At 40.2% G+C, this 71165-nt stretch overlaps 3 protein-coding genes, 3 long non-coding RNA genes and 2 pseudogenes across 16 annotated transcripts; 6 read left to right on the forward strand and 2 right to left on the reverse strand.

Moving 5' to 3' along the window:
* The first annotated feature begins 2612 nt into the window (after positions 1–2612).
* LOC148877237 (cysteine proteinase RD21A pseudogene) lies at positions 2613–3232 on the forward strand (annotated as a pseudogene). Its single transcript, XR_016112667.1, has one exon. The product of XR_016112667.1 is annotated as a cysteine proteinase RD21A pseudogene (transcript).
* Positions 3233–3354: 122 nt separating this feature from the next.
* On the forward strand, positions 3355–5597 carry LOC148877238 (cysteine proteinase mucunain-like). Its single transcript, XM_088983320.1, has 4 exons — positions 3355–3685; positions 3891–4031; positions 4519–4971; positions 5124–5597. Exons 1-4 carry the CDS (start codon positions 3587–3589, stop codon positions 5226–5228), a joined length of 798 nt encoding a protein of 265 aa, XP_088839446.1. The 5' UTR covers positions 3355–3586; the 3' UTR covers positions 5229–5597.
* Positions 5598–26259: 20662 nt separating this feature from the next.
* Positions 26260–30197, forward strand: LOC148877239 (UPF0481 protein At3g47200-like). 2 transcript variants are annotated; one of them, XR_016112670.1, is made up of 3 exons: positions 26512–28262; positions 29438–29656; positions 30056–30197. XR_016112670.1 is itself a non-coding variant. In XM_088983369.1 (2 exons), exons 1-2 carry the CDS (start codon positions 26650–26652, stop codon positions 29442–29444), a joined length of 1620 nt encoding a protein of 539 aa, XP_088839495.1. In that variant the 5' UTR covers positions 26260–26649; the 3' UTR covers positions 29445–29936. The 2 variants fall into 2 exon arrangements, 1 of the variants encoding a protein (XP_088839495.1); XM_088983369.1 differs by lacking the exon at positions 30056–30197 and having other exon boundaries at positions 26260–28262; positions 29438–29936.
* Positions 30198–32026: 1829 nt separating this feature from the next.
* On the forward strand, positions 32027–39775 carry LOC148877240 (uncharacterized). The gene is made up of 3 exons (XR_016112673.1): positions 32027–32421; positions 32495–32572; positions 39494–39775. It is a non-coding gene; the product is annotated as an uncharacterized LOC148877240 (long non-coding RNA).
* Positions 32754–34499, forward strand: LOC148877241 (protein FAR1-RELATED SEQUENCE 5-like; annotated as a pseudogene).
* Positions 39776–45063: 5288 nt separating the features above from the next.
* Positions 45064–47114, reverse strand: LOC148877242 (uncharacterized). The gene is made up of 2 exons (XR_016099634.1): positions 47059–47114; positions 45064–45402 (listed from the first exon to the last, which is right to left on the reverse strand). It is a non-coding gene; the product is annotated as an uncharacterized LOC148877242 (long non-coding RNA).
* Positions 47115–48978: 1864 nt separating this feature from the next.
* LOC148877243 (uncharacterized) lies at positions 48979–52842 on the forward strand. The gene is made up of 3 exons (XR_016112957.1): positions 48979–49456; positions 52044–52161; positions 52437–52842. It is a non-coding gene; the product is annotated as an uncharacterized LOC148877243 (long non-coding RNA).
* An 8802-nt stretch (positions 52843–61644) lies between these two features.
* LOC148877244 (uncharacterized) lies at positions 61645–64018 on the reverse strand. 9 transcript variants are annotated; one of them, XR_016112695.1, is made up of 9 exons: positions 63927–63987; positions 63782–63863; positions 63638–63691; positions 63415–63546; positions 63175–63271; positions 63008–63049; positions 62848–62904; positions 62052–62754; positions 61645–61933 (listed from the first exon to the last, which is right to left on the reverse strand). XR_016112695.1 is itself a non-coding variant. In XM_088983407.1 (8 exons), the coding sequence occupies exons 1-8, from the start codon at positions 63931–63933 to the stop codon at positions 62155–62157; spliced, it is 1113 nt and encodes a 370-aa protein (XP_088839533.1). In that variant the 5' UTR covers positions 63934–63993; the 3' UTR covers positions 62007–62154. The 9 variants fall into 9 exon arrangements, 4 of the variants coding, with proteins under 4 accessions (XP_088839533.1, XP_088839539.1, XP_088839523.1 ...); XR_016112686.1 differs by having other exon boundaries at positions 63782–64018; XR_016112691.1 differs by having other exon boundaries at positions 62044–62754; positions 63782–64018.
* Positions 64019–71165: the final 7147 nt, after the last annotated feature.

The following is a 71165-nucleotide window of genomic DNA, read 5'->3' on the forward strand; positions in this document are numbered from 1 at the left end:
TGGCTTGGCTGGTCGCCGTGGCCGTGACATGCTATACATGGAGCTTCTTCTCTCTCATCTCTAGCTTTGGTTCTCCTCCAATCTCTCTCTCTCTCTCTCTCTCTCTCTTTCTCGTTGGAAATAGAGCAGTACGACTTCGTTGAGGCAGCTGTGGCGCAACTAGGGTTTCACAGCTAGGAGCGAGCGAGCAGAGAGAGAGAGAGAGAGAGAGAGAGAGAGAGAGAGAGAGAGAGAGTGCACAAGTTGAGAGAAAAATCTGAGTAGAATTCGTGGACTGTATTTGTCTTCAAAAACATCTGAGCTGATGTTTGGTTCAGACATGAATGGGAATGGGAATTAAAATTAACAGGAATGGGATTTCATTCCAAAGGGAGGGACAGGGAATGGCCATTCCAGTAGGAATGGGAATAAGATTCCGATTCCGCCCAATCAAACAATTGGAACCGAAATAATCCATTCCAATTCTGATTCCAAACCCCTATTCCTGCAAAGCAAACGGAGCCTTAATATATCCTCTTCTAACGACTCAAAACCCTCTCCTGTTTTATCCCAATCCCATTAAAAATTGTCACTCGCCGACGATCTCTCCTTATAGGTTTCGACCTTTCGGCTTTCTACTTTTGCATTCTCCATTCTTTTTGTACTCTTTTTCTTTTCTACGTTGTATTTTTCATTTTTGGGACTTTGTTTCCATCATGACATCTCTTCTGGCGCTTGTATTGGAGACAATTGACCGTTAATTCAATGGTGGTGGCGGGATATAATTTCAATTACCTTTTATTTGACCCTGATACCTTTTACATACAATTCCTTCTTATTTATTTAATATCAATTAGGGGTGAGCATTACTCGGTTACAACTGAAATACCGAACTGAAAATTTTGGTTTCGATTTTTTAATTCGGTTTTTGGGTAATTTGATTCTAAAAATTAGAAATTCGATTAACCAAAAAAAATCAAATTAACTGAAATTTATTATATAATATGTAATATATAATATACAATATATAACATTTAATATATAATATGCTATATATTTATATATTAATATATAATATATTATAATGAAATTCAATTTCATAATATATACATTATAGCTTATGATATATAATATTTTATATATATTAATTAAATTCAGTTTTTAACCGAATAAACCGAACGCTCACTCTTAATATCAATATTGATGATAATGACGATGATGGACATGTTGTAGAAGCAACACCTTCTGTTTTAACAATCCAAATCCACATAGAGATAGGGCCATGTGAATAGACCATTCAAGGCTGGCAATATTGACGGCAGGATTTCTAAATTCTAATCTGGAGAGGAGACGGCGATGACTTACCATTGCACCACCAGACGAAAGTTGCAGCGGTTGTCGCATGTGACTCTACGTGAGGATGCTCTTCTCCACTCTAGCAGCGGCATGTCTTCTCTACCTGAAAACCTCTCTATGTTAGATATAGGGTCAAAATAGTAACTTATTATTTGACACCCTTTCTTAATGTAAGCGTAAAAATGACTTTTCATACATCTTTATTATGATTTACAACACTAAATCAGTAGAGGTAGAATTAATCAATTTCTTAGGGATAGTTTAAGAATTTTCTTGTTAAATGCATCTCTATGTTTAAGCTGGCATCATTGCCGGAAAAACTACGACCCCATTTGACACGTCTTTCTGAGTGATTTTTCGGTTGCTTATAAGCCAAGAAGACCGAAAGTCCATCTATTCCCATTTGGCACGTGGAAGATCTCGCCGCTAAAAGATGGGGCTCCAAAAAGACATGGGAAGCTCATTTTGGGCTGATTTCGAGAAATTCCAAATAAAGTTTCTCGTGTCTTCCACGCTTTAATCTCATACAGAAAGACTTGAAACGATGCACAAAAAGATACATATGCTAAATAGTCTTCCAACTGCCAAGATCTTATATCAAAAGCTCAATACATTTATTGAGGGTCGAGCTAGAGAAGATATTCTGAAAAAAAATTTCCAAACGGGCCCTACATAGATATCAACTACGAACCACTGTCCAGAGGAGACGTGGATGCAATAAATTCATAAAGTTCAGGGGAGACAGCACTATTAATATAAAGTATATTAATGAACCTCAACTGTCATAAAACACAAATAGGATACTTGCTAATACAACGGTTTAAATGCAACTTGAACCGTACCGTCAATTGGATACCGTTATCAGCTAAGGGAAAAGATGTGGATGCAATAAAGTCATGAGGTTTAGGGGGGGATAGTATTATTAGCACAAATTATGGTAGTGAACCGCAATTTTCAGAATGTACAGTGAAGTTTCAGCAATTTATTTATTTATTTTTTTAATGCAACGTGAAACACTCAAATAGGGAGAGAGAAGTAAAAATTTCACCATTTCACAGTCCCACCAACATATGAAACATGGCAAAATAAAATTCGTTTTCGTAGAAATTTAAACATAAAAAAGCTAAGGACGGTCAAAGAAGTTTTCCTATTACAGCTCGTCTCTCGTCCTCTCTCAGGAGTGAGGAACGAGATATTTCAGAATTTCCACCTCTCGTTCTCTGTGTCTCCGATTACTTAGTGTTAGGACAGGTCTCCCTATTTTATTTTTAATCAAGTTTAAGTTTAGTAATTAGTAATTAGTGCCCTCCCCGCCTTTGAAGCCCTTCCGCTTCTCTTATATAAACCCCTGTCCTCCTTGCTTTTGGAGAGCCAATTTCATATCTCTTCTTCTGTACTTGTCTTTCTGAGATAAATAATGGATTTCTCTAGGTCGTCCCTTTCTTCCATGGTGCCAGTCGTGGCCATCCTCTTGCTTTTGTCCTTGGCCATGTCTTCCGCCATGGACATGTCGATCATAAGCTACAACAAGGAGCATGGACTAACGTCCGGTGGGAGGACCAATGACCAAGTTAGGGCTCTTTACGAGACTTGGCTCGTCAGACACGGTAAGGCTTATAACGCTTTGGGGGAGAAGGAAAAGAGGTTCGAGATCTTCAAGGATAACCTTAAGTTCATCGACGAGCACAACTCTCAGAACCACACCTACAGGCTGGGTTTGAACCGGTTCGCCGATCTCACCAACGCCGAGTACCGGGCTTTGTATTTGGGCAAGAAGCCCAACCCCAACAAGAGGGATTCCAGGATCAAAAGCAACCGATACGCGTTCCAGGTTTTGATGACAGAATTTTCTCTAACTACGTGGTCGTTTGATAGCGCCTAATGTCGGATAATTTCTGACGTCCAAGAAAAATAGTTATAGAGAATTTTCAGTTACTCTGACTGGTGAGGAATATAGGTCGGACCGCCTGCCAACTACCATTCATTTTAATTTAATGTTTAATTTCGGCTCCCGGTTGGCATCTGTTTGTCGCTCGCTCTTAATTAGTAATTACGAATTTAATTTAATGTTTAATCAATAATTAATTAGTTTTTATATAAAAATAATAATTAAGGGAGTTGCTGGGCGTTCTCGACCGTTGCGGCGGTGGAGGGGATAAACCAGATCGTGACCGGCGAATTGATATCGCTGTCGGAACAGGAGTTGGTGGAGTGTGACACATCGTATAACCAGGGATGCAACGGAGGCCTTATGGATTACGCCTTCGAGTTCATCATCGAGAACGGCGGCATTGATACCGAAGAGGATTACCCCTACACAGGTCGCGACGGCCAATGCGATACCTATCGGGTTAGTTTCTCTCCCTCTCTCTCCTTCTTTTGTTTTGTTTTTTTTTTTTTTTTTTCCCATTTTGGATTTAAATTGTATACCCAATAAGCATAATATATCTTGAAGATTAGAAATTAATATAATCCTGGGTTAAATACTTGAATGAATTCAGTGGAACTGGATTGTCAATGTAATTAACTAATGAAAGATTTTGTTTTTAATGCAGAAAAATGCACGTGTTGTAACAATTGATTCGTACGAAGATGTTCCGGTGAACGACGAGAAGGCCTTGCAGAAGGCGGTGGCACATCAACCCGTCAGCGTTGCCATTGAAGCTGGTGGCAGGGCCTTCCAGCTCTACCAGTCCGTAAGTCAACAAACTACCCTCTCTTTTAATTTGCACATTTGTTAATTGAATTTTTATGCATAGGCTCAGGCGAGTTGAATTGGACCAAACAAGGATGATCCCTCGCACTGGATTGAGCCTACCACCGGGGGTGGGGGGACTTGTGGCTTTCTATCTGTTACATATTCTATGATATCTCCTCATCTCATGGTCATGGTTTATTTCATTTAATTGAATTCTTTAGTTCGCACTGCCTATTGTTGAATGGTGATTGATCTGAATCCAAATTTTCTACCGAGTGCTGAAGAAACGTACTTGGTTATCCAGATTTCCAGAACCCTTTTGTATTTTAGTAGCAGTGATGATTCTTTTTCTTGCAACCAAGAAATTAAACCATTGACATTTTTATATGGGAAAAGTAATATTCAACTCAAAGAAATAAGAAATTAAGCATCACATTTCATTTGTAATGGAATTAAGGGTAAGCCTTGATCATTTTCATCTCCAGGGTATATTCACAGGACGATGTGGAACAGCGCTGGACCACGGTGTGATCACAGTAGGATATGGCTCAGAAAATGGTGTAGACTACTGGATTGTCAGGAATTCGTGGGGTAGCAGCTGGGGTGAGGAGGGGTATATTAGGATGGAGCGTAACCTGGCTAGCACAGATAACGGGAAGTGCGGAATTGCAATGGAGGCATCGTATCCCATCAAGAAGGGACAGAACCCTCCTAACCCAGGCCCTTCTCCCCCCTCTCCGGTGACGCCCCCCACCGTCTGTGATGGTTACTACTCGTGTCCTGAGAGTAACACTTGCTGCTGTGTCTACCAATTTGGCAGCATCTGCTTTGCATGGGGATGCTGCCCACTAGAGTCTGCTACCTGCTGTGAAGACCATTACAGCTGCTGCCCACATGAGTTTCCCGTTTGCAACATTGATGCAGGGACCTGCCAATTGGTATATATCATTCACTTACTGTTTTATTTTTTTTTTATTTTACTGTTTTGATCACTTGTGTACAATTAATATATATATTAATGATGGGAAATATATCGATCATATCTGACTTTCTTTTCATCATCATCATCGTCATCCCCCAAATGCAACAGAGCAATAACAACCCCTTGGGAGTCAAGGCATTGAAGCGCACTCCTGCCAAACCCTTCTGGACTTTTGGGAGTGCAGGACGTCGAAAGAGCAGCAGCCGTGCTTAGAGAATTCTCTCTGCGTGTGTGTTCTGGGCCGGCCAGGAAGAAGCTAGAATGACAAGGGTGCAATGAAAGAATGCGATTGCGATTAGCATGATGAACAACAGCTATATTACTAGTGATGATCTTCCTATATCGGCTTGGTTTAAGATTGCACAAGGATGGATGATTCTGATGTAGAGTTCCACATGAATCATGATATAATATTTCCTCATAGCACACCCCTACACCCCTACTGGTGGGTGGGGTATTGTAGTATATATCTTTTGTATATATGATATTCACCAACTACTGCAATTATTTGATGATGAATTAATTGTCAATCCATATTCTGTCAGGTCTCCAATAATTAATTGTTTCTGTGGCCTTGTTTAATTTTCCTTATTTGGTAGCCATCGTTAGTTGTTTTCTTTTTTATATATGATATGATGAATTATTGGTGCTTGTCTCAATTGTCACATATTTTATATTGCACATATCACATGTGCACACATGACGGTTCTCCTCTAAGAAAGAAATCAAAATCTTTTCAGTTGCTAAAAACTCAATTAATTGGGGGCTTCCTTTCAACCTTCAGCACATGGATTAAATTGAAACTTGATTAATGGAATTGTAAGTAACCTAATAACTACTCTTGGCAACTTACAGCTTAATGCACTCAAGGATGATGACCAACTCTGTCCTCATGAAGTCCTTGATTGACAACACATTATGACATCAATAGTCTCCAGCGCAAGTTTTTTAATTAAATGGCGTGGGTAATGCTGTATCTAGTGTCTGTTTTGTGAAGACAATGCCATTGTAAACTAAGAGAGGTCTACAAGATGTTTTTATAGGATGTTACATAAATAAACATTATGTAAATATTTGGATGTTACAAGATGATGTTTTAGATACTGATAGTTTCATAGTCACTGCCAAATACTATCATTTATTTCATTTAACATAATCATTTCACTTAATTTTAATTGTCAAATACTATCATTTATTAAAACCAATAAAAACATCAAAAAAATAAATACTAATAAAACATAGGATTAATTTATGTAATGAAAGTTGAGTTAAAATCTAAGGTTAAGAAGTTATACAAGATTTTAAGGACAGGAAGAAGGTTGGTCATGTCGGGTTGGGTTAGGATAAGGGTTGGGGGTTTAGAACTTAGGGTTGGGCTAGGGTTGGCCTCAACCTGGCCTAATCCGGGCCAAATTGCAGCCCTACTTTCAAAATGATTATGTTGGGAGGGTGTTGGAACTAGTTTATTGGCAGGAGGAGATATGACATTGTATCCGGATCTCAACCAATCATTTTAAAGTGTACTTAATTTTCATTGATTCCTGCATACTACTTGATGATGCGCGATCTGGTCTGTCCTAGCTGCCAGTTACCTCACTTTTGACGAGATTGGAGGTGCCTGAAACAAGGAAGAAAATGGAGGCTTCTGGGGAGGAACCCGGTTGGAACACTCCGAAGCTCAAGTTAGTGTTCTTCAGAAGGCAAGGGAAATGAGGAATTCTAAGACCAGAAATCGCAAGAACCACATACCTTCTTCTTTGTGAGATGGGGGTTTTTTATAATCACCTTGGGTGACCACTTCCATGCCTCTGCTAGTTCGGGCATCATTACCTCTACCAGATTGGGTCACTTCCTTCTGTCAACTACCAGTTCGGGTGTCATAACCTCCATTGTCAACTACCAGTTCGGGTGTCATAACCTCCACTACCAGTTGCCAGGGCCGCCTCTATCCGTCTGGGATGGCGGTGGCAGGTGGCCATTGGATGGCGGTTGTCATGTGTTAGTCCTCTGATCGATCAGGTGCGCCGCCTCCGTGTACGGTTTCCTAGGCGTTATGTACGGTTGCTCAGTCAGGCGATTTGGAGCCGAAGTGGTCTTTTAATGTGAAGTCTCGAGTTCGGATAGGAGTATGGCCCGAACTGCCCCTAGGTGGGCAGTTCAGGTTTTTTGCCTTTGGTGCTTGTAAGGCTCAGGACCTCGAAGGGAGAGCTCAGGACTCTTTAGTTCGGAGCTCAGTTTGTAGGTTCTTTCGAGGGAGCTCGGCCCTCTTTAGTTCGGAGCTCGGGTTGCAGGTTCCTTCGAGGGAGTTCGGCCCTCTTTAGTTCGGAGCTCGGGTTGCAGGTTCCTTCGAGGGAGCTCGGCCCTCTTTAGTTCGGAGCTCGGGTTGCAGGTTCCTTCGAGGGAGCTCGGCTCTTTAGTTTGGAGCTCGGGTCGCAGGTTCCTTCGAGGGAGCTCGACTCTTTAGTTCGGAGCTCGGGTTGTGGGCCTGCTATCGTGCCGAGCTGGCGTTTCTGCAAGGTCACTCTCAGTTGCTTCCACCTATCGCATGGCCAAGGGGTCGGGTCAAATCTTCCTCCATCATTTGCCCCCCACTCCCCGTGCTCGGGGTCTTGAACCGGTGTGGGGAGTTCACGGGATGATAGGTGGATTTGCCTCGGGACACTTTGGCCATGATCAGGAACTTTTCTGGTTCAGTCTGCTTGTGTTCTTGGCTCAACTGGGGTTGACTTGGCTCGACCATGGGTCAGTCCCGGGTTGCGTGTGGCTCACGCGAGCCAACGATTTTCAAATTTTTAAAATTTTGAACGTGCGCGCCAAACAATTTTGAATTTTCAAACATGCGTGCCAAAGTGTCTTTTCGTCGGGGAGTGTGCAGTTGACTTTGTGGGGAGCCATTGGATGGTTTCGATCCTGGCCGTTGATGTGTGGGTACAACGGCTTTAAATAGTGGGGGGACCCTCAGTCACTTTCCTCTGTTATCCTTCAACGTTTGTTCCTTGAGCTCGCATCCAAGCCGGCCAGCTCGCGTCACTTTCCGTAGTTCGGTCACCCATCCATTGTTCGGTAGCTTTTCCTGGTGAGTCCTCAGCCTTCTTTGTTTTCGATGTCTAGTTTTGGTAGCACAGATAGCCCTCTAGGGGGGTCAGATGCTAGTTCTACGAACCGAGTTGTTGCCTCCGACGGCCTTAGTGAGTCTGAGGTGGGGCCCGAGGTAGAGCTCGAGGAAGAGCTCAAGTTTGAGCCCGTAGGCCGAGTCACCTCGGGTAGTTTGGCATGCACCTCAAGTCAAGGTCGGGTGCCAGATAAGTTCGGACCCTCTACTATGACATCAGAAAGTCTTTGGTCCCTTATCGTCCAATACAACCTGCCCGGGGAGTATACTTACTTTTACCCTCGGGCGACTTTCCTTGGGAGCACGGTCTGGATGAGATCGTGATATTCTGGGAGCAGCTTGTTGCCAGGCTGCGCCTTCCCTTCCATCCCCTAATTGTCGAGGTTATGAACCACTTCGGCGTCACTATAGATCAGCTTCACCCAAACTCTATCTGCAACCTTGTCGGGACCATCTCCCTTTGCTGTGAGCATTGCCTTCCTTTGGACTTAGAAATTTTTTCCGCTATTCTCATGCTTAAGAAACAAGCGGGTCCCCTGCCCGGGCGTAGGAGGGCATACTACTTGTCACCTCGCCCGAGGTTAAAGCTCTTACACGATCTCCCAAAGAAGGTCCCGTCGTGGAAACGAGACTACTTCCTGGTTTAGAGTGCTACGGGGTGGCCGTTTCCTACTGAGTGGGGTTTGGCCGCTCCTGACCCTGGTGTTGTTTTAGATGAAGATACAGTGAAGGGCCTCCGGGACTGGGCCCGACTTGAGCTAAAATGCGGAGTCTATCTGACGGAGGATAAACTCATTCAGGCCGGTTTGAGTTCGGGTAGGTTTCTTGCTCATAAAGATACTTTTGTTTCTGCTTTTATTCCCGTCTTCTAACGCTGAGCTCCTTTGCAGGTGTTATGGAGGCAAACAAGACTCGAGGTGCAAACTTGTTTGCTGGCATGAAGCGAAAGAAGCGAGTTTGCGCCGATCCTTCTCGGGTGGCGGAACCCGAGGTACCGAGGACGGAGCCTCCTAGGAGCCCGAGGTGCCCCCTTCAGTTCAGGAGGTGGCAAGGGCTCCCTATGCCCAGGCTGCACCTTCGGGCTCAGGGAGCCACGGTGGGATTGGGAGCGTGCTGACATCAAGCTACGCTCTCCGAAAAAGCAAGGCTGCCACTTGTCTTGAGGAGGTTGCATAGTTGGTTGATCTCCCTACCAATCTCATAGGTGCTCGGGCTGCAACTCACGCAATGGTGGTAAGTTAGAGTGGGTTCTTTTTTTTTTTGCCGAGCTGATTTGTCCTCGTTCTGGCAGGCGAACTCCTCTATCCACGCCTTGGCGATCGAGACAAAGAGACGCTTGAGACGGGTAGAAGCTACCGAGGCTGAGCTATCGAGGTCTCAGAGAGACAAAGAGGCCTTAGGGACGGTGGTGAGGCATATGGCCGATCTAAAGTTGGACCTGGAACACCAGGTCGAGTACCTTCAGGAAGATATTAGGGAGAAGACGCAGATATTTTCTCAGGCTATTGAGGAGGCGAAGGCGAAAGCCGTTGAGGATTATATCGCCTCGCCATGCTTTGACAACATGATGGTGGACTCGTATAGACGGGGTTTCAAGTTGAGCTGATGGATGATAAGGAACACGTACCCCGACCTCGATACCAATGCCATAACCACCTCACGCATCACTGAGGAGATGGCTGCCGCAGCTGATGATGATGCGGGTCCTTCGGGTGTTGTCGAAGTCCCTTCTGAAGGCGAGGAAGATTGACCTCTGGGCTTGTGAGCTTGTTTGTGCTTTTTGTTGTTTTTTTTAAACACTATAAAGAAAACATTTAGCAGTGAAGTACATTTTCTGTTCGAATATGTTGTGCAAATATTCTTCATTTTCCGAAGTGACTATACCCGAGATGCTAGACTTGTGCCCCGAGGCGAGTTAACATAGTGAGGCTATGTGCCCAATCTGTTCTCTGCCCCAAATTGCTTTAGTCGATGATGTGCCAAGGTCATCTTTAGCTCGGTATTCTACCCCTTTTGGTGCCGAGGTCCTTGTTAGCTCGGCATTTTGGGCCTTAGGGTGCTGAGGTTTTTGCTAGCTCGGTAGTGGCTCATGGCCTACTTAGTTTGTTAACTTATAAGTAAAATCGTCGTAAGTTGACGATGTTCCATGCCTAGGGTATCCGCTTACCTTCCAGGGTCTCGAGCTCGTACGCTCCCCCGAGTACTCTCTTCACTCGGTTGGGTCCTTCCCAGTTCGGCCCGAGTTTGCCAATGCCGGGCTCAGGTACCATGATTTTGCAGAGGACCAGGTCGCCGATGCAGAAGTTTCATTTCTTAACTCTGGCATTTTAGTACCAAGCTACCCTTTGCTGGTATGCTGCGGTTCTGATGTATGCAAGGTCCCTCACCTCGTCAAGTAGGTTGAGGTTGGTATGTAGCTCACCGTTATTAGTATTGTCGCTGTACGCTTCCAACCGAAGTGAGGGGATCTCGATTTTAGCTGGGATGACTGCCTCCGTGTCGTAGGTGAGGTTGAAGGGAGTTTCTCCAGTGGCGGTCTTCTCTGTAGTTCGGTAGGCCCATAGGACACTGGATAGCTCATCCGCCCATAGTCCTTTAGCTCGGTCTAGCCTGGCTTTCAGTCCATGGAGGATAGCTCTGTTCGTGACTTCTGCCTGACCGTTTGCTTGTGCGTGCACAACCGATGTGAAGTTTTGTCGGATCCCCATGCCTTGGCACCACTCTTGGAATTTGATGTCTTCGAACTGCTTACTATTGTCGGAGATCAACACCCGAGGTACCCCGAAGTGGCACACTATGTTCTTCTAGAAGAAGTTCTGGACATTCCGAGTTGTGATGGTTACGAGAGTTTCAGCTTCAACCCACTTGGTGAAGTAGTCTACTGCCACTACTAGGAACTTCCTCCCTCCTGTTGCTGGCAGGAATGGCCCGAGTAGGTCGATACCCCATTGTGCGAAGGGCCATGGGCCGGTGAGGTACTTGAGGTTGGCGGCATACTGATGGTGAATATTGGCGTGCTTTTGGCACTTCTCACATTTCCTGATTAGCCCAACGACGTCTGCTTTCATTGTTGGTCAATAGTACCCCTATCGTAGTGCCTTCTGAGCGACGGCCCTGCCCCCCAAGTGACCGCCACATAGGCCTTCATGAATGTCGCGGAGTATGAGCTCGGCTTCGGGAGGTCGCAAGCAGCACAGGTAAGGGAGCGTGTAGGATCTTCGGTACAGCCGTCTGTCTATCATGGCGTACTTTGTTGCCTGACGCTCTACCCTCCTGGCGGCATTGAGTTCTTCGGGGAGGGTTTTGTGTAGCAGGAAGCTCACGAGTGGATCATTCCAGCTCGGTTCTGCTTGGGCGACAAGAGCGACCTCCTCTGCTCCTCGGAGAATGCTGGGCCGAGGTAACTCCTCTATGTACACAGTTCTCATGGTGTTGTCACTAGTGCTGGCTAGCCGGGATAGGGCATCGGCCTCAATGTTCTCCGACCTTGGGATTTGCTTGATGAAGTGTGACTGGAAGCTAAGTAGTGCCTCTCTTACCTTTGCCAGGTAGGCGATCATAGCTGGCTTGCGGGCTTCATATTCCCCTATAGCTTGGTTGACCACGAGCTGAGAATTGTTGTAGATAACTATGTGTTTTGCCTTTACTTCTTGTGCCAGGGCTAGTTCGGCTATCAACACCTCGTATTTTGCCTCATTGTTGGATGTCGCGAACTCAAAGCGTAGTGCGTACTCCATTTTCGTGCCACTCGGACCATGGAAAACTACACTAGCTTCGCTGCCTTGCTGGTTTGAGGAGCCATCTACGTGAAGGATCCAAGGCTCTTCATCCCAGTTCGCGCTTGTCTTGACCAGGAGAGATACCGAACTGGGTGCGACCCCATGAGGCTCGGACTCAACCGGCTTGGGAGCACCGAGCTCACCCAAACTAGGAGCCCTGTGCTCAATCGAGCCAATGTCCTCAGAGCAGAACGTGCATTCTGCAACAAAATCCGCCAAGGCTTGGGCTTTGATGGCGGTTCGGGGCTTGTACTGGAGGTCATACTCACTGAGTTCGATGACCCGCTTTGTCAATCGTCCAGAGACCTCGGGCCCGAGTAATACTTGCCTCAGGGGTTTGTTGGTGAGGACGATGATGGTATGAGATTGGAAATATGAGCGGAGTTTACGGGCCGCAATGACCAGTGCATAGGCTATCTTTTCTATCTATGGATATCTCATTTCTGCTCCCTGCAATATCTTACTAACATAGTAGATGGGTTGTTGGACCCGATCTGCTTCCTTTATTAGTACCGAACTGACCACTTTATCGTTTGCCGAAAGGTACAATTCTAAAACATCACCCTATTGGGGCCGGGTCAACACCGGGATGCTGACGAGGTATTTCTTGAGCTCGGCAAACGCGAGATGGAAGTTCGGGTTCCACTCGAACCCTTTGCCTTTTATTTCCTTGAAGAAGGGTAGGCAACGGTCTGTTGATTTAGACATGAAGTAACTTAGAGCGGCTATCCTACCATTTAGCCTCTGAACCTCTTTTACTTTTCGGGGTGGTCTCATATCTAGGATGACCTTTATTTTGTTCGGGTTGGCCTCAATACCGCATCAGTTGACGATGTACCCTAGGAACTTACCCGAGGTGACACCGAAGACACACTTGTTTGGGTTTATTTTCATGCTAAATTGACATAGAATTTGAAAGACAGAGTATAAGTCTTGTATTAATTCATGCAAAAATTGTGTCTTGACGACCATGTCGTCTACATAACATGCTATCTTCGTGCCAATTAAGGGCTGAAACAGCTTATTCACGTGCCTTTGGAAGGTCGCTCCAGCATTTTTCAGTCCGAAGGGCATAACCTTGTAGTAGTACAGGCCGAACTCGGTTATGAAGGTGGTTTTTTCCTCGTCGGATGGGTCCATCCTGATTTGGTTGTAGCCCGAGTAGGCATCCAGGAAGCTTAGCAACTCATGTCCCGAGGTCGTGTCCACTAGGCAGTCGATCCTGGGGAGGGGGAAGCAATTTTTCAGGCAAGCTCGGTTTAGGTCGGTGTAGTCAATGTACATGCGCCACTTGTCGTTTGCCTTTTTTACCAAGACTGGGTTGGCTACCCAGTTCGGGTAATGAACTTCCCTTATGAAGTCTGCTTCGAGGAGCTTCTCGACCTCCTCATCGACCGCCCTCCAGCGTTCTGGGGCTAAGTTGTGTTTCTTCTGTCTAATGGGTCTGACTACAGGGTCAGTATTGAGCTTGTGAGTTATAAGCATAGGGTCTATGCCGGGCATTTCTGCCATGGACCAAGCGAAAACATCAAAGTTATCAAGTAAGAAGCGTATTAGGATTGCAGGGGTTCTTCAAGGGATGCTCTGACCTAAAGAAATCTGGCGGGGTCCTCTGCTGAGGCAGAGATTGGAACAGTTTCCTCTGTTGGTGCAGCTCGCTCCTCGTTCTGTTTCGTAGGTCACTCCAGTTCAAGGTCGCTGGTTACCTTGGCCTTTCCCTTGAGGGCGGCAACGTAGCACTTGCGGGACTCGAGCTGGTCGCCCTGCACTACCCCGATGCCGAAGTCCGTTGGGAACTTCATGGCCAAATAGTAAGTGGACACCCCAACTTTTAAAGTGTGGGTGATCGGCCGACCTACTATGGCATTATAGGGGAGGGGATCTTGACCACGTGCCAAGACAGCGGGGCCGACCTACTGAGTCTTACCGTGCTAGGCCACGTGCCAACTTCCACAGGTACAGTGACCTTCCGCAGGGGTCTGACCTCTTCTCTGTTGAAGCCGACCAGCGGGGTGTTCGCGGGCTTCAAGTTACTCTCTCGGAACTGGAGCTTGTTGAAGGCCGCTTTAAAGAGGTTGTCTGCCAAACTTCCGGAGTCAATGAGTACCCGTCAAACTTCGAAGTCGTTGATCTTCATCTTTATGACAAGTGCGTCGTCGTGGGGGTAGTGGACCCCGTGCGCATCATCTTCGGCTAAGAATATGGGGTCTTCCGTCCTAGGCTGCTTCGGGGGATTTCGTTCTTCTCTGGCGGCCTCCCGGGTTGACACGTGAGCTACTGCCGAGGTAAACCCTACCACGATTGATCCTCCAACGATCACATGGATTGTTCCTCGAAACTGGTCTTTCTTTCGGAAGCTGCTTCTATGGTTCTGTTGGCTGGCTGCTGGACTCAGGAGCGTCTTTGTTGTGCTCTCCCTGCCAACCTGGCTTATTACTATTATTATTATTATTGTGCTATACAAAATTTCGTAGATACCCACAACGGATAAGTTCCTCTATCTCGTCGCAGAGATTATTACAATGTTCGGTGCTATGACCGTGATCCCTATGAAAACTGTAGTAAAAGTTTTTATTCCTCTCGTTTGGGTTTCCCTTCAGACGAGGTGGCCACTTCACATATGGGGCGTCTTTGATCGTCATTAAGATCTCGGCTCGCTTCGCGTTCAAGGGTGTGTAGTCCACTCGAGCTACTAAGGGAGCTCAGAACGGCTGGCTTGGCTTCATCTCCCGAGCTGGGTCTTTCCTTCTTTTGTCATCTGGGTTGGAGGGTTCGCCTTCCATCTTCCTTTTCTCGATCCCGCTTTCAGTCCTTTGGTTGATCTCCTCCTCTGTTCTCATGAATTTGTCCGCGAGCTTGAGGAATTCAGCCATGGTCGTGGGCTGGCTAACTACCATGTGCCACTTGAACTCCTTGTGTGTCACTCCTCTCTTGGCTGTGGCGAGCTGCACCGCGGGGTCCAGTTACGGTGTCTACAAGCATGCGTCATTGAACCGCTTGATGTAGCCCCGGATGGACTCTCCTTCTCTCTGGACTACTCTGAAGATGCTCTCCTCGGTTCTAAGGCACCGCTTGCTAGTAACGAAGTGCGCGGTGAAGACTTGCACGAACTGAGCCCAGCTTCTTATTGACCCAGGGGCCAGGTTCCTGTACTAGGTGTGGGCCACCCCCCTGAAGGTGGTAGTGAAGGCCACGCATATGCAGGATTCACTGGCTCTTGCCAGGTGCATTTGGGACTGGAAGGCATCGACGTGGTCGTTGGGGTCGAAGGACCCATCATACTTGTCTAGAGAGGGGAGTCTGAAATCTCTGGGCATGGGGACTGCAAGGAGTTCTGATGAGAGGGGGGAAGGGACTGAGAGAATAGGGGCAGCTTTTACCTCGTCCGAGTTTGTCTCTTCTTTACCTTGGAGCTCGGGCAGGATGCAGGTGGAAGTTCGGTGACTTCGCCGGCACCTTCGTTGCTGCTTAGAGGGCCTGGTATTGACACTGCTAGCTTCGGTAGTGCTGAGCTCGATGGGCCCGGACTGTTGGTAGTCTGCTGACTTGAGTGGTAGCTCAAACTTAGAGTGTCGAGGTGCTGACTTGGCTGGCAAGGAGGTTCCCGATCCGCCAGTGAGCTGCGAGGCGGGGGGATTGGTCTTTCCCTCCTGCCCGGGGATGAGGCCTGGCTCTTGGAAGGGTTCTAAAGTTGGGAGGCTTCTCCTCGGTGGAGGCGTCCGCCTTGAGGGGAGAGCTTGACTGGCTTCAGAGCGGGGTGCCGAGGTGGAAGCTGTGGTTGGTTCAGAGGCAGTTGGGGGAACTGCTGTTGATAGTGATACTGAGAGATGTGGTGCAGTACTTGATGATGATGGAGCTGATGTTGTTGGAACTGCTGCATTTGGGCTTGCATTGCTCGCATGCACTGCATCAAGTTGTCAAACTAGTTTTGGCTAGTTTCCAGGGAGACAACAGTTGGTTTGGCATAGGTTGTCTCGATAGGGAGAGGGAGGGGAACATTCACAGGTGCCACCATGTTTCGTGCATTGAGGCTAGGGATTCTGTCTGTCGATAGGGGAATGGTGAACTGTCCTATGCACACAGTGGCGGGCTGGGGGTGTTCCCCTATAGCATTCAAGTCGGCATTGTGCCTACTGTTGCTGGGAGAAGCCATGGAAGCTAAGGTTTCTTTGAAAGAGAGAGAGAGAGAGTTAGAGGTTAGGGGAGGCATTTTGAAGTTATCCCACAGACGGTGCCAAATGATGATGCACGATCTGGTCTGTCCTAGCTACCGGTTACCTCACTTCTAACGAGATCGGAGGTGCGTGAAACAAGGAAGAAAATGGAGGCTTTCGGGGAAGAAAAAGTAGGGTTCTAAGAAACCACTCCAAAGCTCAAGTTAGTTTTCTTCAGAAGGCAAGGGAAATGATGAATTCTAAGACCAGAAAAACGCAAGAATCACATACCTTTTTCTTTGTGGGATAGGGGCCTTTTATAATCACCCTGGGTACTCACTTCCATGCCTCTGCTAGTTCGGGCATCATTACCTCTGCCAGATCGGGTCACTTCCTTCTGTCAACTACCAGTTCGGGTGTCATAACCTCCACTATCAACTGCCAGTTCGGGTGTCATAACCTCCACTGCCAGTTGCCAGGGCTGCCTCTGTCCATCTGGGATGGCGGTGGAAGGTGGCCATTGGATGGCGGCTGTCATGTGTCAGTCCTCTGATCGGTCAGGTGCGTCGCCTCTGTGTACGGTCTCCTGGGCGTCAGGTACAGTTGCTTAGTCAGGCGATTTGGAGCCAAAGTGGACTTTTAATGTGAAGTCTCGAGTTCGGATAGGAGTATGGCCCGAACTACCCCTAGGCGGGTAGTTCGGGTTTTTTGCCTTTGGTGCTTGTAAGGCTCAGGACCTCAAAGGGAGAGCTCGGGACTCTTTAGTTCGGAGCTCAGTTTGTAGGTTCCTTCGAGGGAGCTCGGCTCTTTAGTTCAGAGCTCGGGTTGCAGGTTCCTTTGAGGGAGCTCGACTCTTTAGTTCGGAGCTCGGGTTGTGGGCCTGCTGCCATGCCGAGCTGGAATTTCTACTAGATCACTCTTGGTTGCTTCCACGTGTCACATGGCCAAAGGGTCGGGTCAAATCTTCCTCCATTACTACTTTTATGTTTAACAAGGTGTAATTACCATTACCTCCAATGTGTCCCTTACTGATGAATCCAATTGATTAGTGGGTCCTATCATGCAACCTACTTGTGGACAATAGTATACTCTTTTTTTTTCTTTTTAAATAATTAACCAGATACGAATTTTATGTCGCATAGACTAAGTTTGGAAAGACTATAAATACAAAATTCCTTGTATTTTGTATTATTACAAAACTCCTTTGTACAATTAATATTCTTTCTAAGATTCCCACTTTACCATATCACAAATCAAGAAAAAAAAAACAAGGGAAAGAAAATAAACAACTAGGTGGCTAAATTCATAATTAAAATTAAATGAAAGAGGCAAAGAAGTCACTATCGAGAAAATATTTCAACTTACCATCACAGTGAGCCCATTATCTAACAAAACCCTTTTTTACCTGTATTTTAAGTAAGAAGTGCATAATAAGAAAGGATATACGAAAGGTCAAGTGGTTGTGCAAGTGGAAAACAACAAATAACCAAATAGCAATCACCTGAATGTACTAAAATCAATCTACTCCCAAAGAAAATAATATTCAGAGATGATATCAAGCAGCTCTCCTAAGGGAAGTTCTTCAATCTGGACAAGTCCAAGTCGTGGATCATCAATGTCAACAGGTCCACAAGTGTCGATTGTAAGAAATGAGTGCGACAATGAGGACATGACTGAAATTGGGAAGAAAAAGTAGGGTTCTAAGAAACCACTAGAAACACCAAATCCCCCATGAGATAGGAGAGTTTCATTTAGTGATTCAATAAATGCCTCCCTGGGTGCTCACTTCCTATCCCCCATGAGATAGGAGAGTTTCATTGAGCTATATATATGCATCTTTTGAATGCCCTGTGAAGGTGTGAGTAGCTGATCATGTTGTTATGTACTGTCTACAACATGATTTCTAGATACTGTCTATTAGGATGACAGTACTGTCTACAACAAGTAGGTTGCATGATAGGACCCACTAATCAATGAGATTTCGCTCAATACAAGGTGAATCCTAGACATGACCTTAACTTTTACAGAGCATTGTCAAACTAGTTGCTAATTGAGGTTGCATTAATTACCAAATTCATATGAGTTATCAAGAAGGGCCACACCATTTCTTCATGTTGTCGAAGTGGGAATTCTTTTGGAGATAAAACCCAACTGACTTGATTAATTAAAAATCATTTTCTCTCTAAGAATGAGAAAGCCATAGTTATTTTTTCCCAAAGTCTCTAAAAGTACTTGATTATCACATTAAGCTTTGGCTTATTTTCAATAGTACTCCAACATTGAGCTATATTGCTTCTTTTTAACAGTACTCCAACATTGAACTTCAATATAGCTTCAACAGACCCCACAATAGTCTCAGTGCTCTTATTGTAGGTTTTCTTATGAGTTCACTTGTTTGTGAAGTAATATAAAACTAAGTGAAAAGAAGAACCATACTGAAATTAAACCACTTGACTCAATCCAACTAAATAATCTTGAGGAGAAGCATATTGATTCAACAATCCTATCATTTGACGCTTGACCTAAGGGTCTTTGATCAGCTGAGTTTTCTTAACCGAGTAGCTTTATGTTTTTGTCTTTTAGTGAATAAGTAAATAACGATTAATCGCTGAGGTTGAATTTGGATTGGATATTTTATTATTTAATTATTTTATCCATTAAAAGCCAAAGGAACAAGACATTTAGTTCAGCCACTTCAACCATTATCGAACAGAGCATTTTGTCCAGGTTCCTGAATGGGCAGGTCTTAGAACATTAAAAAAATAAATGACAATTTCTATGATACTGAAAATGTATATATAGTAACTAAAAAGCTTCAGCCAATCAGAATCCCATGTAAATTTGAGTAAATACCACTTCATTAGTTGCCAATTTCTATGATATTGAAAATGTATATTGTGTCTAGTGTTCACAACTTGACATTAGAGCTCTTTGCTCAAGTAGAACTTGAAATTACTACATTGTGGATGGATGCAGAATGCCAACAAGTTAACTCTTGAGCATGACCATGAGAATGCTAAATTCCACAAAAAAATTGCAACAATCTGAAATCAAAACACAGATCCAACTTTTCAAACTGAGGATCCTAACTCCTATGCTGCTAAAACATGTCCTAGCTCCTTGTCAATAATAGATTCTATTAATGACAAAAACTATAAAGCTAATGGGCCAGTCAACCTTACGATCCATCTAAGAGAGTTGTTTGGTGTAGAATCTTGGAAAGAGATTTTATTACTAATGTTGTTCACCCACTAAAGGCCCAAAGAACCATTGCTCATATAACCAAACACCTCACCTTAATGTAAGACGACTCTAATGCCAAGTTGATGCAGGGCATAACTTACATGCAATATATTTTCTATCCTTTCTCATAAGAAAGTAGTCAAATATGTGCACCAAACACATTTAATTAGAAATTTAATATTTTTCTTGCATTGACATAACTTATTTTTTCATTGTATTTTGTATATTTAATTAGACCATCAAAGTAGTCCTTGTTTTAACCTTTCTTTTTTGTTTTTCTTTGTAGGTTTTCATAATTCAAACAAGTGGCTCAAAGTATGGTTGGAGACAATGGATATTTCTTTTATATTTAGAATTTTTTATTTGAAGGTCATCTTGACTTTAATATGTATTGAGAAAAATTTGACATTTGTAATACATTTTAAATATGGATATATTTTTTTTGCTAACACAATGGATGTATCAAATTATACATGGCATATAGTTTCTTATTACAATATATAGTTTTCATGTGATGTATGAATGAAATAGACATTGCTTTAAGGTGGTGGTATCGATTATTGCTATTTTACTATTTTAATTTGAATAATTAGTTATGGAATGTATGAATGGAACAAGTATTTTATCGTTATTTTTTAAAAAGCCATTGTTATTTGTTAGATTGAAATAATTAGCTACGGTTTTAGAATAAACCATGGCCATAATCAGGTTTTAACCACGGTTTGTCCAAACCGTAGTTATAACTTGATATATTTGGTTTCGGTTTAGCTATAATTTTACATAAAACCATGGCTATAGATAGACTCTTTTAGCCACAGTTTTGACAAAATGCTGTAGTTATAGGTTGGCACATTTAGCTACGGTTTTATAATGAATCGTGGCTATAAATGAAATACTTGAACTACGGCTTTGTAAAAATTTGTGGTAATAGATTTGAAGAATCACTATGAAAAACTTAAAAACTATAGCAATATGTATCTTTTAGCTACGGTTCAGTCTGTGGCTAAAGATTCATATGGTTTAAATCTATCATTTAGCTATAGACAAAAGCCGTATCTATAGAGGAGTTATAGCCATGGATTAGTTAAATTGTAGCCATAGGCTATAGTCACGTGAACATAGGCTACAGTTTTCTATCCGTAACTGAATAGTAGCTATAGATCTATAGCTATGGTTATTTTGACCTTTGGCCATGGTTTTGTCCGTGGCTAAAGGTCATATTTCTTGTAGTGGAAGAAAGAGAAAATTACTTAAACCTTCCTTTATATCTATATTAATTATTAAAAGTATGAATAAGGTATCGGGTTTCTGGAATTATTTTATTAAAATACTCTTCATCTTGAATTTAGTTCATGTTCATTGAGAGAGGGCAGAAAATGTAATTAAAATAATTACATCTTCATTGTAGTTCATCTTCAAGTAGTCTTCATCGACCAGCTTTTAAATTTAATCAAAACAAATGGAAGCCTTGGCTGTTTTTGAGGGGGGAATGATTAGTTTTAAGAGTAGGTCCTCGCATATCTTAGTCTATACTGTAGACAATGTTTATAGAAGAACAAGAGGCAAATCTAGTGGATCCAATTATCGAAATAAGTGGGTGGTGGTAGTTGTCTCGAAACAACCACCTCAAAATCAACGAAGATAGCTGGTTGGAATTGTCAAGCTTTAGGTTACCCCTTGAAAACTCTTACAACAAAGAGGAACCTTCAAAAGGACTTGCAAATTGTCTTTTTTTTTTTTCTTGATGGGGATTAAGTGTAACCGTCGAGATTGTAGAAGGAAGTTTAGGATGCTTAGAGATTGGAACTACTGGGGTGTTGGCCTAGAAGGCCTTTTTGGGGGGTTTGGCTCTGTTTTGGAGAGTAGATATAAAAGTGGAAGTGCTTTTTTCAAATAAAAATTTCATACATACAAAAATTATGAATGAATTTAAAAATTTTTGGTTTTTTACCTTCAATTATGGTGAGCCGAAAAAAAAAATAGAATAACTTTTTTAAACATGTAAGCAAACCTGTACTTTAGCTATGGGACTCTGGATTTTTGTAGGTGATTTTAATTTCATCCTAAAAAGAGATGAAAATTGGGGGGGGGGGTAGAGACCCAAAACACTAGGAGCTACAAAAAAATATCAAGGTAGTATATGACCTACATTTGACAACCCTAAGGAGTTGACGCCCTAAGTTCACTTGGTGCACAGAGGTCTTGGATAGAGGATTTGAAAATATAAATTGGATAGACCTGTTCCAAGAAGCTAATGATGTTTATTTGGCTTATGGAGGTTTAGAACATTTTCCAATTATTCTAGACACAAAACCTGGTATGATAAAATGCAAGAGGCCTTTCAGGTTTGAAGAGATGTGGGTCTCACATGAGGATTATGAAACCTTAATTGAGAAAGTGTAATCGAGGAAAACATTTGGTTCAAATTAGGTTGGGGTGAAAACAAGATGTAGGTGGTTGCGAGCTGACTGAGGAAGTGGAATAAAAATACTTTTGGACAGCTGTGAAAAAAGATTGAGGAAGCTCAAAAGAACTAGATTCTGCCCTTAGAGCAAGAGGTAGTGAGTTCTCTCTTGGTAAGGTCAAAGTGTGTGAAGATAAAGTAAATATGTGGTTAAAACGTGAAGAAATTTTTTCGGCATAAAGAGCTAGATCAAATTGGCTTCAATTGGGTGATAAGAATACAAGATTGTTCCACCAAACAATGCTTGGTAGAAGGGCTAAAATAGAATTTTAAGAAAAATGTAGGAGTGTGGGAGGAGGACCAAAGGAGAATAGAGGATGTTTTTAGAGATTATTTTACTAAAATCTTACTTCTACAAATCCCACCAATATTGAGGTTGTGGTAAATTTTTTAAATACCAGTATTAGAGAAGAGGAGGCTAGAGAGAGAGAAGTAACGGAAGAAGAGATCATTGATACCCTATTCCAGATGAATCTAAGAAAATCTCCAGATCTAGATGGGTTCCCCAATTTATTTTTCCTAAAATATTGGAGTAAAGTTAGGGAAGGGGTGGTGAAGACGGTGAAACAAGTTTTTAGTGAAGGATTCTGAGGAATCTAAATACTACTTTCATTGCCTTGATACCCAAAACTAATCACCCTGAAGAGCCTAACCAATTTAGACCTATCAGCCTTTGCAATACTAGTTATAAAGTAATTGGTAAGGTGTTAGATAAAAGATTGAAACCGAACCTAGCAAGGGTTATCTCCCAAAATCAAAGCGCTTTTCTAAAAGAACGATATATTAGGACAATATTTTGGTGGATCATGAGGTTTCTTATTATATAAAAAAACAAAGAAAAAAAAGCAATTATGGCATTAAAGTTGTTGGATAAGAGCAAGGCTTATGATAAAGTTGAATGGGAGTTCCTAAGAGCAGTAATGTTGGAAATGGGCTTTAGCCAGAAATGAATAGGGTGGGTCATGGATTGCATAACTTCAGTCTCTTATCAGATTCTTGTAAATGGCTCTCTGGGTAGGAGACTGTTTCCAAGCAGAGGTCTTAGATAGGGAGGTCCAATGTCACCATACCTCTTTCTTCTTTGTTCAGATGTGCTATCTTGTTTGATCCTAAAACTAGTTGAGGAGAAGAAAATAACTAGGGTCAAAATAAAACACAATTGTCCAACAATTTCCCACATGTTTTTTGTAGATGACAACTTTATTTTTGCAAGAGTTGATCCAAATGAAGGGCATTGGATTATGGGCTCTATCAAGTGCTATAAGTAAGCATTGGAACAATAGGTATCTTGATAAATTTGAAGCTTTTAGTAGTAATTTTCATTATAGATTGCATAAATTATTGGAAAAAAGCTTAATGCGTAAAAGAGTTGAAAAACCTTTTGCCTACCTTGGTCCCCCTCCCACTTTAGCAGATGAAAATCAAGAATGTTTGAGTTTATAACTGATAAAGTAGAGGAAAACCTTGAGTTGGAAAAATAAGCTCTTAAATTAGGCTGGAAAGGAGGTTTTGCTAGAAGTAGTTATTAATGCAATTCCTGCTTATTGTATGTCCTATTTTGAGCTCCCAGTTGGGGTGTGTGATAAATTGAAGAAACTCCAAAGATACTTCCGGTGGGGAAAAGAAAATAACAAAAATAAGATTAGTTGGGTCAACTGAGTCAGCTAAGTCAAAACAAGTTGTATGGGTGCTTGGGTTTTAGAGGTTTGACTAGCTTAAATAAAGCTTTCTTAGCAAAGTTGGCTTAGAGGTTAGCTCAGGATGAAAACAGCTTTCGGACCAAGATAATTAAGAAAAAATGTCAAAAACATATCTTTTTTAAATGATAAGTTGCTTCAGAATGGCTCTTGGGGTTGGAAGAGTGTTCTTATAGGTAGAGAGGTGCTTAAATAGGTGGTTTGTTGGGTTGTTGGTTTGGGTAAAAATATCTCCATTTGGAAAGACCCCCGGATCCTTGGTATCTCGAGCTTTAAGGTTATGGGCCCTATGTCAAACACTATCAATGTGCCCAGATTTTGTGATCTCTTCCTCCCAAACAGTAGGAATTGGAATGCTGACGCAAAGTCTCAGGTGCATTTGTAGGTTTCTCAAGTATTAATTGAGAGACATCTGTGGTCATTTATTTGGTCCTTCCAAGTACCCCAGATGGTAGAAAAAAAATTCTCTAGAGAAGTTGTCTAAATGCAATGGCTATCAACTCCAACATTTATAAAAGAAAAGTCACTCCAAGTTCTTGCTGTCCTGTTTACCAAAAGTTAGTAGAAACTATTCTGCATTTTATGTCTTTGTGTGAGTTTGCAAAGCATTGTTGGTTTGGTGGTTCTCTTGTTATGAGTTTTGATCATTTGTCTCTTAATACCCAGTCTAAGAATTGACTCCAAGATTGGTATGCTTTGTGTAATAAATAGGAGAGAAATGAAGAGTTGAAATCCTATACAGCTTTAATGTTGTGGAACATTTGGATGCAACGAAATAATTTTGTTTCTAATGGAACTATGCCTAACCCAATATCTGTTATTGACATGGTTCGATTCCAAATTCAAGAGATTCAGAGGACTAGAGGTATATCATCACCAATACTGACTTGTTTTGAGGATGGGGCTAGATCTACTTCTTTTTGGATTTCCTGTAGGATGACGATGTGAAGGTAAATGTGGACGAGGCTTTTTTTTTGAGTGGTAAGGTAGGTTGTGGCATTGCTCCTCTCTCTAGGTAGAAGTAGTTGCAGTTTTTGAAAGCCTTTCTTTTGCAAAAGAGCTCCATCATTTCAATTTTATTCTGGAAAGTGATAACTAGTCTTTAGTTGTTTGGTTGGGTAAGGGTGGTCAGAACTGCAATGCTGAAGAGGATTTTTTAATCAGAGATTGTTTGAAGGTGGAAACTGGTTTAAATGTGTCTTTTACCATTGTAAATCACGATGCTAATAGATATATGCTCATGTTATGACTCAAAGAGGTCTTTCTACCTCGGAGAATTGGGTGGGTGCCATTCCTTTGTGGTTAGCCTCTGTAGTGTCTGAGGACTTTGTCGAGATTAGTAGCTGATTTTCTGCTCTATTTTCTCAGGAATAAGTCCATCCAGGCTCCAATTCAATTTAGGTAAAAGCGAGAATGAATCCCAAGTTTTTTAGGCAAGCTTAACTGTGTGGGTTGGAGGAGTTTGAATGAAGTCTGGATCAAATATGCACACTTGGTGAAGAGACTGAATGCTTTCTCAACGTGCTAACAAGGGTGTACCTTGAAATTAGGGGTGATGATTCTCATCCCAACTTGAGGACTGAGCATTCAAAAAATCTGAGGACTGAAAATCCAAGTGTCCATGCAAAATTGTGGGTTGAGCCGGTTCAGGCTTGTGTTGGGTCCATTCAAGTTGCACCCTTAATTATATGTATTCTTGTATAGATGGAGGTGAAGCCTTCATTCCAACTCATACATTGCCTAAGAATTAGAATAAAAGCATTGCCTTCATCTATATAATGAAGTCCATACCCTTTTATTATATCAAGGCTCAAATCCACACCTTTGGCTTAACTTGGGCCTATGCAAATATTTTTTTTCATCTATATACATCATATACTATAAAATTTTATAAATAATTAAAATTTACTTATTTGATTTCATAGGCCCAAAACCTACATTGGCACTATAACCTTTGTAAAGACTGGTTTGGGCCCACCCCATGATCACCCCTACTTGAAATGATTTAGACCCATCCCATGATCACCCGTACTTGAAATGATTTAAAGCTTCTTTTAAAGACATTGATTGATGGAAATATGAAGCTTCCTTTGCTTTTTTCTTGATAGACAACTTTTAATACCTTTAAGTTGTGTTTAGTACCATTGTCACTTACAAATGTCTGAAAAATTATCTTGTCATATTACATTAAATAAACAACATTGAATTAGGTAGTGGTATTTATAATAGAAACACAAAATTTGAGGATTTCTAAAAAAGCATTTATGGTAGAAAAAAAATATATTCTCAAAATATTTGTATTAACCAACCTAAAAAGTTAGGAATAAAAATGGGAAATGGTACCAAATACAACCCTAATGAACACCCCCACCCCATCTGCCTATTAGAAAGTTTTAGAAAATCGCATGCCATTCTTATGTTAAGCTTCCTGGTCTCAAAAATCATAATAGGAATAGAATAATGCACGTGAGATTGTGATGATTTTTAAATGACAAAAATGACCTTAATCTAATCAACGTCGGTTCATCTAATTTTCACATGAAAAACATCTATTATACATGCTGACCTACTCACCAACTCCAAAATTAAATCATTGCACCCTTTTGAATGCCCATAGGGTAGAATTCCAGCTGTAATTGTCCCCAGATAATGAGCCCCATGAATCAATCACTTTTACTTCCTCTCTCTCTACAGTTGGTGTGGTAGCTTGTCCTCTAAAATTATTAAATTATTATATATTCCTATTTTCAGTTTTGTTTGGATGATCCCTTCCAAAATTGAAGTTGAGAAAGGAACGGATCTGAAGTTCTCTTTCTCCACAAGTTAAACAAATAAATTGAATGAAAGGTTAAAGTGACTTTTTTTTTCTTATTTTTTTTTTTTAGCATTGGAAGCTTGAGATGACCTTGTACATTGCTTGTCCAATTGGAACTGGTAGTTTGATCCAAAAAGCGTTCTATATTCATTTACTTCCTTTTCCTTTCCTCCCCTCTGGTTTGATTCAAATTTATTTGATGAGTAGACAGAATAACTACCGTTCCGTTGTCTTGTTAGGGGCCAACAAGGATGACCCTTTTCGGCGTTGTTCAATTGATTAAACGTCGAAAAACAGAAACATTTGCCATCGATCCTCTCTCTTTGTTGGGTGAGAAAATCTCTGTTTTTTAACTTAACATCCACCTGAAATGGTTGCCGTTTTCAACAAAGAGCTGTTGAGTTGGTACCTGATCACCCTCAAACTCAGAGAAACTGTGGATACTGGGAACCAAAATACTGACGACACCCCCACCAGCGCCCGGTCAGTCAATCCATTCGAACAACCGCCGACACCGCCGCAGCAGCAGCAGCAAACAGAAAAGCGGCAGCCATGCGAATTGAAGAATATATCGACCAGCGGCAATGTTGAGGAAGAAACCTATTTATCAGAGTCCACCCAGTGGGTTATTTCGATCAGAGAGAAGTTGGAACAGGCCCGTCAAGACGAGAACGCTGGGTCATGGGCCAAGTTATGCATCTACCGAGTCCCCAAGTGTCTCCGAGAAGGCGACGATAAGGCCTATGTTCCCCAGATAGTGTCGCTGGGGCCTTATCATCATGGTCGGAAACGGCTGAGGGAGATGGATCGTCACAAATGGCGAGCTCTCCACCATACCCTTAAGCGTACAAATCATGACGTGAAGCACTACTTGGAACCCATTAAGGAGCTTGAGGAGAAGGCTCGTGCCTGCTATGAAGGGGAGATCATCCTCAGCAGCAAAGAATTTGTTGAGATGATGGTGCTAGATGGGTGTTTCATGCTTGAGCTCTTCCGAGGCGCTGCCGGGGGATTCAAGCATCTGGGTTACTCCCGTAATGACCCCGTTTTTGCTATGCGCGGTATTATGCATTCCATACAGCGTGACATGATAATGCTTGAGAATCAGATACCACTCTTCGTATTAGATCGACTCCTGGGGCTCCAGATGGGTGATCTTGACCAGAAAGGCTTTGTGGCAAAGCTTGCACTCCGATTCTTTGACCCACTCATGCCGTCCGATGAGCCGCTACAGCAGAAATACTTAACTAGGATGGAATCTTCGATGGGACATTCGACCGTCTTCGATCCCTTGACGGAACAAGACGGCCTTCATTGCCTGGACATTTTCAGGCGGAGTCTTTTGCGCAGGGGACCCCAACCTTCGGCCCGAATGTGGATCAGACGGTGGTCACAAGCTGATCGGGTGGCGGACAAACGGCGTCAGCAACTAATCCACTGTGTCACCGAGCTAAAGGATGCTGGGATCAAGTTCAAGAAGAGGAAGACAGATCGCTTCTGGGATATCAAGTTCAAGAATGGGGTCCTTCGGATTCCTAGGCTCTTGATTCATGACGGGACCAAATCTCTATTCCTCAACCTCATTGCTTTCGAACAATGCCACCTTGACTGCAGCAATAACATAACCACTTATGTGATCTTTATGGACAATCTTATCAACTCCCCTCAGGACGTGGGCTACCTCCATTACTACGGGATTATCGAGCACTGGCTCGGCAGTGATGCTGAGGTCGCCGACCTCTTCAATCGTCTGTGTCAAGAAGTGGTGTTCGACATCAAAGAAAGTTATCTGTCCCTATTGTCTGAGCAGGTCAACCGTTACTCTGAACAAAAATGGAATGCTTGGAGAGCCAGCCTGAAGCACAACTACTTTAGCAATCCTTGGGCCATCATCTCCTTTTCTGCTGCTGTTGTCTTGTTGTTACTGACTACAGCACAGACCTTTTACGGAGTATATGGTTATTACAAGCCACCGCGACAACCGTAAGAGCCCATCACACAATTAAAAAACAGTCACAGACTTCACAAATGTTTTAAAATGGAATTTCTGATACATGAATGATTTTCATATACATTACTACAAGATTTGCTTAAGCTCAATACAATCAAATTTTGATATGAATTGTTTGGATGAGTTTGAATTATTTTCTTGAATGAAGTTCTCAACCATTTGACACAGATTTTACTGCAATAACATCTACCAACATATGAACTCCAACTATTTGATCAAATACTTGACCGAATAGCACTGCCTGGTTGAGAAAAGAAAACCATAAAATGTTGTTTTCAAAAGAAGTCCATTTTGCTGGTTCTTGAATCATGTATTGCTGATTCTGGAACCGGCAACAACCAAACAAACAGCCATTTTGCTTGGGCTGCTAATTTTTCCTTTTTTTTTTTTTTCATTCTTGATTCTTCACTCATTGCTCATTCATCAGTTCAGCTGGAAGAACAGTGGAACCCCCATGTCATACCATACAACACAAACAAGTTCACTCCCTTGACTCACGAAGTCAGGAGTATACGCGAAATCTTCAGCAGCTCCATTTTTGCTTTTTGGAAAATTTTTCACTAATAAATTAAGCACAAGTACAAACCAGACTGAACTATGTACGTCGTTTCAGATATGTTTTATTTCCAGAGTTCCTGATCTCAAGTCTCAACCATACAAACAACACAACTAGCTCATAGAATCCTTTAATAGGACACCAAGCACATGGCTGGAAATCCCCATTGTCTAATCACAGAAAAATATTCAGTTGCTAAGACCCACAAGCATCAGTTCCTATCACCCTTATGTATTCCTCTTCTTTAGGCTCCAGCTTAAGAATTCTGAATTGGAATTTTTGTATTTGCACTGAAGATATTTATATTCAGACAAGACATACACACATCATGTTTCAAATTCCCAAAAACATCCCTACTAAATTTACTGAAATAGTTTTTAGTTTTTATTATTTTACTATGTGTTTTGTTTTTTGGGTTAAATACTTAAACTTTCCCTATGATTTAAGCATATAAACAAGAACTTAGCCTATTGTTTGCATAATCACTGATTAAAGTACGCTTATAATTTCTGACAATGGACAACTGTTATGAACCAGTAATGGAAAGATTGAAAAGACTACTTAACCTTTGATTTTTATTCAAATTTTCAGAATATAACATTGTGGAGAAAACTGATCACAACTCTTTCCAAAGAGAACTGGACGAGCTACGACAGCAATTCCCTCAAGAATAGGTGGCAATTCATCCTTGTTATATCCCCCCAAACCAAAAATCCTTTTATTTATAAAATTCAGAGGAAGGAATTACCCAGAAAATGACCACAACCATTCAGATATCAGCGAAGATTCTTCTGGCATCCGAATTGAGAGGTGCGTTCCTGCCAAATTCTACTGGGTGTATACGTTGCTGTTGCATTATATTTTCCATAGTTATATTTATTGCACTCTTGCTTATTACTTCCAAGAAAGGAATTCCTTTTCATGTTTGAATTCAAATCCTACAAAGTCGTAGTTCTGGTGTTTGAATTCAAATCCTTAGTAGCCCTTATTCTCCAGTCTTGTACTCTAGGGTTTCCGAAATCAGAAACATGAGATCTTATAAAAGCACTGTTTTTTTTTTTCTTCTAGAAATCCAATATTATTTTTGCCACACTTTGTTTTTCTTATTGGTACTTGAGGGAGGAGGATGGTGCAATAGTCCTAGTATTCTTGAGTTGCATTTTAAGATTCTCTTATTGGATGTTTTGTTTGTTTGCTTGGATTTTTTAGGGATATGAAGTCCCAAAGTTAGATCTGCTACTTCTACTTCAAATCTGTCCAGATCTGAAGTCACCACAAATTTCTGTGTTTCTGAACTCTTCTCACCTGAAATCAGTCAACAATAGTAGAAAGAGAAAAAAAATCTAATTTTTTGGGATTCTTTCATTGCTAAATTAGGTTTTGTATTAAAAATTTGAGTTTGGAATAACTGTAAAACGTCATCGGTGTAAAAATACACCAATAACGTTTTACACTGAACCGGAAAGTGACCGCTGATTTTTTGAAAATAGTGATGGGTGGAAGGGTGTAAAGTTTTACATCGATAAAATTGATGTAGTTTTTACATTGATTATCAATGTAAAACTTTAGAGTTGATGAGATTTTATATTGATTATCATCATAAAACTACACTCCATCCAAACGCACACAAAATTGAACCGGAGTGTAGTTTTACATTAATAATAATTACACCCTCTTTCCAAACACATACAAAAATTTACATCAGTTATTGATTTACATTGCATCCAAATGCAGCAAAGAACAATAAAGAGAAAAATCAACCGCAAAAAGGTAGTTTTGGAATTAACAAAAATTATACAAGTCACGTGATCACATGAGAACGGATTGTATTGGCATGCTAACAGTAGGAGAGGATTTTGTAATTGACCCTCACCTAGGCTGATTCCATGGTTTAGGGTTTACCCTACTCGATTTGACTTGATGAACTGACCTTGATTGGCCTTGGTGGAACCTGTCGTGAAACCAAATTTGTTTTGAAATAAATTATGGAATACTTATGGGGATGTAAAGATTTGAACCCAAGCACTCATGATTACAAAGGCCATGGTCTCACTCGACCATTGAGTTACTTTAAGTGATTTGACCATTTGTTTTCATGTTAATATTTGAATGTGTATAATAAGTAATTTAAATTGTAATATATGCAAATTTTAAACTTAAGTTAAAGTTTTGAACCATATAATGATAGGCTATATTAATTTACTCAATTTAGTCAATAAAGATAATATAAGTTTTAAACTATATATCTTATTTATTGAAAATCAAGTTTTTAAAGAACATGTCTTTTTTTTTCAAGGGGAAGAATAAACAAAAAACAAGTTCCATTGGTAGACCCTAGAACCGATCCCGAAACCACCAAGGCCAGAACCGACCCTGGAACCAACCTTCATAGGCTAAGTTTCAGTTCTAAAAATCCAAAATCGAAACATGAAACTAAACTGACCCATGTTCACCCCTACTTAAAGCATTTCTTCAAACGCCCTTTTTCTATTATTTTTCTCAAAAAACAAATGAGCCTAATTCTACAAATATAACACATGCTAATACTCTTTTTAGGAAGTGGGCAAATTCAGATGGGGTTGCTAATCTTCATTTAAATTTTATAATAGACGCTTCCATTTTAGATGGGGATCTCAAACACATTAATTACCATCGTTTCTACCATAAAAAGAAGATACCTATTAGATTCTCTCTTATGTGATGATTCACTCCGTCTTGAATAGTCATTGTTTCTTTCTTGTCCATCAACATTTTATATTAATCACAATTTTTGGGTAATGTGCAATTCAAAGGCGCAATACTCATGGATGGAAATTGTTTCAGCTCCCAAGCTATGAACCGTACCATCATCCATGGGAAAGTTATTAAGTGCTGAATATGGCCATTTGTGTATATAATGTATCGGTGACACTGAAAATATATTATACGATATGGTACAACACGTATAACGATCGATAGTTTAAACCTTGACGTGAATGGTATTCCCCTATCATATAAGATTCACTTTGATTCCCCGAATGAAGAGGTCATAATGACAAGTTGGCTAAATAGATATCACTATGATTCTGATGCCCAAGAAGGTTAACTTGCATCCCTTACCTTCTGGTGGTGAATGTGTAAGTGCTCAGACGTACAGGAATTGCATTTTTCTGAGGTGGAAATGGTGATATGCACATGTAGGTGTAGGGGTGAGGATCAAGCACAAAAACGGGAATATATAGTTGATTGGCTTGATTTATGGAGTGGGGGATAATTTGGAGATCATTCATCGATCATATTGAAACAACCAGGGCCCTTGGGAGTTGGGATAATTAATTTGATACTTGGCCAAAAGCTTACCCCACATCGAGTCCGTGTTCTGCCAATGAGTGACGACCATGTCGTCTCATGTGAAAACCGTCTAATGATAACCGGCAGGCAGACGTTAATTGGCATTCGTGGTTGAACCGGGCAGACAATGACAAATCCTAAATTCAAACTCCACCTAACCTTCCTCCATTTGGCGAACACACCATACTGTCCATCGTTCATCGCCTCATCAGCCATCATCCATTGGCGGCGAGACTCCGGCACCGGTATGTTGTCTGGCATCCTCCTCCTTCTTCTTCTTCTTTTCCTTCTTCTAATTCTTCTTCTTCTTCTTATTAGAAAGGTATTCCTTGTTTTCTTACAAAGGTGTTGCCGAACCTCAGCTCACACCCGCGGCCACTCTCCAGGCAAACGAAGGTGAGTGAACCCGAAACTCAAATCCCAATCCAATGATTATCAATTAGGGGTTTTGCTTTCAGACTTGAGCCAGATCCATTAGGGGTTTGCTTCTATGCTTAGTTTTAGGGATTTTTTTGCACATCAACTCTGCTTGTATGCTTAGTTTTAGGGATTTTTTTTGTGCATCAAGTCTTCTAGTATGAGCTTGTCTTACACCGCTGATGAGGGTTGTGTTATCTTTTTGCATTCACGACAATAATACACCTATTTTACATTGTTTAGATGCTTAGGCTAGATCTTGCAAACAAGTCAGGCTGATCTTGCAAACTCCAAGTAAGCCATACATGGTAAGGTCACATAGGAAAACGAAGGTGGCCCAAATTTCTCAGGCTGATCTGGCAAACAAGTCAGGGATAACACCAAAAGCCACTATGGAGTATATGGCCAATCAAGTTGGAAGTGCTACGAATTTGAGATCCACTCATGCTGATTATTACAATTATCTACAGACAGAGACAAAAAAAAATGGAAATGGGAGTTGCAGGAGCCATTTTAAAATTTTTCGAGAAATAGCAGATGGAGAAGTCCTCATTATTCCACTCCATACAACTTGATTTTGAATATCAGATTACAAATGTCTTTTAGGCTGATGCAGAAATGGTAGCTGATTATCATTTTTTTGGTAATGTGATCTACTTTGATACCACCTTCAAAACCAATCAGGATCATCATCCATTTGCACCTTTTGTTGGTGTTAATCACCATAGGCAAATGGTAATATTTGGGGCTGTACTAATGTATAATGAGACAGTCGAAGCATTTTTGAATGCAATGGGTGGGGAAAAAACAATAATGATCTTAACATATCAATGTACAACAATGGCAAAAGCCATCAAATATGTCTTCTCGGGAGGGTTAATCACTGCCTTTGTATTTGACACATTTATCAGAATGTGATTAAACACTTGTCCCATCTATTTTGTGTTTCCAAGACTTTTAAGAAAGATTCCAACAAATTGATATATGATTATGAAGAAGATGATGAATTTCTCAAGGCATGGGAAGAAATGCTTTATCAGTATGGTTTGAAAGAAATACATGGTTGAAAGGGTTGGTTGAAGTGAAAGAGAAGTGGGCATTGGTTTAAGGGAGAAACCATTTTTATAGTAACATGAAAGGCACTCAAATGAGCAAAAGCATGAATAGATTGTTAAGGGGTTATTTGAAATCACCATTGAATATATCTCAAATTTATGACCATTTTGAAAGGTTTGTGTGAGATAGACTCTAGAAAGAATTAGAGATGGATTTCAAGACGATTCATAGCAAACCCCATTTGAGCATACAATTGTTGATTCTTGAACAAGCGGCAACAGTTTACACTCCCATGGTTTTAGGGAATTTGAGGAGTACCACAACTCTATGGTTTGCTTCGTAAACAACAATTTTGAGGTTGATGAAGGGATCAAAACCACTATAAGAATGTATGGCAAAAATAAAGTGCATGGTGTATTATTTTCACCATTGGATCTGTCAGTCTCATGTAGTTATAGAAACTTTGAATTTGTAGGACTGCTTTGTGGTCATGCATTGAAGGTGCTTTATAAAAATAGGGTAATGCATCTTCTATTCCGGTACATTTTAAAACAATGGACAAGAGACGCAAAAGATGAGATTGCAATAGACTACCATGGTTGTGCAATTAATCTTGATCCTAACCATGAATATACTATGAGACAACTAAATTGGTGAGAATTTCACGAGACATATCTAATCAGGCTGTAAAAAATGAAAAAAAGCTTACAAGTATGCATTGAATGGGTTCAAAAAGATCCGTATTGGAGTTGAGAAAATAATAGAAGTAGATGTTTCAAGTGATACACAGATTACTCATTTGCTTAATATCAAAGATGATTTGGATGCATATCTACAACATGACAGTTAACTAAGATCTTGTCAATTAGGTGATGTCAATAATTTACAAAAGAAAGGAAACACCGACGGAGTCCATAATGATCTCACACACAAGGTGACGATAGGAATCATATGGTGTTGGTCCAAGCATGACAAGTATTCTTGACCTTAAATTAGTTAGATACCACATATCAACCATATGTAATGAATATCGACATCATTGAATTGGCAAATACCCTAGATCTTAATCAGTTTAAAACTCAGAACCCCATCAACATGACAGGCTTGCTACAAGCTTCAATAGCTTCAGGCACATTTGAAAAACAAACAAATCAAGTATTTTTGGAGTTAAACAAAAAAGGTTGTGAAAATAAAATAAGTTTTCTTTTTTAAGTCAAACATTTTCTTATGGGTAAATTTCTTAAACTACCCTTATGGTTTATCTAATTGACTAATCCTGTCCTTGCTGTTTGAAAATTGTCTAATGCTACCCCTACTGTTTTTCACAATTGACTAATACTTCCCTTACCATTGACGTTATGTCATAAACCATTCCAATGTGTCATCACGTGACTGTTATAACTTTAAAAATACCAAACTTACCCTTTTATATCGAAAATGCCCTTTTTTGATTCGATTGAGCCAGTCACTGGTATCATCTTGAGAGGGAGAGGAAGAGGGAATTAGCTCGAAGTTGGTTGTCTTCAGCACTGGCACCATCATCTGGATTGACCCCCTTCAGCACCGAAACTTTCGTGGCAAGATTGGCAGTAGGTTGGAGATCTCTGAACTTTTGAATAGGCATTGGATCCTCTTGCGCTTCACAGAACATGTCCTCTTCGATGAGGACAATGACAAGGGCAAAGCCATCAGATGCGTTGAGAATTTGAACTCCTCGACTATGGTTATAGAAGAGGGACCAGATGATGATGACGAGCATGGTGGAAGACGAAAAAGGAGTATAAGATCTTCGACTTCTCAGTGACCAAGGATGGCAACTGTTCTTTAGAGAAAGAACTTGTAGTGACCCGTCAGCTTTTTTCTAGTCAAGGAGTCGGAAATGGGGGCGACTCCTACTATTGTTACAGCTCCCTTACCATGAGCTCACTGGGTTGGTGTCAAGTTCTGTCAATCAAAATCTCTTGCTGCCGGTATACCCATAGAAGTTTTGAAGAAGAGTCAGGAAGGGTATACTATTGTGGCGTTACCTTTTACAGATCGACTATTAGGAGTCCTACATATGGTGTTTTTCCTCTCCCTTTGACTTTAAATAATTCTCTTTTTTTCGTCTTGTTCTTTTAATTTCAACCCTCTCTGCAATCTCTCTCCAATCACAACTAATCCTTCCTCCCTCTACTACTACAACAACGCCTTCCATGGCCTCACCCTCTCCACGCTTTGACTCTATCCTTGCCATTTATCCTGACTCCCTCCACACCATCTGCTCCCCTGAGTTCCTGGGCCTCAACTCCGATTTGGGCTTGCAGCCTGGCCACAGTACCGAGGACCTCGACCAAGCTTCTCAGGATGTCATTGAAGGGATGGGAGATCCATCATATGGATGGTCAAACCCTATAGGAAGGTTGGATGAAATTTTAAAAATTTCTTTACTCCCATCCAGAAATCCTATTCCCAAATTAGAAAACTGCATTTTCAAGGTTCATTCTTATAACCAAACCGGACCAAATCTGAAACCAAATTAAGGGAGGGATATACCTAATACAAAATCCACACAAGAATGCTCCTCCCAACGTAGGTGTTTACGCCCAAAGAGTGTACCAAATCCTCCCTCCACTGAAGATGACACAACTTAGGATGAGGTAGGATCAATAGGTAGTTCTTTACCAAGAACTTGTGATTCTTCAGCAAGAATCAAATGGGACAGTGAGCATAGCTTCTAAATTGTTTCTTCAGGCAAGAAACGATATCAAGATCTAATTTTGATCAAATCCAAGAACTGGAGATCGAACAGGGTAGGGCGGCAAGGGCAGGAAGAAGAAGAGAAGAAGGCAAGAATAGTCTAACTGAGTTGTCTTCTCTCTGTATTGAGTGAGTGTGTTTTCAAGGTTCACCCTGCTCTCTTATTTATAGCTTTAAAGAGGCAACTTCCTAATCTCATTAGGAGTTTCCTGATCCAAATCTTTATTTGGATCTAGACTCTATAAGTGATAAGGATAATCCCTTATCCTTATTTGCTGATCCAAATCCTAGATCCGCCCCTATTTAATTAATCTAATTAATCAAGTTCATAATGGGCTTTTAGGCCCATTAAGCTTTTAGTCTCACTTCCACTTTAATGCTGGCTAGCTTGGCTCTCTTTATATGGCGTGGGACCCTATCATTGATCTACACATCAGCCACATGAGTTCAGCCTAACCTCTGTTACAAGGCCTGGTTGAATTCACTGATGGGACCTTATCATTGATCTACACATCAGCCACATGGGACCTTATCATTGATCTACACATCAACCACGTGGGACCCTATCAGGGGCTCACGCCATGTGGGCTCTTAATGGACCCAACATTTACACTAAATGGTCCTTGGGTCCAGCCATCTTATGAAGGCACAAGGACTGTGGGCAGATGCAAGATTAACCCATCAAGTATAATTCTCAATGGTCTTACACTTAACTTCTCAGCCCATAATGATCAAACACTGCGCGACAAGTAGGGATGTTCATAAAAATGCCCAACCTGACCAAACCGACCAACCCGGACCGACCCAACCAGAGTCAGTCGGGTTTTTATCCATACCGGTCGGTTTCGGGTTGGGCACATACATAAACCGAAATCTCGGGTCGGTTTCGGTTTTCTTGCAAGAAAACCGAAACCGACCCGACTTGAACCGAACTAGTATTCTATTAGTTTGGTAATTCCTACTTTCTAGTTTGAGTAGTTTCCTAATTCCAAATAGTCTCTACTTTTAGACTTCTACTAAAACTAGAAATCTAGAAAGCCCATTAGACAATTACAATTAGAATTCCATTAGGTGTCATTTTTTAGTTTTTTACCTAGATTAGAATTTAGAAGGTTTCTAAATTTTTATTTTATTGATTTACCTACCTAGATTTACCTAGTTTTTTACTCTAGAAGACCCATTATTGACACTTGTTTTTACATGAAGAATTTATTGATTTTATTCTTTACCTGAATTAAATTTAGATTTATCTTGGAATCTTGAATATCAAATTATCAACTAATTCAAATTTTATTTGGCTTTGTACAAGAGCAAAACCGAAACCGACCCAAGCCGACTCAAACCGACCAGGTCGGTTTGTCCTATCAGTGGGTCGGTTTCGGTTTCCACCTTAGCTAACCCGACCAGGTCAGGTCGGTTGGGAAAATCCCAAGAAACCGACCCAACCCGACCCGTGAACACCCCTACCAACAAGAGAGGACATCTCCCTCAGCTGCAAGGTACAGTGCTGCATTCTCTACTCACATGGATCACGGGAATTAAAACATTTTGTAAACATTTTGAAATTATAAATATATATATATATATATATATATATATATATATATATATATATATATATGTATATATGTATGTATATCTCTATATAAATATATTTTACAAAAACAAATTTCAACGGTTGAAATCAACTGTCGGCAGTTTAGGTTTCCATCAGATAGAGTGCATCCCCGATCATTCACTTTGTCTGACAAAGGGGCTAATCCTGTCACTATGATCACCCACTCAGATGAATTCTTGGATTGACCCAACATACCCAGGTTTTGACCCCCTCTAAGGATCTCATTGATTGGCATATCAAAGACAGCCTACTCTGACACCTAGTGCAGTATCATAATCAAGTATAGGGGTCAGGTGTAACATTCCAGTTTTGCCCATCTATCTCCAAGGTCCAGGGCAATATTGGAATTTTGGTCTGGTTCAGGGTTTCAAGGAAACCCACACTGCATGTACCTCAGGTCTCACCCTGGTAGCTGAGACAAACCACCCCAACCATCTTGATGTACATCAGTGTTAGTCCTGGGAGGATAAATCTCACTAGATCTATCCAATGGTTGTAAAAATTCTAAACTAACACGAGTCTCATATGTGTCTAGTTTAAGGGTATTACACAGAAACACACCATAATAACATTAATCAAATATGTACTTTATTCATTTACAATAAATATCATAATGTACATCATGCTGATTGGAGCTAAGGGCACACACTGTCTAATAGTCATAATCGACATCCTCAGCACAGGCGTCTGGCCAGAGTCCAATAGCTTTAACAACACAGGCATGCCGTTGTACCTTCATGATGGCGCAACACTTACGAGTCTAGCCCCAAGCAATTTGTCCTTGTTGGGTTCCCTTGAATCAGAACGGGTTTGTGGGAAGGTGATGATCTGTGATTGAGGGAATAACGCCATGATTGAAAAGGGTGTAGTTGTACGTGATGCAAGTGGATTGGGAATGACATAGCGGCGAGTGGGGAGGAGATGGTGGCCGTTGATTGATAGTCATTTTCTACCTGGCGGTGGTGGTGGTGAGGAAGACGGGGGATGGGTTTGACGGCAAGGCAAGGTGGGGGAGGGAGGGTTTGGTGAAGAGGCAAGGTTAATCCAGCAAAGACCGGCTGTAGCTAATATTGTAGTATTTCCTTCGAAGAGAGACGGGTGGTACTTGAAACAAGATGATGTTGTTGAAGTACAGTAGGTAGTTTAAAACAATATGTAAACAATAAGTGTAGGGGTTTGTGAATTAGCTAAACCGTAAGGATAGTTTAAAAATCATTTTATTGTTATAGGGAAATATTATAAATGTACCAAACTGGTGTTTTGGCACACTTTTGGATTACCGACCAACATAAGCAAATAAGACCATGTTAGTGAGTGCACTTCTTAAACAAACTGAATTGTTAATTGTTTCTTTTTTTCACAGATTTTGGGTAATATAAATGCTTTTTCTTGTTTTATATTATGCTTTACATAGTAGAGAGAGAAAGTGTAAGAGAGAGGAGCCATCTCTTTCTATTGCTAACGCAATATTTTTCACTTTTTGACAGGTTGGACCTTTGCCGATTCAGCAAAGATTTCTGTGATTCTCTTCCAGTACCCGATAAACAGTTGGCACTAAAATGCTCTCAACCAATTTAATCATAGTAGACAGACTTTGTTTTGTAAATTAGTGCATTTGGGTCTTCAATTTCTTGGATTTTTGTACTATGATGCGACTACGTAGAGCAGTGCTGTTAAACCCTATCAAACTATTTGCGTAATGGTGTTGATGGTGCTAAGTGGTTTTCTGCCCATGTTAATAGAATTATGAGGCCAGTTTACATCTCCAATAGTGGTGTAATCCACTGATCCATATAATTAATATTCTTATCATTTTTTAAAATATTCTAAATCCTCTCAGAATTCAACATATAAGATTCAATTTGATCCAAATATTAATATGTCAATGGCATGTCATCCGTAGCTCAATTAAAAACATAGACAAGTGGAAGTATAGCTATCAAATTTACCCATTTAAATATTACTTACAACACACTACCAAAGCAACTTTCTGGTTCCTTGTTAAAGCATGCAAAGTCAGTGAATAAAATAAAACTAGAGTTGGGGATGACAAACTCAAGCCCAGCTTGCTCAGCCCAACCTAGCTCAAGCCCAACCTAAATCTGTTCAATATCCCAAACCCAACTCAAGCCCAACCTAAATCCCAAACAGGATTAGAGTTGGGGATGACAAACTGCTCAGCCCAGCTTGCTCACCTACCAGAAGCCTACAATTATCTGATTTCACTTCCTCTGTTTCTGGACTGAAGGCTTCATCTCTCCACATGGATCTAAGGTATAGATCACCAAAGGTGATTCATTGCGAGTGGATAAAACCAAATACTTGCACAATAAAAGTGAGAGCAGATAGTGGCGGAGTTGTAATTAGAATTTACTCTCACATGAATCAGCTGGTGTAACTTTTTGATCACCATTAAACCCTCTTGTCATTTAATGAAGATTAGAGCAATATAGAAATAGTAAACTTTCCAAGTGAAGAGAGGCGAGAAAAGGTTAAATAAAATAAAATTAGTAATTTAACTTTACCGAACCATGCACAATTCACATGCCTTACCGATACTTTTGTCAATGAATTTTATTCTACTTTGATGTAACAGTTTTCGGTCACGTATCAATGTTTTGTGATGTAAAAGTTTTTGACTAAGTACTTTGTCATTTGACTCAGTGGTGGCATGCCTTAGTGAAGAGCTAATTGGTGGTGAACTGCCTACTGACGAACTCCTTGGTGGAGAACTGCCTAGGGGCGAACTGCCCGGTGGCGAATTGTTTGGTGGTGAATTGCCTGGTGGCGAGCTCCCTGGTGGTGAACTGCCTGGTGGCGAACTGCCCGGTGGCAAACTGCCTGGTGGCGAGCTGCTCGGTGGTGAACTGCCTGGCAGAGAGCTACCTAGTGGCGAACTCCCTACTAGGCGGCCAGTGACTTAGAGAATAGTGGAGCTCCCTGGTGTGGCGCAATCCGACTGCCCTCAGCATGAGGTGGTCTTCTTTCCTTTGTAGGCAGTGGGAGCTGAGGGACTTGCGAGAACTCCATCTTTTCCTCCTCTTTGTAGGTGGCAGGAGCTGAGGGACCTATGATAACTCCACCTTTTCCTCTTCTTTGTAGGCAGCGGGAGCTGAGGGACCTGCAAGAACTGAATTAGAGGTCCCAGGGGTATTTTCCCAGCGGGGGCTCTTTGACACTTAAGTTAGCACTTTGATTGTAGAGAGCTCTAAAGATAATATGAGAGAGCTAGAGAGTAGGGGTTACTTCCCTTTTTCCATCCATCTCCCCTTTGGGGGGTGAGGTCTTTATATACCGGAGTCCTCGCGGGTTAGGTGGTGAAAAGCCTCCAAACTGTAAGACTCGTCACATCCTGTCAGAACTGGGGTACGGTGGTGAACTCCTCGAGGTTGTCATGCTGGCGCTTATGTAAGGCGGCCAGGTCGGCGCTTGGGCTGGGTTGTCAGGGCGGTGCCTGCGTCAGTCGGCGGGTCGGTGTCTGGGCCAGGTCATCAGGTTGGCGCCTGTGTCAGTCGGTGGGTCAATGTCTAGGCCAGGTCGTCAGGCAAGATATCTTCTTGCGATACGCAAAACTACTCCTGTATTGAACTTCTCCACAAGTGGCGAGCTGCCTATAGCGAGCTGTCTAGGGGCGAACTACCTGGGGGCGAACTGCCTGGGGGAGAACTCCCTAGGGGCGAGCTGCCTGTGGCGAGCTCTACCGAACTGTTTGTGGCGAGCTCTGCTGAGCTGCCTGGCTCTTTGGCGAGCTACCTGGTGAGCTACCAAGCTCGTGGGGTATGTATGCCGCCGAGTTTATCGATGGGCGTCTTATGGGCGGCTTGGCCGGATCATGTGCTAGGCTGGTCCAGGTCGGCCAGGTCGCGCGCAGGTCGCGCCAGGCCAGCCAAACTGGTGCCCGGGTGGGTCACCAACTTCGTAAGTTTGTTGGCTGGGTGTTTACCTAGTTGTCACGAGGTGCCATGTGTCACAATTCCACTGGAGGGCCAAATCTTCCCTCATCAATAGCCCCCCACTCCCGAGCTGATAGTAACTCAGCAAAGGGAGTAGATTTCTTTTGGCCCATAAGTCAATGAGCTAGTAAATGCTGATCCAATTACTAGTGTGGCCCGTAGGCTTTGGGAGCGACTCGTAGTCTACTCTTCTTTGACTTTTACCCGTGCCGGAGAGGCGACCGGGTCTTAAGTAGTAATGTGGCCCATAGGCTTTGGGAGTGGCCAGTGGTCTACTCTTTTCTAACTTTGCCCGAGCCAGAGAGGCGACCGAGTCTTAAGTAGTAATGTGGCCCGTAGGCTTTGGGAGTGGCTAGTGGTCTACTCTTTTCTAACTTTACCCGTGCCGGAGAGGCGACCGGATCTTAAGTAGTAATGTGGCCCGTAGGCTTGGCCTATGAGGTGTCGAGCTATGATGGTGTTGCATCAGCTTCGTAATGCCGGTCACCTACTCCTACAAGAAGCTACTAGGAGCTCGACCTTCGGGGGCAGCACTACTAACTTTAGGTTTCCAGCTCACACGGGAGCCTTGGAAGGCTCGACTGGTTAGGGCGCCTATGTAGTCAGTTGGCCGCCAACTCTCGTGGAAGCCACGAAGAGCTCATCTTTGTAGGGGTGACCTTGCGGAGAGGACTAATCTGGCATTATCTGAATTGAAAGTAAGGTTGGTAGAGCTACTTAGTCCATTAGCTCCCTGCATAGTCTTTGAGTTCATAAAAAATGTAAACTATAAACTGATAGCTTCAATTTCTAAAAAGTGAGGACTTAGCTTTGGTAAGATGAGAACTTAGCTTTTGTAGGATGAGAATTTAGCTTTTTGTAGCGTGTTCCCATAGACAGCGCCAATTGATGTAACTGTTTTCGGTCAAGTACCAATGTTTTGTGATGTAAAATTTTTTGGCTAAGTACCTCGTCATTTGACCCGATGGTGGCGTGCCTTAGTGATGAGCTACTTGGTGGTGAACTGCCTACTGGCGAACTGCTTGGTGGAGAATTGCCTAGGGGGGAACTGCCTAGGGGGGAACTGCCTGGTGTCGAACTGCCCGGTGGCGAATTGTCTGGTGGTGAACTGCATGGTGGCGAGCTCCTTGGTGGCGAACTACCTGGTGGCGAACTGCTTGGTGGCGAGCTCCCTGGTGGCGAACTGCTTGGTGGTGAACTGTCTGGTGGCGAGCTCCCTGGTGGCGAACTGCCTGGTGGCGAGCTCCCTGGTGGTGAACTGCCTGGTGGCGAACTGCCCGGTGGTGAACTGCCCGGTGGCAAACTGCCTGGTGGCGAGCTGCTCAGTGGTGAACTGCTTGGCGGAGAGCTACCTGGTGGCGAACTCCCTACTTGAAGGTCAGTGACTTAGAGAATAGTGGAGCTTCTTGGTGTGGCGCAATTTGACTGCCCTCAGCATGAGGCGGTCTTCTTTCCTTTGTAGGCAGTGGGAGCTAAGGAACCTGCGAGAACTCCATCTTTTCCTCCTCTTTGTAGGTGGCGGGAGCTGAGAGACTTGCGAGAACTCCACATTTTCCTCCTCTTTGTAGGTGGCGGGAGCTGAGGGACCTGCAAGAACTGAATCAGAGGTCCGGGGGTATTTTCTCGATGGGGGCTCTTCGACGCTTAAATTAGCACTCTAATTGTAGAGAGCTCTGAAGATAATATGAGAGAGCTAGAGAGCAGGGGTTACTTCCCTTTTTCCATCCATCTCCCCTTTGGGGGGTGAGGTCTTTATATACCGGAGTCCTCGCGGGTTAGGTGGGTGAAAAGCCACCAAACGGTAAGACTCGTCACATCTTGTCAGAACTGGGGTACGGTGGTGAACTCCTCGAGGTCGTTAGGCTGGCGCTTGTGTAATGCGGCCAAGTCGGCGACTGGGCTGGGTTGTCAGGGCGGCGCCTACATCAGTCGGTGGGTCGGTGTCTGGGCCAGGTCGTCAGGTTGGCGCCTGTGTCAGTCGGCGTGTCAGTGTCTAGGCCAGGTCATCAGGCAGGAGATCTTCCTGCGATACGCCAAACTACTCCTGTACCGAACTTCTTCACAAGTGGTGAGCTGCCTATAGCGAGCTGTCTGGGGGCGAACTCCCTGTGGCGAGATCTGCCGAACTGTTTATGGCGAGCTCTGCCGAGCTGCCTGGCTCTTCGGCGAGCTCCCTAGTGAGCTACCAAGCTCGTGGGGTATGTATGCCGCCGAGTTTATCGGTGGGCATCTTATGGGTGGCTTGGCCGGATCATGTGCTTGGCTGGTCCAAGTTGACCAGGTCGCGCAGGCCGCGTGCAGGTCGCGCTAGGCCGCGCACAGATCGTGCAGGCCGCGCATGCCGCGCGCGGGCCGCACGCAGGTCGAACAGGCCGCGCGTCAGGCCACGCGCAGGTCACGCCAGGCCGGCCAGACTGGTGCCCGGGTGGGTCACCATCTTTGTAAATTTGTTGGCTGGGTGTTTACCTAGTTGTCACGAGGTGCCACGTGTCACAATTCCACTGGAGGGCCAAATCTGCCCTCATCATACTCCAAATACAATCGAGATGCCTCCGAATTGGAGCAATACTCAAAAACAGAAAAAAGATAACTATGATCCATAGCATTTCCATCTTCGTTCACAGAGGATTTTCAATTTAGGTGTTATCTTTGTCCTTCACACTGAAATGTAATCGGTTCTTGGCAAACTTCCACTCACCTGATCAATGGAGATCACAAAATTATAAGACCCAAGTGATTACTCTAGGAGAGATTTCGTTGTTAAATGAAGATGTAGATGGTAGCAAACTCTGTCATCAGACCGAACTGCTGACAATTTGCATTCCTTCACATTAAGCATTAGTTAGTAGAGTAGAGAGAACATTGGAATTTTCTCTTTAATGCATTCATTCCTCTCAGTAAGATTCTCAATGTCAAACTCCAACTCTGGAAAGTATTCTAGAACTTTACTCCCTAGAGCGCTCCATTTCTTCCGCAAGATCATGAACAAGCAAATTAGACAGAGAACATTTCTCAATCTCAATGTCTCCTAAATACCCAAAAGAAAACCAAGATCATAACCAATTCAGATTGGCCTAGATGAATAAATGAGATCATAACATTGTATATCATTCTAGTACATAAATCACAAGTTTGTATTGAAAAGCATTGAAGTACTTGGCAAATCTACTACAACATATAGTGCAAGACCATCTGCCCCCTTAGTTATGGTTGTTATGTTGGGATTAATTCTTATACATATATAATATAATAAACCCTATCATAAAAATAATAATTAAAAAACATGTGGTCTTCACCCTTTCATATGTATTTCGTGGGAAGATAGCAATGTTTCCAATATCTTCGGGCGACCATCCATACCAGCCACTAATCTGTCAAGCTCATAAATTTGGGTTTCTAAATCTGCGTGCTTGAAGTGCCATCATCATCAAGACCTTTGAGAACTGCCCACACAAAAAAATCACACCGATTCCCATTCAATTTTTTTGCCTACTTAAATGCAACATACTAGTCATAAAAACCTTTAATCATCATAAGCATAGAACATGAAAATGTGTTATATCATTTACAACTTTCCTCAAACAAGTGTAAAATAACTTGTGCCGATTTTGAAGGTTTTTTTATACTTGAATTACACAGGTCCTTCCATAATCACAAAACATTGGACTATATTTCAAGTCTCTATATGATGGATGATCACAAGTGGATTGAAAACTCATACCTTCTTGAGCACTATCAGTATCGCATCAATAAAAATGTTGAAGGTTAATACAGTCAGGAATCACTAAGATGGTGATAAGGGAAACAATAGACCAAGGTGGTGATAAGGAATCACCATACAAGCATGGAAGGCCATTAAAGAAAACACAGAAAGGAAAGACACCAAACACCAAACTTACAGCTTATCCGGTGACCTGAATAAGAACCCCTTTCTTTTTTCTCCAAAACTTTCTTTATTTTCTTCTCATACTTGATCAGACCTATTTCAAATAAACTTCCTTTCATCTTGAAAAAACTTTTGGGACTAGAACAACCCAAACATCTCTCTAGTTTTTGATGCATCTTAAATGGGCCCTCTCTTTAAGAATTAATTGGGCCAAAAATAACTTGAATTCTTACACATAACAACCCCCCCCCCAAAAAAAAAAAATTGAAAAGCTATGAAATGTATGCATAAATAATCAGATGATCTGAAAACATATGATCATGCCAATTCTTCTGTTTAGGCCTTCTCAGTTGGAACTGATGCAGTAATTAATGGGTCCTAAACTTGATGGATATAGCTCTGTGCTTTGTCCCCATTCCCTATATCCAAGCCCATTCCATCAATGATATGGTTTGAGAATGACCAATTCCTTAAAGGGGATGTGGGGGTGGCAGGTTCATGGTTGCCTAAAAAAATTAGTTGTTTCTCCGATTTTTGCTTTGAAAAAATAAGATTATATACACCCTCATGAGACTAAGGCTCAGTTTGGAAAGAGTACAAATATAAATGTTTAAAATGTAAATACATACAAAATAATACAAAATAAATTTACTCATTGACGATGCAAATTTTACATAAAAAACTTCCTCATACTTCAATTCTCACATATATAATGTGGAGACCATATTATCTGCCTCCTAGATAACTTGTTCCTCCCAAACAAATAATATCTTTCTACCACCATTCATTTTCATATAAGAAGTAAATTAGTTTACTTCTCACAAACAAACATGACAAAGTTTTTACTAAAACAAAGGTAAAGGTAAACCACAGATAACTCCCAGCCAATTTTCACTCATGCATTTACACCATTCATTCTAATTGATGGAGCCTAAAATGTCTAGCCTAAGCATCTGAACAATGTAAAATATGTATATCATTGTCGTAAATGCAAAGAGATAACACAACCCTCATTGACAGTGTACAAACTCATACTAGCAGACTTGATGTATAAAAAAAATCCCTAAAACTAAGCATAAAAGCAGAGTTGATGTGCAAAAAATCCCTAAAACTAAACATAGAAGCAAACCCCTAATGGATCCGGTTCAAGCCTGGAAGCAAAACCCCTAATTGATAGCCATTGGATTGAGATTTGAGTTTTGGATTCACTCACCTTTGTTCGCCTAAAGAATGGCCGCTGGTGTGAGCTGAGGTTCGACAACACCTTTGTAAGAAAACAAACATCTATATATATATATATATATATATATATATATATATATATAGATTAAGCTGAAATGTGTATATAAAAAAGCATAACGGTGACGGAAATGGAATCTAATAGTATTTTTGTCTTATTTTCATAGAAATTACAAGAATATCACTCTCTCCTTCTAAATATCTCTCTCTCTCTATATCTCTCTCTCTCTTTTGCTTTTTTTTCTTTTAAATTACAAAAATGCCACTCTCTCTCTTACCAATTCTCTCTCTCTCTTTCTTATAAATTACAAGAATGCCATTTCTCTCTCTCTCTCTCCTGCCATCTCTCTCTCTCTCTCTCTCCTTACAAATTACAAGAATGTCACTCTCTCTCCAACTGAGGGAGACCTCATCTCGGCTTCTAGGGGACCTGCAATCAAAGGTAGTCGAGTTCAAGTCGAGCTGACGTCGAACTTTTGAGGGAGACCTCAACTTGGCACCTTGTTAACTAAGGGAGACCTTAGCTCAACACCTACCTTGCTAGGGAAACCTCAGCTCGACACTTCAGCAGTTAAGGGAGACCTCAATTTGGCACCTAGGCAATTGAGGGAAACATCGGCTCGGAACCTTGGCTTGGCACCTCGGCTGCTTGAGAGACCTGCAATCAAAGGTAGCCAAGCTCAAACTTCCAAACTTTTGACTTGAGTTGAGTTCGAGTTCGATTTCGAGCTTAATTCTCTAATTCGAATTGAGCTCAAACTTGATAGTTTATGAGTGAGCCCTTGCAACGTAGGGGCCCCTCAACTAGTAAATCTATTAAGCTGAAATGTGTACGTAAGAAGGCCTAAGGATGTGGGAAATGGAATCTAATAGTATTTTTGCCTTTTTTCATAAAATTTACAAGAATGCCACTCTCTACCAATTTTCTCTCTTTTTGCCTTTTTTTTCTTTCAAATTACAAGAATGCCACTCTTTCCTACCAACTCTCTCTCTCTCTTGCTTTTCTTTCTTTCAAATTACAAGAATGCCATTCTCTTTCCTATTAACTCTGTCTATTCCTTTTTCCTACAAATTATAAGAATGTCATCTCTCTCCTTATAAATTACAAGAATGCCACTCTCTCCAATTGAAGGAGACCTCAGTTCGGCATCTCAACTGCTAGGGGACCCACAATCAAAGGTAGTCGAGTTCGAGCCTAGCCGAGCTCGAACTTCTGAGCTCAAGCTTAAGTCTCTAATTCAAATCGAGCTTGAGCTAGACGACACCTCGACCACTGAGGGAGACCTCGGCTCGACACCTTGGTTACTGAGGGAGATCTCGGCTCTGTACCTCGACAACTAAGGGAAACCTTAACTCGGCACCTTTTCAACTAAGGGAGACCTTAGCTCGACACCTCGCCTGTTAGGGAAACCCAACTCGACACTTCAGCAACTAAAGGAGACCTCGATTTGATACCTCAACAATTGAGGGAGACCTCGACTCAAAACCTTGACTGTTTGAGAGACTTACAATCAAAGATAGCTGAGCTTGAACTTTCGAGCTTTTGACTCGAATCGAACTCAAACTCGAGCTCAAAACTCCTGCCCATAAAAACATACGTTTTAACCCATGAAATATCTCGAAAGTTACATCTGTCCTTCAACTCAAAACTCTGCCTCATAGCAATTAGCTAGGACTTAGGATAGAGGGGCAGTGCGTTAACATATAAAAAAGTATTTGAGTAATGGCCTTATTATAAGCTAATACAACGCTAAACAATGAACCCTTATCCTTCATTTGCACATTGGGATTGGGATGTATTATAATATCATACTTTGAGTTTGAGTAATAGAACAATAGAACGCACACATACTTTGAGTATGTAATATATTATCTACAAACTTTTTCATCCCTTGTGCCTCATTGGCGTACCTTTTGGCATTTATCAGTAACACCTCTCTATGTTGATTGCTGAGAAAACAGGTCGATCGCAATTGGGCCACTCTTGTACTCTGTTAAGTAGAGGTGTCAATGGATCAGATTCGGGTTGGACCCGTCTAAATCACATTTAAATTGGACGGGTTGGATGGTCCATGCTTTGGCATCGGATTGGACTGGTCCGTATTATTTTGGTCCTAAGTAATTGGTGGACCGAAACGGAAGTCTGCAAACCATCTGAGCACCGGCAAGTCGACGACTATCTCCGTCAGTTTGCTTGAGCTGCATGTACAGAGAATGTATTGTCTTCACTTCGGACTCCAATTCTCCAAGTCTTCAACCTAGGGTTTCTCCAAGGGAACTCCCTCCAATGGCTTTTTTTTTTTCAACGGTTCTCTCACCGGCGAGTCGGCGACTATTTCCGTCAATTTGCTTGAGCTACATGTACAGAAAATGTATTGTCCTCACTACTGGCTATCTCTGACATTTTTTCTCTCCAGCAGTTTTCTCTCTCCGACGGCCATCTCTTCTGTGAACTGCAATCAATCGTTGAAATAGCATCAGTCTGTTTTCTGTTTCTTTTTTTTTTTTAGAAAATTCATTCTTAAGATGCCTAATTGTTAAGTAGTGGTTGTTCCGTCCAGTTGTTTGCTATTTTAGTTCCACCAATTACAAACATCTTTCGTATCTTTTGCTTTTTGAACCAAATCATGAGCATCTCCGGTGAAAGACCTAGATTTATATACAAAATTAACCTTGGTCTGTTTGTTTTCTGTTGTTGTGTTGCTTTTGTTTAGTTGTATTTATCCTTATAATGAAGATATTGCTTACCCAAAAAAATAAAAAAACTGGATTGTTCAAGCTTTTCAGCCATTGATTGGCAAGAAAAAGTAGGCAATACATCCATTTTTTGCAGTTGGTAAACTAGCAATAGAAATACATTTTTATCTGAATTAGAGGGTTTTCTCTTTTAGTGAGAGATTGTAATTAGAATAAAATTCATAGTTTTTTGTTTTAGGAAATTTATGGGCCATCTTGTCATTCCATTGTAGGGTTGCATCTAAAAACATCTAGGGATCATTCTCAAAATATTGAAAGAAAAAGATGAAAGGGGTGTTCTATGTGAATTATTTTTCATGTGAGTTCCAAAAACAAATGAGAGCCATCTAGTTTGAAAATAGATTGGGTGCGCATGTGTTGTTTCCAAAATTGAAAGATGAAGGGGTGTTCTATGTGAATTATTTTTCATGTGGATTAGACCAGCCCAATCCAGTCCAGGTTGAATAGTCCAATAAGACAGTGGACTGGATTGGAGCAATCCAATAAGACTAGTTTAATGTAAGGATTATTATCTGGCTGGCTGTGTAGTGATGGAAGGTGGTGGTACTGTGTGGGTTCCTAAATTTTGCAAAATCTTCTTTGATTGGGAGCTGGGCTTTGTTTGTGAGGTTTTACAGGTCTTAACAGATAGAGCAGTCAAGGAGGGGCAGTTAGATATGTGGGGCTGGAAGTGGAACAAGAGTGGAGAGTTTTCAGTTGTTGTTCAGTGGTCATTCTAGAATTGCAACAGTAGTTTACTTTTTAATTTACATTTTTTTTTCAGATAACATGACTGATTAGTTTTAGTGAACTATCCATTGCATTCTTAGGAAATTTGCCTTGTTAATTGCTCTGTTTCTTTGAATGTGTCTTACATGCTGCCATACTCACTCTAGTTATTCTTAATTTCACTAGAACAGGGAATCAAAAACTAAAATTCAGTTGTTTTCTAAATCCCATTTCTTATATTTTTATATAAGAAGAATCTATAGATGAATTACTAATTATATAAAAAAGGGCTACTAATTGGTAAGATCCTTATTAAAGATCTTTTTAGACTATTAGCAAATTCTTAATATAAATCCTTCTTTGTCCTCTGCCTCCAACACCCACCTCCTGTGCTATGATATTTTTACTCCAGAACCAGAAGGGATACCAAACAAAAGATGTGTTCCATTAAAAATTGCATGTTCTGTTCTATCTAATTCATATTGTTGTCTTTGGCTTTAATCGTTTCTGCAACACCCTCATACTTCAAATGTTTCTGATTCCCAAAACCATTGAGAGAAGTAGCACACATGAACCGAGATGAGCATCTCACCCACCTGGTCCATCATCTGTCCTGTGAGTCTGTGACAGCAATAACATGGTTGGGTTGTGATGATATTAAAAATAACATGGTTGGGTTGCTGTCCTGTGACAGCAATATCTATTGTGACTTCAGTAGTACTGCTCCACGGATACCTCTAATCTGATATGTGATTATTGTCTACAATGTTGTATTACTAATAAAGAACTAGAATTATGTCACTGATAAAAAAATAACCAGAATTATATCCATAGTAGAAACTGGATTAGAACTCTATATGCTACTCTTGGAAACAATTTTAACCTTACATGGAGAAAAAGTTCAAACCATGTGCATATCTTAAACAATGGAAATCCTTCCTAATAGATGTCAAAAGAACCAACTGCCTCTTGATCTTATCTTCCTGGAAAGCCAACGAAGCCGATTTATTAGTAGGAGGAGCCTTTTCTGTTTCCCATAAATCCAAGGAGGATTTCACTCCAAAAATGGTACTTTTGGGTTAACAAAGAAAAGATAAAATAAGGCAGAGCTTCTAGTCGAAACAGTGTTCTCAGACTTGGACTGCACAGAAAATCAGACCAGAATGCTGATGGAATGATGGGTCATGGAGCTCATGGATTGGATAACTAATAACCAGGTCAAAATTCAAGGGTCCAGACATAGATCATGGGGGAGATTCTACTAACTTATCTGAACTGTGCAAGTTGGATTGAATCAAATGGTTATTAGGTGTGAGCGTTGGCTATTTCTTGTAACTTTGTGGTTTGATTAGCTGATAGAGTAGTCAATGCAAAGTTCCTTTTCAAATGGTAAAACATATTGTTTGAAGTTGGGTAGCTTGAGTATTTTCCATGCCCATAGCCATTTTCCACTGATTAATTAATTCTTTCCCTTTCTATACATCTCTTTTACAGGCATTGCAGAACTCGGAGTGATGATGATGACAACTTTTTTGGGTAGTTGTTTCCTCCAAGTAAGCTGTGTTTGGAGACTTGGAGTGATGATGACGATTTGTTGTAACACAAATCTTAGGTAATAAATTGGATAAAGGGTTGGAATATCCTTACAGCAAAGATTCATGGTGATTATCAATTTATTATCTTGATATTCTACCTAAAAAATCTCTAACTCTATGGTGTGACCCATTTATTGTGTTTTTTTGGTGTGGGGTCCTCACTCCTCTCCCTATTAATCCTGGCTTTCCGGAAAATCAATTCCCTAGTTTCCTGCCCTAATTCCTAATTTGACATATAATTGGAGTTGGCATTGTTTGGTGGTCTAGCTGAAATTTGTTTTTTTCTTCACAGGATAAAGGGTTTCTCAGAGAATCAGCAAATTTCAGGAGGAAAGCATTTGGGGTGTATCCATCCACCCACACGGTGTTCTCACATTATTTGGGGTGTTGATCATGGAGAATGTACCTGGCTAGTGGCTCCTCAAGAAGCAGGAAGTAGAAAGCAGAATCTGTTTGGATTCGATTGATAAGTAATAACCTGCATAAGAACAGTATGCAGTAGCTCTTGTGGATCCTTTGGTTAAGAACTTGTCAAGATGGTTGGAATTTGGTTCATGTTTTGTTTGTTATTTATTTATTTTTTTGTTTTATTTATTTTTTGTGTGTGTGTATGTGTGTATGTTAGTATTGAAGAATTAAATTCTAAAAGATTATATTGACAAACTCTTAATATGGAATGACTAAGTGTTGCATTTCAATCCGGTTTGGACTGTAAATCTGTAATTTTTAAACAACATCCGGGACTCCGGATTTCATGTAAGAAGTTTCATTTGGTTTGGACTGGATTGGATCCAATCCGGTCCATTTGCATTTCAATTGGACTGGATTGGATCCAATCCGGTCCATTTGCATTTCAATTGGACTGGATTGGATCTGATTTATATGGGGGTTGGACCGGATTTGGTCCAGTCCATTTGTAAATGGACCAATGTTGGACTGAATTGGATTGGATCAAATCCAGTCCAATTGACAGCCCTACTGTTAAGTCGACACCATGGCTTATGCAATCACTAGGATTAGGGATTGTTTTATAAGTCCAATCCTTGTTTGAATCGCTTTGTTTTGACCCTACATATGATTATGGAAGAAAGAATTTCCTTTACAGACTGAATTTGTTCATTAACTCTATCTCAACTTCAGAATAAAACCATAATCCATTTCTTAGCTTCTTTTAAATAAGGTAAGGAGATCTATTAGCAAAAAAAGGGAGATGAAAATATATATGAATCAGACCCAGTTTACTTCAAGGTTTTTGCTCCATCCACAAGGTAGTTGTGTAACTTCAGACATAACCTCTTGCCCGATACAGTACTCTTCTTTCTGTTGGAAAAACAAGGGGATGCCACCTTATCAAATATTCTCTTTAATCATTAATTGTATGACAATAAATAGCCGTAATTTCACTTCACATGAAGAGGATTAGAAGAGTGAAAAATGGGTTTTATTCTTCCTTCCATATTGAGTAGGCTTTTCATTTTCAAACATCTTCCTTCTGTGTCAATGGATCGGATTTGGGTTGGATCCATCCAAATCGAAATCAACTTGAAAGGGTAAGATGGACCAAGAAAACATATTGAATTGGATTAATCCAAATTTAATGGCCCAAAGTATTTATTGGATTGGATGGGATTGTAATGGATTTATATTGGACTGGATGGGATTTAGACAATATCTGATCAATTGACTCAATTGACAGAAGATAAGAATATAGGTGTCAATCGACCAAGTTTGGGTTGGACCCGTCCTAATTTAAAATCAAAATTTCAATAGACTGAACGGTCCAGACATTGGATTGAACCAAAATGGTTCAAAGTATTCATCGGATTGGATTTGACCCGATCCATTTATAATGAATTCATATTAAACTGACCGGGTTGAATTGGACATATATCCAATCCAATGACATCCCTACTAGCAATAGGACAAACCATGGGTCCATGGCCAAAATGACAGATGAGCATTGTCAAGCTAAGAAAACCTTATTCTGCAGTTACTTTAGCCCTAGCTAGAAGAGTGAAACCAAGAAAAAAGATAGACTCTAACCTGTGAAAAATTATAGGTGGAATGACTGTTTATAAGTGTGCATGGTGACCCGAGATGCTGTAGGAGAAGGAGTCTTTGGGATATGCTGGAAGGAATCTTATATTATCTATCTATCTATCTATATATATATATATATATATCTATATATATATATATAAAAGATAGTCTCATATATCTTATTTGCCACTCAGTTTTTGGATCAATAGTTTGACCATTTGGGTCGAATGGACGGCCCGTTCTAATAACAAAAATTACAAGCAAAAATTTACGAAACCATTTTGGTAATCGGTTCGACCATTCAGTTTGAACAGATGGCCCATTCTGACAACAAAAATTACAGGAAAAAAAATTGAGTGTGTGAGGTCCATTAAGTAGTATCATATGTGTTATGCCATTCGAGCGTGTGACTTATACGACCCGAAAATGGAACCATTTTGGTCACCGGTTTTTGGGTCGACGGTTCGACTGTCCGGTTCAAATGGACGACCTGTTTTGACAACAAAAAATAAAAAAAATAAAAAATGGCCAGTAACCATTGAATGGGTCAACGGGTCGACCGCTTGGGTCAATGGGTCATTGACTGATTCAACGGTTTTTGGCTAGGGACCGGGATTGGGATAAAATGGAACAGGTTGCTTGGACAGTTCCTAATTAAAAAGTAAAAAAATGGCCAAAAACCATTGAACGGGTCAACAGTTCAACGGTTCGACCGCCTGGGTCAATGGGTCGTTGACCGATTCAACCGGTTTTGGCCAGGGTCCGGGAATGGGGTAAAACAGAACTAGTTGCTTAGACGGTTCCTAGGCCAAAATGTTCGTTCGTCTGGGTTAGTGGCGGTTAGAAAACCATGGTTTTTTATGCTTTTGGGTTTTCATTATTCAAAGGTTTCTTCTACTGTGAGCTTTATTCAAGCATGTGGGGTATGTTCATTTTTTTTCATTTTCTGCTTTTTTTTGTGTGTGTTTGGTCTTCTTCTTCTTCAAGATCCTCCAAAACGTTCTAGGGTTTACCACCATTTTATTTCTTCGCTTTTGTTTCTTCTTTGGTTTACTTATGCAATGTTTTTTTTTTTTTAATTTTCTTATAAGATGATTTGCTTTGTCTCTTTCTTTGATTGCATGTATGCTTAGCTCCGTATCAAAAAGGAACTTTGGATTCAATTTTCTAATTTTTTTTCTTGTTTTTTCTAATTTGGTGGATTTATCGCCATTTTTTTTCGTGTTTAAAGTTACTTTGGATTTATCTTTTAAGGTTTTGGAATCCCTTGCAATGTCTACTCTTCTCATGACCATGACTATAAAGTTATTTCGTCTAATTATTGACATGTAAAAAAAAAATGACCAAGGAATGGAACTGTTCTGGCCACCTATTTCCAAGTTAATAGTTCAACTGTCTAGTTCAAATGGATGGCCTGTTTGGACAATAAAAATAAAAAAAATAATTAAAAAATAAAAAATGGCAAAAAGCCATTGAACAGGTCACCAGTTTGACCGCTCATGTCAACGAGTTGTTGACTGATTCAACGATTTTTGGCCAGGGACTCGGTTTGGGGTAAAACGGAACCAGGTGCCTGGATGGTTCTCGGGCCAAATGATCCTACTGTCTGGGTCAACTGAGAGTTCTCGATGTGAAACAAAGAATAACTATGAAGTAGAATACAGAACTATCACTATATGATCATATTCTTTTATATGAGATGCTTTGCTGAAACAATATTTAAAAAACGAGCACATGATGATCTCTCTTAAGTCTTTATATGAATTTTAAGACTTAATTACTTATAATTGTAAGTTTTTTATTAAGAAATTATTATATTTTTTAATGTAATAAATAGCAATATTACAATTCCATTCCAATACTACAAAGCTAGACCAATTGATGACTCCAAGAGGCCTATTGCTGTAGGAATGAGTAATTACTCACTTTCATAAGTTCAAAACACTTGTCACTTATTGAGTGGAATTTCTGGTGGGAGATTTACATGGTCCAATAACGGATATGGTCTTGCGAATATTGCTGAGTGATGTCTAGATCATGCTTTGATTAATATCACATGGAGGGAGATATTTCCAAGAGCTGCGGTGTTCCATTTTCCTGTTGATATACGACCGGAAATTTTCTACTTTTGCAAATGATATTAGTGGGAGTATATGCAGAGTACGTGGAGCTCTCAGTAAGTGGAACATATCTGTTTCTCGGAATATTTTTCACCAAATGATAGCACTTACAAGTCAAATTGATAGATACATTGCAACAGCTTGACCCCTCACCCGTGAATTTACAACGGGAGGAAGAATTGACTTTAAATTTGGAGGAGCTTCAGGCAAGAGAAAAATTATTTTGGAAGTAGCGCTCTTGAAAATTGTGGTTAAAGAATGTGATAGAAATAGCAGATACATCTATCTCTCTACGGTTCAGCATAGATGACAAATAACTATTGATAGTTTATGGTAGGGGTGTAAACGGATTTAGCTCTAATTGGATGAAGTAATATCTGAATTTGAATCCCATTAGAAAATTCGATATCCGATGGATATTAAAAATTAATATTTGAATTTAAATTTGATTAAATATTTGAATATTCGATTCGATTTGAATTCGACTAATTAATTATTTTAGGTAATTAATAAATATATAAAATAAATATTTTATTTATATAAAGTATATCAATATATAAATTATATAAGATATTTAAATATTTAAATATTATACATAAGAATTAAATAATTGGTCGAATTCGGATATTTATTGAATCGAATCAGGTCATATCTGAATTCGAATCCGATTAACTATTCAGTATGAATAGGATATCTGAATTCGACCGGTTAGATATTCGAACTATCTGAATTCGATTAGATTATGTCGAATCTCGAATTTGAAATCAGATTTTCGAATACCGTTGACACCCCTAGTTTATGGAATGTAGATGGTACTTGGTATTGTGATAAGAAATTATAAAGGAGATGCTTGTCGATTAAGGCTGCAACTTGGGTTGGGTTGGCCCGGACCCAACCTAACCCAACTTGAAAAAGTCGGGTTGGGTTGGGTCGAGTTGATGCTTAGGTTAGGGTCAAGGTTGAAATTTATGAACCCTACTTTACTTCAAATTGGGTTAGGGTTGACCCTCCCAATCTGAACCCGACTCAATAGTACTAATATATGTTATATATATGATATATCATACATTGATTTGTTTTATATGCATGATAGTTGTATAGCCCCCACCACATACTATCATTTATTTCTTTTAAGATAATCACTTTACTTAGTCATTTTAAACACTTTTTTTTTCTAAATTTTATACTTAATGAACCAATAAAAACATCAACAAACAAATACTAATAAAACATATGATTAATATATATATATATATGATAGTGAAAGTTGAGTTAAGATATGAGATTAAGAAGTTCTACGAGATTTTAAAGGATGGAAAGAAGGTTGGGTGGGCTGAGCCCAACCCAAGGGTTGGGTTAGGGTTGGAGGAATTTAGTTAGGGTTAAGGTTGGATAGGTCGGAATAATGGTTGGGTTGGGTTAGGATTAGGGTTGGAGCTTTAGAACTTAGATTTGGCCTCAACCTGACCTAACCTGGCCAAACTTGCAGCCCTATTGTCGATCATTTTAAGAATTTGTTTAGTTCTATTAGCATTCCAGTGGCAACAAAGCTTCTTTCAATGATTCAACTGCAGACATTTGCTTTGGACAACGAAGACTTATGTTGGTTACCTAGTAACGAAGAAATTGAAGAAGTTGTCGTGCAATTGGGATCTCTCAAATCACTAGGTCTTGATGGTATGTTTGCTCTATTTTTTCAAAAATTCTAGCATGTTATTTATAATGATATTATTTCTTGAATTCATGGATTGTTTAATTGGAAATGACTTGGACCCCATTATTGCTCGTACTAATATTGTATTGATTCTAGAAGTTTGTCATCTAAAGTCTATTAGTACCTTGTACTTTGGGTCCAGTACCACTTTGGTCCCTGATCTTTAAAATGCTACAATTCAGTATTTGAACTTTCAAAATGTGTCAATCTATTATAAGCTGCTAACCAGTCCGTTAACCAGCCCGTTAAGTGGCATTTGAGAAGATGGATATGCTCTTCAAGTGTCATCTCATTCTCTTTATCAACCATCCAAACATTGATAAAAGATGAATAATCCCAAATTCTTGTCTTTTCTTGAATGCCCACCCCATTAAGACATGACCTCAACTTTATTGAATAAAGCTCATCGCAAGCCCGCATGGAGCCATGAACTTGTTGTGGGTGTCTCTGTGGAATTGATTTAATACCTTTTGTGCTATTGTAGTTATGGTGATGAACATGTACCTATATATATATTTATATTACTATGTATACATAATTATGCGTATCACATATTTATATTATTATATATATATATTATATAATTATGTATATATATAATTATACATTATATAATTATGCATATCACATATATACTATATATTTTTATGATGGCATGTCAAGGATTAATTGGTTCGACTTGGATGGTTGAACTAATTACCCGTGACCCTGAAGAGAAAACGATCTCACCTCCAGCCTACATCTTTGAACACTGGTTTCAACCACCCTAGAGTGGGGCACCATACTACAGTAATGAGATTTGCCTAAGTCCACCAATTTGAACCCGTTGGTCCCCTAGTTTGATATATACTGTCTATATAGAACATGACTTGTAGCCTTGTAGGGTCTATTGTCTATTTGTCTTCCACTTGAGGTCCATTTAAGAGATAAGCCAAACATGGCTTACCAGTCATGGTCCCAAGAGCAGTAATGGTCTGATAATAGATACTGCTGGATTCAGTTAATACTACAGAGCGGTGAGATTCATAGATGAAATGAAAGGTAGTTTCTATTAAGTGTGGCACTAGTCCCCAGTCAGTCCATTTAAGTTACTTGGCTCATTACCTTCTTTACATTTTTTTACGAGGCTACACAATGGAGGACACGTCCCCATAACCCCACAACCTGGTGGCTTGCTGCAGGATTTTCAGGGCTTGGATCTGCTACCCACAAGCTGTTTCTATATGTCACTCATGATTCAATTGAGCTTGCCATTGGGAATGTCTCCCTTATCATTCATGGGAGATGTTATCAACATAAAGTAGTGGTGCTCTATGGTAGGGATGTGGGAACAAATTGTGGGTAGCAAATTTGAAATAGAATTTCCATATTTCTGCCACAAAGACCCATAAAAGCAACCAACCTTTTTTATTTTTTTTGGTGAAATAGAAGCTACCAACTTGGTCGCCATCAGTTGGTAGCTTCTTTACATTTTGCTTATATACATGTTGCAATTTTTCCATTTTATTGGAGCATGCCTCATTAGTCATTCCCAAGAAACTAGAAAGGAGTGCATTACACAACAAGGGAAACCTTTCCCAAAGCCCCAAAAACCTCTTAAACCTCCCGGTGCAACTTGGGCGGGCCGAACTTGAATCTGGACCATCCAGCCCACAATTTTATATAGATTGGGCTTGGGTTTTTGATCCTCAGACTGGGTTTGGCCCAAACGTTTAGACTTTTTAATTCTTCGAGTTGGGCTCGGGCCTAGCCCTTAGCTGAATCTAGTTAAAGTCCAACCAAATTACATACATACATACATACATACATACATACATGTATTTCAATTTTTAGTGTGGATTGATTGACCAACCCAACCCGGCTAAGGCCCAAACCAAACTTGAATGCATCAAATTTTATTATAGGCCCAAACTTGACCACAAAATTGAACCGAGCTTGGACTTTAAATCCACTTTTTAGGAGATCGGCTTCTATTAGGGAAAATCTATGCCCACACCATTCTAACAGCCTTTTGCAACCATGTATTCTGAATATCTCCTCATGAAATAAAACACACAAGTATGGACATATTCTCAATGCAAGGCAGTAAAAACTGCCCGAATGAGCTTTGCCCTGACTGAAGCTGAACTCACTTTTTAGGATTAGGCCTGGATTGATCTAAAACCCGTCCGAACCCTCCAAACTTATACCCCTAATTAAACCCCAAAATAGGCGACACCTTCAAGATAGTCGGGCTGCGGGGAGAGATCTGTGAGAGTGACAGGGGAGGTTGCATTGGAGATGAAATGTGGGTAGCCCTAACTCATTAACTTTTTTATAGGATTATAAATGTAAATATTTTCATATTATCAACTGTTTATCATATAAGAGAAATACAGTATATAGAAAATTAGTAGAATAGAAAGGATTGCAACTATAGTAGCACAAATGTAAACTCATAGAAGATGGAATAATGTTGCAAAAATAATGTTTATTAAGATTACATCTCTTGCTTCTTACCGTACATTAACATATCAGCCTGGTGTGGTGATCTGAACTGTTTATTTCTAGTTTACCAGTTTGGTGGTCGAAAAGCTCCACCTAAAAAAATTCATACAAAATTCTGAGGATAGGGTAGTTGAAAATTGGGAAAATTGTAGATTAATATCCTGTATTTTGGGTGTAGTCTCACTTTGCTCCTTCAACTTCAAAATATATCAATCCAATATTTAAACATCCAAAACTTATCAGTATCTTAACCGACCATCAGTTATGTGTATCAGATGACATTATGTATGATTTAAAATTTTTAAAAATATCCAGAAGACATCAGTATGATTTAAAATTTTTAAAAATATCCATATTATCCTTTGAAATGAAACACTGTTCATTATCTTATTCTTGAAACAAAGATGTAAATTTTGGATATCGAATTTTGTAATGCTCGCAGCGATTAAACCTAGGCGTGAGAGTGGGAGGAGTTGAACAGAGATTATCTGTAGTCTCTTAGCATGAACGGCTACTTTCCTCTGCTTAAAACTAGCAGACAAGATTATCATTACTACTAGCAAATAGGGATTCACTGGGTTCAGTGAATGAACACTTTGTCTAATATAATGACGCAGAAATAATGACTCATGCACTAACACTAACGCACTGCAACAAGAGGCCATGACTGTCATTCCATTTCCAGCGTGAGTGCATCAAATTTGTAGGTCAAATCCATGAACGTGAATTAGGTAAACAGTACACTTTCGCTTCTTACAATCAATTTAGCATAATTATTGATGGCCATAAGAAATTAAGCCAAACTACCTGGGCTTGAAATGATGGAATCAAATGGAGGATTTAACACATTATTTGATTGCTTTGGTGGGTTTCGATTGAAAGGTGAGTCTCAATTATGATGATTTGATCTTGTAACAAAGTAAATAAATAAATCCAACCATGCATGCTTTATAGATGATAGTTAATTAAGTATTTTCATTAGAACCGATTAATAACGAATTTGGGATTGGTTCGAATTTCTTTTACGGAGGACATTTGGATGGATCATAAAAATATTAAGAACATTTTGTATCTTCACATGTTTTAAAGTTTCGAGGAGCAAAATGAGATTAAGCACAAAATAGAGGGTACTAATATGCAAGTTGATGCAGATTTTGTTTTTGTTCGTCACCTTATTAAAGAGAATACGATGAGCCAAGTCACCACCTATTTACAGGTTACATCACAATCACATCACATTACATCTTGCCGCTGTCTACCCGACAAACCAAGATTAAAATGCTTACCCATAATTTATTCATATTTGGTAGAAACCCAGTTCGCTTGCGCATACGACGAACATGAATTATTGGTACTGTAGTGTGGATGGACCATTCATTCTATTTGCCCAATCTCTCTCTCTCTCCTACTGCAGTGTCCATCAGATTGCTACAATTTGAATTATTAAAGATCAAGGAAAAAAAAAACATGTTAGCTTGAAATTGGAAAGAGAGAAAGCATGTTCTCATGATAATGAATCCATGACTATGATTAATAACCTACTGACTTCGAAGTTTGAAGTTTGAACAGCAGCAATAAAACATAATTATCCACTTGTGACTTGTGAGTTATCTATTTAATGAACCTTCGACGTGATTAATTAGTTGAGTTTAAAGCAACTTCTCTCTGTCTCTGACTCCCGAACCATGAGTCTCTGACCGCATCGTTGCTTCATCTTCTAAGCTTGATTTTGGGTTTAGTAATTTGGGTTTTTGTTCTTCAGCTTGATGAGCCAAGTCACCACCATCTCCATTGGTCTTTATTCTTTGATGACTTGTACTGCTGCTGCTGCTGTTGTTATGCAATGCTTTAGCAGGAGCTTGGACGGTGGTATGGGGGGGAAGCACAGAGGGTAGTCTAGATAAGAGAGCTCCTAGACTCCAAGACATGGATGGTAAGAGAGGTGGGATTGGGCAAAAGGGTCCTCCTGCAGTACCCATCTGTGGGCTGTTCCACCCCAAATTGACGGATTTTATGGGAATTTCTTCGAAGCTGTTGTCGCCATAGCATCTTTTCTCGCCTGATAGGTTCCTCGTGTCATCGACGATAAAACCGGTTTCATGGACGCCCAGCGTATGGCTATTGTGTTTTAAGGTGTTTGGATGTTGGATGGCTGGGCACGGTCTCTGTATCGCGAAGAAGCCGGGTATGCTCTGGAGATAGCAAAATTTCCTCTGTACACTGATCACCAGGTTGAGATCTTCGACAATCTGAACAAAGATGACCACCCATTATTGGAGGAATTGCTTTTACGTGCAACATATATACAGAGAGAGGAGAGAGAGAGAGAGAGAGAGAGAGACCTTATCTAGTGAACCCAGTTGAATGATGCCTTCCCTGACAGAGATTACTGCTATGGTCTGGAAATAGAAGTAATTATTTCAAATGTTCAGCTTGAATTAAGAGTAAAGAGTATTCCTGTTTTATTTTTCTTCTAATTTCTGGTATTATATATCTGCCTACCTGAATGCCTGAATTGAACTGCAACTTCCATTGCTTAGGCTGCTGTTCATATGAAGATAGGAAGTGAGAAAGAAAGCCGAAAATCTGTATCAGTAAACAGAGTGTGCTTCATTTGTATATGTTAATAATCAAGTAGGATTTTCTTTTTTTCACTTTTTCAGGCTTACAGGTTCGATTGATCCACTCCAGTTGGGATCGTTTTCAGGTGGGTTTTCCCTAAATACCCATTTGTGACTGTTGTCTGCTGCAACTTTCCCTACTAATCTGAAAAAGAGGAGAAAGAATAAAGAATCGAATAAAAGATAAAGAGGACAGTAATTTTCTAACTACCACTTCCTACGCTTCCTTCTCTTTATTATTTATCTCTGAAAATAAAGTAGAGAGAATGATAAAATCAGAATGGTCACCCTTCTCCAAAGCTGTAGACCTCGTGAGACATCTTAAAGAAGATATCAGCTCCGAACCTCCCCTTCACGTATCCGCTTCCCGCTCGTTCGCATTCATGGAAATCGCAGAACCCATCTTCCCATACAAGAATCCTGAAACCAGAACCCACTAAAAGAATTCAAAATACAATAAGATGAAGAGATGGGCACCTCTGGATTCTTCAATTCTGGTGTGACACGGTACCAATTCCTTTTGTTTCCTTGGGAACGGTCGAGAGCACCTTCTCCATAATCCCATCTGCGGGACAAAAAAGTGTGATCAGAGAACAAGTACAGAGTTCGATAAATGCTTTTCAATTGTAATCAATTTAATCATTTCATCCCTTACTTTGGTGGAGGGTAATTCCGAGGCAAGATCCTCCAGAAGACAGCGTACACCCACTTTGAATAAGTAGAAGAATTGGAAGAATCTGAACATGAACACAGGCTTCTTAGTGTTTGCTGCAAGAGGCAGTTGAGAATGGGAATCCCACCTTCCATTGTTGAGGGAGATGTTAGTGTCTGCCTGCCAATTTTAAGCAAGCAGTCGCTTGATCTCCCGTTAAAATAAAAAGGGAAGCTCGAGTCGTACCATGTAGTAAGTATGGTCCGTTATCTGGTTTCAGAGTGCGTAATGCACCAGAAAGACAACAAATTAAGTACAAGTATTGGAATAGGCAAATTAATACTTGCTTGCTTCAGACTTCAGTGGCTCGTTCACCCGTTCTATCTATGCTTGCTGCTAAAGTGCGCAGGTGGCGTTTTCTCATTGGGATTCATGACCTGCTTAATGACAAGGAAAAGGAACATTTCAACATTGTTTACTGTTTAATTTGTCGCAGGTCCGACGTCTAGCCCGATAAGAACTCATAATCCAAGAGCTGGCACCACTTCAACTTCGTTCCATACTTGGTCCGCCATCGACCTCTTCATAATCAACTTAGCATTTAACCATTGAACTTTTTTGTGGGCCGGGAAATATGAAACTCTGCTTAAATATAACTATATAATCAAACTGAACCCTCTTTTCTGAATCTGCTTAATTATAACTATAATAAATCTGCACCCTCTTTTGTAAATGGAGAATTAGGATTTTATCAACCAATTACTGAACTGCATTTCTTTAATTACTACTACTTCTTAGTAGAGGGATATCAATGTAATGCAGAACATTTTTCATTCGTGAAAGCATGATTAATATCTGACATTACCTCAAGAACTAAAGTTGTAAGAAGAGATGGAAAGAGTGCTACAATCGTTGTGAAATACATGAACATGAAACTTTGTGTGTTAAACAAATTTATATGTACGTACGGTAGTGGCGATATAAAACATCCAAGTGATCCAGATTCTGACTAAACGAACATAGCTGTTTTAATCTGCTACAGGTCTAGTTTTAGTGGAGACAACATATACAATTTGTGTTATAGTGTTGTAGTGGAGGAAGTCTGACTCTTGTGGCAATTGCATGCACGGATGAGGTGAACCTGTGTAAGTGGATTGAACAATTCCTAGGTTGTCCATTCTGCAGGAAGAAGGTATATATACCTGAACATTTTAGACTATTGAAGATGCCTGCAGCATTGTTGATTTTGATCCTATCTGATTAATTGGGGAAAATCAGAAAAGAACAACCTTGTAAGGCTTAATTACAAGCATCACATGAACTGATGGGTTAGTTATGTCAAGGACAAAGTTCAAAGGCATTTCTGTATGGCAAAGGGTATTGATGCTGTCTGGGCTGAGGTGGACAAGCAATAGATAAGTTATTTTGATGAGTTGGACAATCTGTGCCAATCCAACTATCTGTATACAAAAGGGTCAGGCCTCAATTTTGAGTGCAGGAAATCCGACCTTGGGCAGTGTGCCCTTATATATATATAGGTTCGAGGGAGTTTCATTCTGCTCCTCATTGTCTTGAGACACGTGTCAGCTTTTGAGATAGTCACCATCCGAGCCCATAGGGATTTGCGCTTTACATTCCACCAAGAGTGGAAACCGGATTCAGTCAGTACAAGACCCGTTCGAACAGCCTTTATATATAGCCTTGCATTGGGAATATCTCCCCATGAAATAAAGGACAGAAGTATAAAGACATCTCCAATACAATTCCTAGGTTGTCCATTCTGCAGGAAGAAGGTATATATACCTGAACATTTTAGACTATTGAAGATGCCTGCAGCATTGTTGATTTTGATCCTATCTGATTAATTGGGGAAAATCAGAAAAGAACAACCTTGTAAGGCTTAATTACAAGCATCACATGAACTGATGGGTTAGTTATGTCAAGGACAAAGTTCAAAGGCATTTCTGTATGGCAAAGGGTATTGATGCTGTCTGGGCTGAGGTGGACAAGCAATAGATAAGTTATTTTGATGAGTTGGACAATCTGTGCCAATCCAACTATCTGTATACAAAAGGCTCAGGCCTCAATTTTGAGTGCAGGAAATCCGACCTTGGGCAGTGTGCCCTTATATATATATATATAGGTTCCAGGGAGTTTCATTCTGCTCCTCATTGTCTTGAGACACGTGTCAGCTTTTGAGATAGTCACCATCCGAGCCCATAGGGATTTGCGCTTTACATTCCACCAAGAGTGGAAACCGGATTCAGTCAGTGCAAGACCCGTTCGAACAGCCTTTATATATAGCCTTGCATTGGGAATATCTCCCCATGAAATAAAGGACAGAAGTATAAAGACATCTCCAATACAAGGATGTTCAAACAGGTCTTGCACTTACTGAAGCCGATCACCCAAGAGTGGGATGAGAAGCTCAAAAATGTTGGCATCGACCTTGGCGGTCACATGTCCCTATATTGTGGACTTGTAGCCGCACCAACATTAGCTCATAGGTCATATAAAAGCATGCCATGTTTGTTGGAAAATTGGGTCATTGTAACTTTGGAGGAGAAGCTCTGAGGCGCGTTTGAAGACACTGTCTTTAGAACGTTATTTTCCCCCACTCAGTTTCATCGAGTTTGTTGTTGGGTTACAGGCAAATCCATTCCTAGGATACAATAGAGACTTGGATGAGAATTTGCAACCAGCAAAGTTGAAAAATCTCCGAAGAAACCTTCTGTGAGATTGTAGTAGACCGGACTGAGAGAAAGAGAGAAAGTGGATTTTCGAAATTGTGTGTTTTTGAAGTCTGATTCATGCTCATTAAATAGTTTATGAAGAAATATGAAGAAAAGGTAGGTGCTAGTTAAGAGAAGACACCTTGAACAGTCACAATTTCAAACATTGTGACTGTTTAAAAAGTAGTTAGCAGTTAATGACTGTTAACTTTGAATTGTGCCTCTTGATCACTCCTGATCGACTCATGACCATTGATCTCATCAACGGTCAACATCGCACCAAAAGTACGAGCAAAGTGCACCTCATTGTGCACACACACGCGCACACACGCGTGCACGCGCATTGTGCGGTATCAAACCCCCATACTCTCCTCTACTATTTCTAAAGAGTGTAAATCAACTCCTATTAAAATACTGAAAACAAAGTTTATAATTTTCTAATGTAGGACAAATTCAAAATTGGGTTTTGTAAAAGAAAATTTAATTTTTCAATCAAGTGTGCAGGTGCAATTTCTCATGTAATTGACCAAACAAACTCATTGGATTTAATCTCTTATGAGACTAAAATCCAACAATGTCATTCCTCCTCGATACGTCCAAGCTTTGAGTGCATAGTAGTCTCTAGCTTGGCCATGTATTGCTCTCTCAATGGTCCACATGGCAATCCAACCCTAGCCTAATTTATGACCTCATCAAGTATCATCATGTTAAAGGTAAGTATCTTAAGACACACACATATATATACACACTAGGGTAACTCAAAACAATCTAATAAAAATACATTATCAATACTAATTTTGGTGGTGTTTGGAATTGTGGGAGTTTATTGAATAAACGCTACCACATAGGTGCCACTTTAGCATTTCTCCATTATGCGGATCCATACGCATAGAGAATTGCAAAAGCAAGCCTTGATTTATGTGTGTGCCTATCGTTGGGGGAAGCTTCATTTTAGCACTTCCCCCAACGGGTAGGCATTTATTCACCGTTTTGCCGATGTGGTGTTTAAATCGTTGGGGGAAGCTTCATTTTAGCACTTCCCCTAACGGGTAGGCATTTATTCACCGTTTTGCCGATGTGGTGTTTAATGGTGCATAAGTGTCAATAAACAGGCTCATCATTATGTTTCTTGGTTTTACAAACAAATCAAGTACACACATTTAGCAAATAAACACCCGTGGTTCTTAACACATACTTTGTAGGCGTTTGGTTCTATGGGTGTTTATAGATGTGGTGTTTATTGTTGTAAAGGTTTATTTGAAAAACTCTACTTCAAATGTTTTTTTTACTTAAACATTTCTTGCTTTTGTTGTTTGGTTGGGCATAACTTTAAATGTTTCTTACTTTCCACCTCAGATTAATACTCCATGAAGTATGTCACATAAGCATTCCATTTCGAAAAATGTTGAGACATTGGGGGAAACAAAGATATGATGTTTCTCCAATGCTTCATGCACATAAGTCCAAACGGTTATATTTTTTAGTGTTTATTTGATAAAATTGATATCAAATAGTGATTTCATGCATAATAAACCCCAACGCTTATGTGGTGCTGATCTGGTAGCTTTTTTTCAATAAATGCTCAAAGAACCAAATATAACCTCTAATGTTTTTCAAATGAATGTAAATACCCTACAAAAACATAAAAAGCAAAAAGCACATACTTTAATTGTTTAAATAAAATACTATGTTACAATCAGCATATCTTGTGTGTTGCAGCAAATATAAGCCTTTAAAAAGGAAAAAAAAAAAAAGAGGAAAGAGTTATTTGATTAAGAAATAACTCTACACAATTCATCAGACCAGAAGAAGACGAATCGGCCGTGGCCAAGTTTGTACAACATCACATAGATTAATGCACATTGGTCCACATTAATGCGAATTTATTGATCGTATAAATGCGTGTAGGTTTGATACACATCTATACTCAATGAAGCAGTGTGGAATACCTTTAAGATAAGGAAAATTCGAAGTCTAACTTGGCCAAAAAATAAAATGAGCCAAGGATGCAGCACCATTATTTCTTTTTAAAAGAAATTTCTTTATACTTTTTTCTTGTCTAATAAATTTATAAAACCATTTTATGTAAAACTGTAATGGAATCGAGCTCTAAGCAAATAATTCGAGTTTGATGAATTTGATTAGATTCGATTTGAGTTCCATTTATAAAATATAAAAATATATTTTTATGTTTTATATATGATATAAGATTATAATATATTATAAAATATAATATAAAAATATATTCATTTTTAAGCTTTTGAACCAAATAAGAGCTCATTGAATATAAATTTGATTGAACCAAGCTTTAACCAAGAAATAGAGTTAAAATCAAACTCGAACTCGAATTCAAGCCTAAGAGTATTTTAATTGAACCGAGCTAAGCCATGTAAAAGTTTGGCTCGACTCCATCGTGGCCCTACTTTGATGTCTATCATCTATAATGATTGCTTTTGAATTAGTAAATAATTAATTCTGTTTTAGCTCTTCTGTAACAAAGGATCATTGTGTTAGCCATCCTAATTGAAACTTTTCTAATTGAACTCACCCACGGATATATACAAAAAAACAGGCAATTCCAACAACTAGGGCATGCAGCCTAATAGCTAAAAAGTTTAAGGGTTGTTTTCTTATTCAAATAGGATGGAAATTTCATGTTGTCTTCAATCTTAGAAAGCTATCCTTTAATTCTGATAAGGGTTGTTTTCTTATTCAAATAGGATGGAAATTTCATGCTGTCTTCAATCTTAGAAAGCTATCCTTTAATTCTGATAAGGGTTGTTTTCTATATACGATTCCCAAAAGGCAAAAGCACTTCCGATGTGTTATTTTATTTAACTACTCAAAATCCCATTTTCCTTGTTTGTTTTGAATCGAGAACAGAACAGGATGTGCAGTTGCCTCAACAATCTGGATGGAAAAGCTTGATGCGTTACTCTTTCTTTTTTTCCATTTAAGGATGAGCATTTCTCAATTGACCAGCTGGGGTATTCCAAATTTTCAATACTAAATGGAGCTTAATTAGTTGAAATTTGGAGGAACCTGATGACTTTAATGGTGTTGGGCACCCTCACATGAAATTGCACCCTCTTTTCTCGACACTCAACATCATCGGGTCCTGATGACCTCAATGGAATTTGGACCATAGATATTTGAATGTTTACGTGGAAATCTTCTTGGTAATAATTGGGTGAAAAAAAAATGTAAATATAAATACTAGTATGTATTTGAGAAAAGTCATAAAATACAAAGTAAGTATAAAAAAAAGGACAATTCATCTATCCATGACCAAGAGAGTCATTGTTGATATGCAAGTGACGTCATGTACCCTTTTAATTTGTAAGGTACCGGTGTTAATTAGGCAGTATTTGGCATTCCTTATTTTAGGATGCATCTCCTTTGTGCAGTTTTATAGAGGCATTTTAATTGAGAAAAGAATATAAATCTTTAAAATAAGAAATGCCAAATGCAGTTTAAGTTTCAAAGTTGAGAAGAAGACTAATGAAGAGGAAAATTAGGGTTTTCAGAACTCAGGAAGGCAAAGGAAAGGAATGAACAAGAGAGTCCTCTTCTTTAAAACAAGGGCTTCTATTTTATAAGCCAAGTAGAATACTGATATGTACATGAAATAAAGAATTTTAGAAACTTTTCTAAGGTGGTTAAGCTTAGATATCTAGATTGATTCGACAAGGACATGCACTAGATCATAGGGTAGGGACCAACTATTAGCTTGTGTGAACTGTTGTTATCGCCCATTTTTCTTACCATGTGTCGCCAGCAGGAAGCTTTTGCAGAGCATGCATGCTGAAAAGAGATCGTGCATCTTTCTATTTGCGGATCTGAGGGATATCTTTCTGAGGATTGCAGCATTACAAAACAACATAAGTGATGTTTGGCATCAATGATGATTTCCCAAAAGTCAGCGTCACATTGGATCAATATCAGAATTTGAATAATCAGTGATTTTTATCTTGTTTGGTTGGATCATTATATGAATTTTTGGAAAATCAACTAAAAATCAATTATTGAAATCAGTCCTTTTTAGGGATCACCTTTTCTGATGATTTCACCATTTTTAACTGATTTCAATTTTTTGAGGATGACATGACATCCAGCATGGCATTGAATAAGAACTCTAATACAAAAATAATTGGCCCATAAACAGATTCAAAGCCAATTTCTCAAAAATCAGCTTACATGGCATAAATGAACAATTTTTAATGATTTTTCAAAATCACATAGACAAGAAAAAATCATCATCAATGCCAAACATCACAATAGTGATTGGCTGCGATTAATAACCAAATTGTCATTGTTGTGCTGTGCAGTTATCCTAAAGGCAGAAATTTATCTGTGTCCGCATTTCATGACAGTCTTCTACGTTATTATGCCAATAAGCAAGTCCATCCTCTTACACAAGAACAAGTATATATAAAGCATTAGATCAATGTATGTATGGATATACCAGCAAGCATTAGAGAAGATTTCATAAATCCTATAAATACATTTGTTAATTAATAACACTAAGTCTAAGGTTGAAGTAACCATGCATGGTTATAAAAATATAATAAATGCATATTTTAATAGTTTATATAAGGAAACATATTAATTATAATCAATAATACTGAAAGTCTTGGATATATGAATATTATATA

The sequence above is a fragment of the Nelumbo lutea genome, chromosome 1, assembly GCF_056320005.1.
Source record: "Nelumbo lutea isolate HS-2025 chromosome 1, American lotus-T2T, whole genome shotgun sequence".
Taxonomy (NCBI): domain Eukaryota; kingdom Viridiplantae; phylum Streptophyta; class Magnoliopsida; order Proteales; family Nelumbonaceae; genus Nelumbo; species Nelumbo lutea.

Excerpts from the sequence above, each read along its gene's own strand:
- LOC148877238 (XM_088983320.1), top strand. The coding sequence starts at position 3,587 with ATGGATTACGCCTTCGAGTTCATCATCGAGAACGGCGGCATTGATACC. Across the intron at positions 3,686-3,890 it reads GCCAATGCGATACCTATCGG|AAAAATGCACGTGTTGTAAC; the intron begins GTTAGTTTCTCT and ends TTTTTAATGCAG. Across the intron at positions 4,032-4,518 it reads CCTTCCAGCTCTACCAGTCC|GGTATATTCACAGGACGATG; the intron begins GTAAGTCAACAA and ends TTTCATCTCCAG.
- LOC148877239 (XM_088983369.1), top strand. The coding sequence starts at position 26,650 with ATGGTTGCCGTTTTCAACAAAGAGCTGTTGAGTTGGTACCTGATCACC.
- LOC148877244 (XM_088983385.1), bottom strand. The coding sequence starts at position 63,933 with ATGGAAGGTGGGATTCCCATTCTCAACTGCCTCTTGCAGCAAACACTA. Across the intron at positions 63,272-63,414 it reads GTCTACAGCTTTGGAGAAGG|ATTAGTAGGGAAAGTTGCAG; the intron begins GTGACCATTCTG and ends CCTCTTTTTCAG. Across the intron at positions 63,092-63,174 it reads GGAGTGGATCAATCGAACCT|ATTTTCGGCTTTCTTTCTCA; the intron begins GTAAGCCTGAAA and ends TTACTGATACAG.